At 56.8% G+C, this 57,201-nt stretch overlaps 2 protein-coding genes and 1 long non-coding RNA gene across 5 annotated transcripts; all 3 read left to right on the top strand.

Moving 5' to 3' along the window:
* Positions 1-981: 981 nt before the first annotated feature.
* On the top strand, positions 982-5,890 carry LOC309829060. Its single transcript, XR_014297379.1, has 3 exons — positions 982-1,032; positions 4,394-4,475; positions 4,569-5,890. It is a non-coding gene; the product is annotated as an uncharacterized lncRNA (long non-coding RNA).
* A 2,648-nt stretch (positions 5,891-8,538) lies between these two features.
* GNAI2 (G protein subunit alpha i2) lies at positions 8,539-29,036 on the top strand. The gene is made up of 9 exons (XM_082663662.1): positions 8,539-8,774; positions 22,925-22,967; positions 23,630-23,771; positions 23,944-24,104; positions 25,852-25,980; positions 26,392-26,521; positions 26,606-26,759; positions 27,131-27,345; positions 28,034-29,036. The coding sequence occupies exons 1-8, from the start codon at positions 8,657-8,659 to the stop codon at positions 27,319-27,321; spliced, it is 1,068 nt and encodes a 355-aa protein (XP_082519788.1). The 5' UTR covers positions 8,539-8,656; the 3' UTR covers positions 27,322-27,345; positions 28,034-29,036.
* A 9,218-nt stretch (positions 29,037-38,254) lies between these two features.
* Positions 38,255-45,115, top strand: SEMA3B (semaphorin 3B). 3 transcript variants are annotated; one of them, XM_082663785.1, is made up of 17 exons: positions 38,255-38,422; positions 39,103-39,260; positions 39,407-39,469; positions 39,874-39,993; positions 40,073-40,166; positions 40,370-40,489; positions 41,422-41,567; positions 41,663-41,774; positions 41,877-41,946; positions 42,026-42,170; positions 42,528-42,747; positions 43,008-43,099; positions 43,176-43,217; positions 43,455-43,612; positions 43,709-43,764; positions 43,857-43,996; positions 44,357-45,115. In XM_082663785.1, exons 1-17 carry the CDS (start codon positions 38,314-38,316, stop codon positions 44,756-44,758), a joined length of 2,247 nt encoding a protein of 748 aa, XP_082519911.1. In that variant the 5' UTR covers positions 38,255-38,313; the 3' UTR covers positions 44,759-45,115. The 3 variants fall into 3 exon arrangements, with proteins under 3 accessions (XP_082519911.1, XP_082519912.1, XP_082519913.1); XM_082663786.1 differs by having other exon boundaries at positions 42,029-42,170; XM_082663787.1 differs by lacking the exons at positions 38,255-38,422; positions 39,103-39,260; positions 39,407-39,469; positions 39,874-39,993 and having other exon boundaries at positions 40,086-40,162.
* Positions 45,116-57,201: the final 12,086 nt, after the last annotated feature.

The raw sequence follows: 57,201 nt of genomic DNA on the forward strand, positions 1-57,201 counted from the left end.
GATGGTCAGCTATGGCTGTGAAGCGGAGCCCTGAGGCTCCAAGGCTGTCCAGGAAGGCGTCCTGGCTGGCGCATGGGAAGAGAGCAGGCAGGAAGGCTCCGGGCGGGGCGGGGCGGGAGGGTGAGGAACTGCCAGTCCCACACTTGGCCGGGTCCTCAGGGAGCCAGGTCTGGGCCCCCCATGAGCTGCCTGACCTTGGAGGGGTTCTTGGTGCGGAGGAAGGGGCCGAGTCCCAGCCCCACCCTTGACCAAGCGTTCTGGGAGCCCCACCAAGCATCGCCCAGCTCCTCTCCTTACGCTGCCCACATCTACTCTGGGGTCAAGCTCAGCAAGGCACCCAGAGCCCCCAAATCGCACCGGCACGCGGCCCCAGGCTCAGCGCAGGCTATGGGCACTGAGCCACCCCAGCTTCAGGAAGCAGGGGAAGTGCCCACCGGGATAGTCAACCAAATCAGCGTTTAATCTCCGCTGTGAATTTGCGGGGTGGAGGCTAGAAAACATACTGGAACGGATGCGGCGAAGATGCCAGGACCAGAAGAAGCAGGAAGGCATGTGTCATGGCACGTTCTGAGGATGGGCCGAGAGGGCGGCTAAGGCTGGAGGAAGGCCAGGAGGGATGGGGTCAGAGCAGGGCAAGGGCCATGGGGCGCCACGGACGGCTCTGAGCCAGAGGACACCGAACGGCTACTGCCCTATGGAGGGAGGGCCTCTCTGGCCACCGAGTGGGCAGATCGGCGGAGGCGGGGGCCAGGGCTGGAGGCAGAACGAAACGGGAAGGCAGGCCTGGTGGGGGTAATGGCGAGCGGCAGTCGGGAGGAGAGGAGAGGACTGCGGGGAGGTGCGGACGCTAGGCCCGCCTCGGCTCCGGCGTTGCGCCAAAGACCCGCTAGGAGGCGCCGCTGCCCCGCGAAGCCGTGCCCTGCCTCTAGCACCACCCAAACCCCGCGCTCCCGCCTAGAGAAGCCCCGGAAGAGGCGGGGCGGCGCACTCAGATGCCGCTTCCGGTTTCAGCTTGGCCCCGAGGCGGGGGAGGTAAACTTGGGGAGGGAGCTCACGAATAGGGAGCGGGGAGGGTGCGAGGGGGCTGCGGTGGGCCGAGGGCAGGCAGTGTTAAGGGGTACTAGGGCAGGGGTGGGAACAGGGTGGCAGGAGGCCGAAAGCTGAGGGACAGGCTCTGGTCTTTGAGGCTCACCCCACATCTGAGCCTCCGGCATTTTCCCTTGTGAAATACAGTCCTGGAGCTCCTGGGAAGTCTTGGCGGTGCCCGAGACCTGGGTGCAGGGCAAGGAAGGCTTCCCAGCGATGGAGAAATGGGAAGGGAACTCCAGCAGCGGAGTAGAGAGGTGCACAGAGCTGGGGAAACGACTATAGGGGCCTGGGGAACCCTTTAAACAGATTTTCTTTAAATGTTTGAGCCATGTCTATTTGGAGAAGAGGCCAGGCCTGTGGAGAAGGCTGAAAGGGGACTAGTCAGCCCAAACCTGCTGGAAGGAAACTAGCTCAGTCCAGTTATTTATGCCCTGCCTCCCACATGTCTCTAGCTAGCCTCTCCTAGAGGATGTGGGACAGCCCTGTCCCCATAGGTGTCACTCCATCACCCTCATCTCCTGCACCACATGGTGGTCACCCCGTGCCTCCTTCCCTGCCTTTTCTCTTGTCCACAGGGGCCACACTCTCCATAGCAGTCAGAGGGAACTTTAAAATAGTAGATCATGTCACCTGCCCTTAAAAACCCTCCAATTTTTTTTTTTTAAAGGCTGCACAGCTTGTGGAATCTTAGTTCCCTGACCAGGGATTGAACCTGGGCCCCAGCAGTGAAAGTTCCAAGTCCTAACCACTGGACTGCCAGGGAATTCCCCCAAACCCTCCAATTGTTTCCATCACATTTGGAATAAAATTTAAACTCTTCCCTGCCCTTGGCCCTGATGATCTGGCCCCTCCTGACTACCCACTGGTGCTGGCCCACAGCTGGGCCTGTGCTGTGATAGATGGTACTGGCCCAGGGCGTCTCAAAAGCTTTTCTCCAGCAGCCTGAAGCCATCCCCAGCCAGGCTTATTCCTCTAAATCTGTCTAGTTGGCTTCAGTGGCAGCATTTGTTCCCTGCAGTACTGCAGAGCTATGTTCCATGCTTCCAGGGCTCAGTGACCAGCATCTCTCCCAGAACAGGTCCCCTTTCTCTTCCCCCTCTGCTCCTGGTCACCATCTACAGGAAGCTCCTGAGCCCTGGTGGCTGGGCCTTGGAGGCATCTCATGGGCTGCTTGCTGTTGGATTACCTTCATTAGGGCTGTTTTTGCTCCTTCATTAAATTAAATTCCAGGAAGCAGTGCTAATGAAGGCCCCAACGAGTTGCAGAAGCTACCAGCCCCAGCCTTTGGACAGCATGGCAGGGAAGGCTAGGCAACAGGGTGAGCAGAGGAGTGGCTTCCGGGGATAGGGCTGATTATCATTTCCCAGGCCCTCCAAGGATACTGGGTTACCCAGGGGAGGGGGCCTTTAGAGGCTGCATAGGTAACAGACACAGTAGCAAGTTGGACAAGAGCTTTTCAAGGACATGGAGGGGGGCTCAGCTCAGTCATGGACCCAAAGCCTTGAAGGCTCCCTGGGTCCCCTGCTAAGTCACTGGGCAGTTCTCCCGCAGTCATATCAGCAGCACCCTGAGTGCCAGGATCAGTTGGATTTTCAGGGCCAGACATGGGTCACTGGCTTGGAGATGCTGTTGTCCACTGCAGGCTCATATGAACTCCTACCTCAGCATCTCTTGGGCACTTGGGAGCCCCCTGCCTTCCCTGTGCCTCACTGATGCCTCATGGCTGGCCTCCCTCACACCACAGTCCCTCTTGCTCTGGCTGTTCTGGCCAGGCTGGCCTTTCTGTTCCAAGAACACTCGGGCCCTTCCCGCACCAAGGCCTTTGCACTTGCTGTCGCCTTTGCCTATCGCTTTCTTCTCTTGGCTTGTCACATGGTTGGTCCCTTCTCATCATTCAGAGTTCCCCTCCTTGGACTGTTCCTCCTTTTTTTTTTTTTTTTTTTTGCGTTACGTGGGCCTCTCACCGTTGTGGCCTCTCCCGTTGCGGAGCACAGGCTCCGGACGCGCAGGCTCAGCGGCCATGGCTCATGGGCCTAGCCGCTCTGTGACATGTGGGATCTTCCCAGACCAGGGCACGAACCCGTGTCCCCTGCATCGGCAGGCGGACTCTCAACCACTGCGCCACCAGGGAAGCCCCCCTTTTTTAAAAAATATTTATTGATTTATTTATTTTTGGCTGCGTTGGGTTCTCGTTGCTGCGCGCGGGCTTTCTCTAGTTGCGGTGAGCGGGGGCTGCTCTTTGTTGCGGTGCATGAGCTTCCCATTGCAGTGGCTTCTCTTGTTGCAGAGCACGGGCTCTAGGTGCACGGGCTCAGTAGCCGTGGCTCACGGGCTCTAGAGCACAGGCTCAGTAGTTGTGGCGCACGGGTGTAGTTGCTCCACGGCATGTGGGATCTTCCCGGACCAGGGCTCGAACCCATGTTCCCTGCCGTGGCAGGCGAATTCTTAACTACTGCACCACCAGGGAAGCCCCTGAACTGTTCCTCCTGCATACACCTCCCAGTGGCTCTTGTGTCACCCTGTTGAGTTATTCCAAAACAGTGGAGTTCATTTCCCTGTTTATGTGTTTGGTGTGCTCCTGAAGCGCAGGGTCCCAGCTCCCTTCCTCACCCTAAGGTTCTTGGCACAATGGCACACAGTAGTTTCACAGCAAACAGTAGTTGAAAGGACTCCTCTCAGAGCCTCCTGCCCGTGTCAGGTGGAATCCCCTAGCCCCCAGAAACCTGAGCATGGAGTGCTGGGCCCTGAGTTCTCCAGGCCAAAGCCAATTGAAGGAGGTGGATGACTGTGAAAGGGGACCCTGGACCCCAAGGCCTGCCAGGCTTGGGACTGTTTCCCTGGGGGTAAGAGAAGCCTGGGAATAGCGGTTTGGAAGGAAGGGGCAGAGAGGGCAAGGTGGCTGACTCCAATCTCAGAAGTGCTGCTGGGCTCAGAAGCAGGAAAGGGGAAGTGCAGGGGATGTACTAGGAGGTGGAGCCTGGCTCAGGGTTGCAGGGAGGGAGCCAGCTCTGACCACTGAGATCTACAAACAGAAGTTGCTGAGGCCCTATCTGCAAAGCTGTGATTTGGTGGTACAGGGCCTAGCTGGGCACTCCCTGCCATCTGAGAGCCATGGAGATGGAGTGGCCAGGATCCTGGACTTGGCATCCCTGTGGGGTCCTGCCTGTTCTTGGACTCTGGTGGGGGCAAACACACCCACCCCGAAACTGCCTTTGGGGAAGTTCTGGCAGCTTCCCCTTCCTGGAGTCTGTGGACCGGGGAGTCGCAGCCCACTGAGGGGGTCTCTGTTCCTCACCCTGTTCAGCCTGGTGCACGACAGGAGCTCAGGACAAGCTGGACCTGCTCTGTGGCCTGCGGTGAGCCTCAAAGTTATCCTACCTGTCCAGGTGAGCCAGTAGCTGCCACTTCTCCATTCCAGCTGGGATGCCATCCTTAGTTCTGCTGAATGTCATTTTACTGTCCTTTATGGTCTAGTTCAGGTGCTGCTGGACCAGCATGCACAGACACAAGTCATGCCTCCTCTGGTGCCCGTGAAGCCCTGGCTGGGCAACCATCCTCCGCCCCCAGAACAATGTCTCTTGAAAGGATGAAAGGACTCCTGGGCTCCCAAGTGTAAAGGAAGCAGCATGCCTGTGATGTCCCTCGCTGGATGACCGTGGTTGCGTCCTGACCCCTTCTGGGTCTCAGTGGCCTCAGCTTCAAAGCCAGGTGTTTCTCTAGCTCTGACTGTTGATTTTCTCCCCAGCCCGTTCCCGAACGCACCCTCCCAGTCCCTGTTCCCACTTCCCTCAGTGATCCTCTCCCTCTAATACTCCCCACACCACCTCCACCAAGAAGGCTCCCTGACCTTCCCAGGCACCATGAGTTTCTACCCTCTCTGCACAAACAACTATGGTGAATATATTTATAGTGATGGCAGGATTAGTGTTTTCATCTCTCCCCGCTCCAGGGGGAACCCCTGGAAGGGTGGGTTAAACTTTGTGTGATTCATTCGTTTCGTTTGACACATATTTACCTGCCACCCTCAAGGACTATGCTGTAAGGGGTCTGGAATCAGAGATCTGGGTGGGTGGCAGAGACTCACCACTGGGATAGTGGCATCTGGCTGGGGAGGGGAAGCCCCAGGACAATGGGAGTCAGAGATGCCCAGCTCACAGCCAGGGAATGAAAGATTGGGAGGAGGGAAGTGGGGGAAGGGAATGGGGGACGTGCAAGAGAATGGGGAGAGCAAGGCAAGTCAGATGGCTGGAGTGCTGGTGTGTTGCAAATGGAGGGAGATGAGGTGGGCCTTGGTCGGGGACAGCCCCTAAGGGGCCTGGCAGAAAGAAATTACTGTTATAACAACTCACCCCTACTGAGGGCGTTTTGTGTACCATGCACATTCTGAACATTTAGCTACATTTCCTCCCTTATCCGTGACCTCAGCCAGTGTAGTGGGTAGCTATTACTGTTAGGTCCATTTTACTGATAAAAAAAACTGAGACATGGGAATTCCCTGGTGGTCCAGTGGTTAAGACTCCGAGCTCCCGGGCTTCCCTGGTGGCTCAGTGATTAAGAATCCACCTGCCAATGCAGGGGACACGGGTTCGATCCCTGGTCTGGGAAGATCCCACATGCCTCAGAGCAACTAAGCCCGTGCGCCACAACTACTGAAGCCCAGGCGCCTAGAGCCTGTGCTCTGCAACAAGAGAAGCCACTGCAATGAGAAGCCTGCGCACCGCAAGGAAGAGTAGCCCCAGCTGGCTGCAACTAAAGAAAGCCCCGCGCGCAGCAACAAAGACCCAACACAGCCAACAGTAAAACAAACAAATAAATAATAAATTTATTTTAAAAAAGACTCCAAGCTCCCAATGCAGGGGGCCTGGGTTCGATCCCTGGTCAGGGAACTGGATCCTGCGTGCTGCAACTAAGACCTGGTGCAGCCAAAAAAAAAAAAAAAAGAAAAATTAAAAAAAGACAACAAAAAACTGAGGCACAAGGCGTTTCTGGTACTTGTCCAAAGTAATACGCAGCCGGCAAGTTTGTGGAGTGCTCCTCAGAGTCCCTGCTGTCAATCACCACTGTGCCACCTCTGCCCCTGCACAGTCCAAAGCCGTGTGTGTGGGCTTTATCCTCAGGGTACTGGGGAGCCACAGAAGGTTTGTGTGCAAGAGAGTGATATGGTTTCTTTCAGCAGGATCCCCTTGACTGCCATGTAGAGGATGGATTGTAGAGAAACAGGAGAGCCAGGGAGGAAGCTGGAGGCCTAGAATAAGGGACAGTGGGGACAGAGAATGGGGATGTATTTGAGGGGGAGTTAAGGAGGGGAAGAAACTGACAGGATGTAGGGGTGGGGAGCAAGGGTCATGGCTCTGGCTGGTGGGAGGTCACAAAGTGGAAAGCCTAGGAACAGGGGTTATCGGGGGTACCCGAAGTGTCTGGGTTTCAGAGCAGTGGTGGACATGGGGCTGGTGATTGGGGGAGAAGTTGGGCCTGTGGGGCTCTGAGCCCCTGGAGTGGGAGGTGTGTGACTGGAGGAGCAAACAGAGACTTCGCAGTAGCCCTGGGGACCCCCATGAAAATGGTGAGGGAGCAGCCAGGAGCACTGGATGCAGGGGTTGCTGGACTCTGTAGGAAGAGCACTTAACTGGAAGCAGGTGGCTAACTGGTGGGAAGGGTGCAAATACCACAGGAACTGGCTTGGGGCTGGGGGAAGCCATGCCTCCCAGTGGCCCTGTCCTGCCTCACCTCCATTGACTGGGGTCTGTGTCTACCTACCTCTGGTGAGCCTGGCCTCCAAGGGACGGACAGTTTCTCCCTGTTGCCTGGCAAATGCTAGAGCTGTTGCCTGGCAACTGCTAGAGCTGTTGCCTGTTGCTAGGAGCAGACTAGGGAGGCCCAAGGAGGGAGGATCAGCTCTCAAGCGAGGGGCGGGGCTGACAGGGGAAGAGGCCCACCTTGGAGCTGGGTTTGTAGTCTGTGTGGACAGGCTGTGTTCTTGGCTGTGTGCACTCATTTTTACAGTGTGTTCTGTGGATTTGAAGCATTTTGGAGGCTGAGCCTATGTATGGATGTGTAGAGCATATCTCTGAATGTCTGTGTCCCTGGGTGGGCATTGTGTTTTCAACAGTTGCGCTGAGTGCTCATGGCAGGGCCTGCCTGAGCTTTGGTTCCAGGCAGGAGGGAGCCCTGCGGGAACCATTTGAGGACTTACAGGCCAATGCCCCCTCAACAAGAGAGCCATTCAGAGAGGGACGCATGGACATTCCAGGGAGAGCAGACTGAGGATTGAGAGTGGAAGATGTGTATCAAGGTGGTAAGGAGGGAGTCTGTGCTAAACAGGGGACTGTGGGTGGCTAAGCATTGATGACCAAGCATTGGTGGCCAGCTCCCTTCCCTGCTTTGTGGACCTTCCTTGTCTTTGGACTGGGGCCTCCCCAGCTCGTGGCACTAGGGCCACACAGGACACCTTCCTGGGTAACCCTTGGCAGACTTTTTAAATGCCCATCGGAGGTCGGGGCTGTGGCCTCCTGGAGAACAGGATCAGAAAGACTGAAATGTCCCCTTAGAAATGCTGTTGCCTCCACCCCACCTTTGTCCAGCCATGGGGTTGCAGCCACTGTCCAGGGGTGACAGGCCATAAGATCATGGCCACTTATCTTCCCAGAAGTCAGGTGGCACCTCTCTCTCTCTCTCTCTCTCTCTCTCTCTCTCTCTTTCTCTCCCTTGGGTCATGGTTGCTGGGTCCCATGATGGAGTCCAGGATAACTACCTGCAGGAGGATACCTCCTAGAAGATCAGAGAAGGATGGATAAGTCTTGGATGATTAGAGGAGGTATCCCAGCTGTAGGGAGACAACCTGGGCAAAAGTGTTGAGGTGGCAATAAACCTTTTTCTTAACTGCAACCTAGAGAGAGAAGGGGCCAACCCCGCTTTAAGACTAAGAAAGCCGCAGTCCAGAGAGCCTCCGGGGCGCTGTGGATCCTGAAACAAGTTTATTGGGTTCATTAACAAGTGACGAAGACACGCCTCCTCCGCTCTGCTCGCCCAACTAAGAGGACTGGTTCCTGCTCGGCCCCTGAGGTGCACTGGATCTCCATCCTCAGGCTACGAGATCCGCCCGCCCCCGCCGTCGGGCCGCGGAGCTCCAGGCGCCCCGCACCCAATCGGAGTCCGGCCCCGCCTACAGCCCGCCCTGCGCTCAATCCTTCTGGGCTAGGCTCTACCCCTACCGCTATCCCTTGGCGTGGCTCCGCCTCCAGCCCGAGCCGAGCTTGGGCCGCACCTAACTTCGCCTTCGCTCCGCCCTGACTTCGCCTTCGCCAATCACCGGCCCCGAATCTCATATGGCCCCACCTCCGGCCCCGCCCCGTCCCAAACCCGGGCCTGACTCGCTCTGGCCCCACCCCCTGCCCGCCCTGCGGTCCGTGCGCGGCGGCCTGGAAGGCACCGCCCGCAGACGCTCGGAACTGCCGACCTGGGAGCTACTCGTAGAGGGCCGGCGGCGGGAGCAGAGTGGGTCGGGCGGGGCCGTGCTGGGCCGGGGCCGTGTGAGGGCCGGGCAGCGGCCGGGCCGGCGGACGGCGGGATGGGCTGCACCGTGAGCGCCGAGGACAAGGCGGCGGCCGAGCGCTCCAAGATGATCGACAAGAACCTGCGGGAAGACGGAGAGAAGGCGGCGCGGGAGGTGAAGTTGCTGCTGTTGGGTGAGGCCGCACCCTGCGCTGGGACCCCCGATTCCCCGCCCAAATCCCCGACTTTGACCTGAGGACTAGGGCTTCGAACTCTCAGACTCGGCCTGGACCCCCCACACCTGGACTTGAACCCCCCAAACCCGCCTGGCAAGGACATACAAATAATGGATCAAAACTCTGGGTTGGCCTAGACCTCTGATCCATAGCCCAGACTCTCAGATCACATCCTCAACTCATTCCAGACCCCAAACCCCCAAATCCAGCCACCAGTGCCCCAACACCCGCTGCCCAGAACTCTGCTTCACCATCCACCCTTGCTGACCAACCTCGCAGATCCTCAGAGCCCCTGCCTGTCCTTTCATACTTCCCTAGACTTTACCCAACCCCCCAGAATCCCACTCGGCCCCCACCTTCAGGCACCACCTGTTCCCTCACCTGCTCCCCCTATTCCTATTGGGCATGAGTATCTCCAGGGCCCCTCCCAGGCCCCCAGTCACTCCCTCCTTCTCCCTCTGTGCCCCATCCCTACTCTGGACCCAATATTCTCCACCTGTGCACCTTGACCCCAAGGAACCTCTCAAGTGGGATGACTGCTTATGAGCTCTCTCTCCAGCCAGAACCCCCAAACCTTTAGAGACCCCTGCTCCCAGCATCTGGCCCACCACCTCCCTCTCTGCACACATCTCTCCTCAAACCCTCTGCTCCCCTGCTCTTAAGTCCTTTCCCACACTCTGGCCTTCTCCAGGTTCCCCCAACCCTCCTACACCAGGTGGGCCGGGCTGAGTGGACTGGCCCCAGACCTCTAAGGGGCTGGACTGAGGCTCCACTGGTCATGTTGGGGGAGGGGACCTGGCCTCAAGCTTCCCAGGGAGTTCTGCTGGGTATCTGTTTCCCAGTTTCTAAACCCTGTCTGGGCCAGTGAGGGGGGCATCTGGGAGTAGGAGGGAGTGTGGAGTTTGGGTTGCGTCGCCTCCAAGGCCAGGGAAGATGGTGGCTGCTTGAGGGGTGGGGGGAAGTGGAAGTGGTGAGACAGCCGACATATTGCTGCCCCCGGCGGGCAGGCCAAGGAGATATGCTGATGGGTGCTAGTCTTCCCGCACCCTTTCTGGGCCCAAAGGCCTGGGAAGTGGCCTCCGGGGGTGGGTGGGCCTGTCGGATCTTGAGGCCCTGTGAGTGGTGGACCAGCTGGTTGAGTAGTTGGGGGCCTGCTGGGGGTGGGCATCTGAAGTGGATTTGTGCAGAGGCTGCGGGCCTGGTAGTTGTCCCAGTCCAGCCTCCCCCTGGGAACAGGTGTGGTGCCCAGTGGTGGCCTGATTTGGGGGGGGTTCAGGCATGGGGCTGAGGGAGGCCCTCGCGGCAGCATTGGAGGCTGGACCTGTATGTGGGGGGGGTGTGGCCCCTCAGCCCCAGAGCTGCGTGGGGTCCCCAGGCTGTGAAAAGCGGGGCTTTTCATGCTGAGCGTATGGCCGAGGGACAGCATGTCTTCCATCCTGGGCCCATCTGTTGACTGTCCCTGGGGGCCTGGCCTCAGGGGCACAGCCCCGGAGGTTTCAAAATGGCATCCGCTCCTCTGCCACTGCGGGGAGGAAGAGAAGGGGCGGGAAGGGGCGGCGGCCCAGCCTCCTGGGCTGTTTTGCGTTGGGCGCTTGCCTCTTCCTGTCTCTGCTGCGAGTGCGGCAGCGGCAGCAGCGAGTGGGTGGCGACGCGGCGGAATGCCCATCGCTGCTGCCCGCTGGGCCTGGGGAGGGTACTGCTTCCGGTACTGCTGCCTCCCAGTGCCCGGCCAGGGGGTCTCTAGCCAGCCCCTTCCCAGGCCGATTGCAGTTATGGCAGTGCCCGAGAAGATGTGGGACTGGGCCATGGGGCTTCTGGCCTGTTCTGTGTCCTGACCCCATTCCACCAGTCTTTGCTGCTTGGAGCCCGGCTCAGGTTTTAGGACTGGCCACCCCTCCCATGCTGGGCTGGCAGCAACCAGGGGTGCAGGGTTCCCTAGAAATGCTCAGCATGTTCTAGACTGGGGAGTCCATCTCAGCATTCTGCCCTTCTGGCCTTTGCTTTCTCTGTGAAATGGGCTTCCTGGGTTTGGGCCAGAGGAGTGCTGTGCCCAGGATGGGGGGAACAGGGACCTCGTGGAGGTTCCTGTTGGGAGTGGGGAGTGGGGGCTAAGACCCTGCAGAGGATGCACTGTAAGGGGCTGGGAGACCAAACTTTGCCTGAAATTGAGGACTCAATCTGCCAGGACTGCCTGGAGGAGGATCCTGGCTGGCCATCCCTTTCCTATCCAGGTACAAAGAGGTGATGGGAGCCTAGCTGAGGCAGCTTCAGAGAGCTGGGTGCCTGTCCCACGTAGCGGAAAGACCTGTCCAGGCAACGGAACTCAGGCTGGGCAATTGCCAGCCTTGCCTCCCAGCCAGAACCACGCCTGCTGCCCCACCCGCATACTGGCTCCTTCCCGTCCTGGGTTGCCCCGCCAGCAAGCGGACATAGTCACTGTCACTGTCACCGGGGCAAAGGCAGATGTGATACACACTAACTGGTGAGAGGGTTTTTTCCGGCAGCTTGGTAGGGGGAGCAGAGTTGCTGATACCAGCCCTACTTCAGCGATACCCCTGCCTCCACCCAGTTCAACTTGACTGACCAGCTGTCCCCAGGTAGAATTTGGGGCCTCAGGCTGGGCACTTAGGGGAAAGTAAACCAGAGTGTGTGTGTTTAGAGAGTGACTTTGATTTGTTTGGGCTTGTGTGGGCAGTCTACAGAGAAGGGAGAGACAGTGCCCATCGCTGGCCCCAGGAAGGCTTCAGGGTATAAATACAGCAGTTCTCTCTTGCCCCTGGGACTTTGTATCTGTTCCCTTCCCTTGATGTACTTTTCTGCCATTTCACTCCTACTTGATCGTTCTTTAAGACTCTGCTCAGGGATCGCCTCCCAGGATCCTTCTTTGACAGACCCCCTTCTCCAAGGCTCCTCTGCCCCCCCCCCACACCCCCCAGCGCTACCCCCATCAGAGTGTGGTATTTGTCCAGGTCACAGCTGCCCTCCCTTGTGACAGGGGCAGGGCTGCGTCCTGTTCATTTCTGAGCCTTCTGTGCCAGCATGGAGCATGATACCTATTGGGTGCTTCTTGTCTGTTTGTTGAATGAAAGTGCTACTGGTGTGAACTTGGCCTTGGGGATGGGTAGATGGAGGAGCAAGATGGCGGTCACTGAGCCATCGCCTGCCATATCATGGGCAGGTGGCAAGGGCTCAGTGTAGGGCCAATGACCAGGACTGGGGGGTTGGGAGACTGAGGGAAAAGTTCTTCAGGCTGTTTCCTCCTGGTCTCATCAGGCTATGCTGGCACCTCAGAGACAGCCCTTATCCCACTCCATGCAGATCTCTTGCTGACGAGTGTGCAGCCTGTCACAGGGCACAGCACACAGTAGGGACTCCAACTGTTCATATGGGAGACTGGCTTTACATTCTTCCTTTCAGCTCAGGCTCTTTGGGGACTGTTGCAGGCCCGCTGTCTCTACCACTCCAGTAGAGCCTGTCTAGCTTTTAGGGCTGGAGCTGCCCCATAGTCATGTGGCTCAGACCAGAATAATGCTGCAGGAGTTCTTGGCCTGGCCAGTGCGGAGCCTGCACATACAGGGGCTCAATTAGGTTTATCAAATGAAAAGGAAGGGAGTTTTGTGACCTTTGTCCTGTCTGTGTCTCTCACAAGGGGCGTGGCACACTGTAGGTGCCTATTCAGTGTGTATGGAAAGAGTGAAACTATTGCGAACATCCGTGAACAGGGATAAATAATTCTGGGGCTGCTGCTTGGGGCTTGGTGTAGCTGGAGTTAGTGGGAAGGGCTAGCCCAGGATCCTGGCTGGCTAGGTAATGGGTAGAGTCTAATGATGCCTATGAATGCAGGGGCGTTGCTTCCTGGAGAAGGGGTACTCTGGGTGGCCTTGAAAAATTAGCAACATTTGCCAGCGTCAGGCATTGGGGGCAGAGGGACCAACTTGGTTCCCAAGCCTTTGGGTGGGTGTTTCCTGGCTTGTGGGGAGGAGGGCTCACCCTCCTTAGACTGGCTCTTGGGGTCACACAGACCTAGGTTCAAATCCCAGCTCCACCTAGTGTACTGGCTGAGAAACCCAGTGACAGGTGAAATCCTAGTAGGTGACCGGCTCTCCATCCATAACCTGGGACGCAGTGCCTGCCTACAGCCACAGGTGTTGTGGGGACAGTACACCAAAGTCTGGGGGTGTGAAAACAGGTGGGGGACCCTCTGCTGACTCCTGCAGAGCTGAGAGTTTGGTGGGGAGGGATCTCCCCAGCCTGGAGGCTGCCTGGCTACAGTATGGAGCCCCTGGGAACCCCCTCCCTTTCCCTTAGGCAGCTGCTCACAGCAAGCGGGAGACTGAGGCTTGCAGACATTGGGTGCCATCTGGAGTGACACACTGTCCTGGGGACCTTAGGCCCAACCTCTGGGGACTGAGCCATCTTCCTGGGGGTCTAGGGTTGGGGGTGTGTCAGGGCCCTGGGTACCACGTGGGCTGGTACCCAGGCCAGCCTCCAGCCTCCCTATTCTCCCCATGGCCTTCACCATCCCACCATCCCGCTATCCTGCTATCCCGCCTTCAGGCTGGATTCATTAGCACTTGAATGGGGGGTGGGGCAGCTTGGGCCTCAGAGTCTCTTCTTCCCACCCCTCCCCCAGGCTAAGCCAGGCTTTGTCTTCCTGAGTCGGTAGTGCAGTGCTGGGGCTCCCAAGTGAGGGAGTGAGTAGGGGTCTAAGCCCTTTCTGACCCCCTCTGCCTAGGTCCTGCTCAGGCCCCCTGGGCTCAGCCCCTGCCCATGACTCCAATGTCGGTGCAGCCAACATGAAAAGTTGTACTTCTAGGATAGGAGTGAAACTGGGTCCTTCAAGTGATACCCCTGAGCTGGGAGACTGGGTGAATAAGGGCGGTTTTGCAAAGGAAGTGACACTGGAGCTCAGCTGAGGGTATCCCAGGAGGGTTGGGGGTTGGAGAACCCCAGACAGAGGTCAGAGCGGGTGGTAAGGACAGAGGGAATGCCTGCCACTGTGGCCAGAGGTGGAAGTCAAGCCAGTTGGGGAGTTCAGGCTTCCATGCCAGGACCTGAGGCAGCGTTAAGCCACCCACTGTGCTTGACTTGGAGCCTAGGCTGCCAGATGGGGACTGGCATGGTCAAGGACCTCTTTGGGTTGGCCCAGGGTTGGCCCTGGGCTGGCCTGAGCTGCCGGGTCACTGGGTAACATCATCGATACCCAGGCCTGCAAACGTTGCCCAGTTGCCCAGCAAGTGACAGCAGGTAGCTGGGGGTGGGGCCTGATGGGATCCCAGTGAGGTCCCTAGGCTCCAGCAGAGCAGGGGCTGGCACTTGGGACAGCTTGGGCCAGAGGCAGGCACACTGGTCCTGTACACCCTGCCCTCGATCTAAGTCCCTAGATGTGTCTCTCTCGGTCTCTGTCACTAGAAGCCACCCATTCTTTTGGCAGGAACAGGATGGAGGAAGCTTTGTCCACATAAGCCCTTAGCCTCTGAGGGACCAGGGCCTTGCCTCACCACATCCCCAGCAGAGGACGAGACAGTCCAACCCAGAGCCTAAGTGCTGTCTCCCCAGCAGGATGGGGGCAGGGTGCAGGCCAGCTTCTATCTCACCTTCCCAGTATCTCAGGGCAGGAGTCCTAACCTAAAAGTTCAGTGGGGGAAAGGAGTTAACAGGTTCTGGCCAGGCCACAGCTGATGGGCCTGCCTAAGAATGCCCTGGGGAGGGCAAGGACTAGGCCCTTTGATGGTGGCCCTACTACCTGCTGCTCTCAGGCAGCCCCTCCCTCAGCCACAGGTGCAGGGTGGGGCCCCCTCTGCCCAGCCCCACCCAGCCTCTCTAGCCTGTAGCTCTTGTTCTTACTAAACCCCAAACACTCCACCCTCACCCCGATGCTGCTTTTGGGGCTATGGTCATCTTGGTGGTTGGAGGAATAATCTCCCTGGAATAACCACACATTCCCTAAACTGGGCTGGACCTTCAGTGTTGGCCTTCTGGGTACACTTCCAAGGCTTGACAGTAAATGCCAGGCCAGTTTGAACCGAAGCCTAGAGGTCGGCTCATATAAGCCTTGTTGAGAAGGTGTCCTTATGGCTCGGAGCATTCCGGGGTGCCATGGTTGCTACAGCCTCAGAATATCCAGAGGGGGTGTTGATGGCAGCACCTACTGTGCCCCGGGCTGGAGGAGGGGCAGTGAAGTCTGCATGGCAGGGCTGGGCCTCTCAGGGAAGTGGTGTCCACACCAGAGGAAAAGGAGGAAGCAGCTGGAGGAGGAGGAGCCCAAAAGGGGAAGAGGCTAGAGAGCCGCTCACACTCTGCACTGGGGTGGGGAGTGTGAGCCAGCTCAACTGGGGGATTTAGAAGGTGAGCCCCACCTGTGCAGGCTCATCTGCATATGCCTGTGGGCGACCCTACTGGTAGTCACTGGGTTGGAGTCAATCTAGACAGCTCTGTCCCTTGTCCTGTCCCAGCAACCACTGGGCCCAAGATCTCAGAGAAGGTGGCGCCTCTGAGAAGGATTCCAGGCCCCTCCTTTGACCACAGGAAGTGGTGGCTGGGAGAGGGACGCCGGCAGGGGGGCTAGCAGGAAAGCAGAGGGCTGCTTCTATGTTCCCGAGCAGCCATTGCCCTCCAAAGCCGGAAGGCCGGCTGCAGGCCCAGATGAATACCCGGAAATGGAGCAGCAGCCCCGGGATTAGCTCACTCTGGGTTTCCCCTGCCTGGGGGTAGACAGAGGGCCCTTGATCCAGCGTAAGGATTCCCCCCACCCCACTACTCACTGGGCCTGGGGGTGCCTTCACTGGGCCTCAGTTTCCCCTCTGGTGATAACAGCAGCTGCCTCTGATTGATGACTATCGTGTAGGGTTGGTCTCATCGTATTTAACCCTGCGAGGCTGGGACTGACATTACATCCATTTCACTGATGCAGAAACGGAGGGTCCGGGACATCATGTGACTTACCCAATAAGTGGAGACACCAAAATGCTACCCAGGTAGTGACCCTGAGCACCTGCCCCCAACTGTTGTCACCCCTCAGGAGCCTGTGCCCAGTTGGCAAGAACTGCTCAGTCAGGATCACAGGCAGATGCTCTGGGTGCTCATGTGTTCTGCATATGCCAGGGGGGCCTCAATTCTTTTAGGAGATTGAAAGGGGACCATCTGCCCAGGAGGATGGGACCCAAGACTCTGTGCGTGAATCTTTTTCCTGCTTAAAGCCAGAAATCTGCTGTGTGGCCATGGGGTGACCTCGTCCTAATACATCTGGCCCACGTCCCCTCACGGGAATACTTAGGTCACAGTCAGGCAGCTTAGCGCTTTGCTCTTCCCCTAACATTACGCTTGTGCTTCCCACAGCACCCAGGCTTGGACTGAGACCAGGCCTGAGGAAAGCTCAGAGGCTGTCAGAGTCCAGCATGGGGGCCCCTGAACCTGAAGACTGGGAGTTGTCCAGATGAGGAGCAGGGAAGAGTGTTTCAGCAGAGGGTCCCCACTAAGAGCAAAGCCCGTGTACGGTACTGTGTGGAGACTGATATGTCTGTGGTGTGGGCTGGCTACAGCATGAGACGTGGTGAGGCCGGTCCTCATGCTACTTGGCCTCCAAAATCCAAGTTTTCTTGCCTTGCCTTCCCCCACGGAGGTTCCCAGGGTTTTGCTCTGGGTTGTCAGGCCAGGCCCTAGGGAACTGAGGAGCCTAAAAGCCTTAGGAGAGCTAGAACAGAAGCAGCAGAAGCATCAAGGCGTCGGTGGGCCATGAGGCCACACACAAAGCTGAGAACATGCATCCTCATGGCCAGTCAAGACTTCGGGGCCCAGAGCGCCCACTCCCCCGTCTTCCTCACTGTGTGACCTCAGGCTGTCCTCTCCTCTCTTTGTGCCCAGTGCTGGGACCTGTGATGTCTTGATTCTCAGCACGGTCCATGGCTTGTGAGCACATAGGCAAACTGCCCGCTTGGGCTGGACAGTTTGGGGTGGGTGTGAGGACCCAAGGGAGGCTGCTCAGGGCAGGCGTTGGGCTTGGCACACTCCCCTGAGGGGTACATTTCATAGATGGGGACACTGAGGCCCAGGCATGGGCATCTCACCCAGGGTCTACCACAGTGAATCAGGAAGAAAGGTAGGGGTTATTCAGATTCTTTGAAAACAGCAAAGCGATTTCTTAAACGAAGAAGCCTCAAGAAGAGGGGTGTGCCAATGGCCTGGCTCCTTGTATGACCTGGGCCCTGTCCAGCACCGCCTGGCTCCTGTGGAGGGTGAGACCTGTAGCCTGAGTGGCCGACAGTGCACAGGTCTCAGGGCCTCCTCTCCTCCAGGGTGGTCTTCCTTACGTGGTGCCTCAGTTTCTCTGTGTACAGTGGGCAGGGACCCACTGAGGGAGACACAGCCCTGCCCTGGAAAGCCCTCTCCATGTCTGGCAGGACCCGAGGCCTATTTCCCTTGCACAGAGAGCTCTGACTTGGCAGTAGCAGGCCAGGCCCTGGTTGTTGGTGCTTCCCTGATGGGCATCATGAAGCCGCGGAAGCCGCTGGCGGCTTCCCAAGTGGCAGAGGCTGGAGGGAGGGAGGTTCCGGGTTTGTTGGGGCACCTGGAGGAAGCCAAGGCCACGCACGTGGGTGGCGGTGTCACAGGCTCCATCCAAGACCCACTGCCCGGCCCCTCACAGTGCCAGACCCCAGCTGAGCCTCCTTGGAGGGAGTGAGGGGGCCAAAGAGCAGCACCTGGAGGAAGGAAGAGACACCAGGGGCGGGGCTTGGAGGGCCTTTGTCTGGCGGGGCCCTCTGCCCCTCCCTGCCGTCTCCATTGTTCCCTGGTGTGCCGCGTCTCTGCGGCCGAGGGCTTCCCAGGCTCGGGAGGGGGCCGTGGCTGCGGCACCTCCCCCAGCTGCCCCTAGCCGCGGCTGCTTTCCAGAAACCAACGCGCCTCTGCGCCGCCCAACCCCCACCTCCTCCACCGGGTCTCTGGCTGACGGGCTCCCCCTGGTGGTGGCGGGACGGGACCCTAAGGCTGCAGGCGAGGGGCGGGAGCTATGGGGCCCCAGAACCGCAGGCTGCGCTGGAGACGTGGCACCTTCCAGGGATGACCGTGGGAGGTGGTGCCAGGGCTGTCTTCGGGGTGGGCTTCCCAGGGCTCACCCCTACCTTCCCCCAGTGCCCCCCGCCAGGGTAGGCCAGGGGAGGGGATTGGGAGGGGGGCGGTGGGGGCTAGGGGGCGGGGCCGTGCTGTGGGTTTTGAGCTGGGCTGCTGCCCGTCTACCCTGTGGTCCCAGCCACTGCCGCTTCTGAGAATCTCTGCCCTCAGGCCTGCCACGTCAGTTGGCTGCTCTCCCAAGCCCCACATGTTCCAGGGGAGCCCACCAGCACAAAAGCCTCTGCGGGGAGGCCTGTTACCCAGCCTGCCCAGCCTTCTGGGTGAGGAGAGCCAGTGAGCAGTGTCTGCCATGAGGCTGCTGGACGGGAAGGAGTACCCCGCTGTGGAGAAGTGCCGGGTTGTGAAGGGAAGTGACAACTAAGAGCAAAAAGCCAGCAAAGGAGTGAGTGGCTCTGACTCTGGTCCCAGGTTACACAAGTCCCGCCAGGGAACCACCACTGCTGAGTCAGCCTCTTAGCCACTGGGTCATTGCCCTGTGCTGTGCTTTGTCTGAAAGCCTCAGAAACTCGCCTTCAAAATGAGATGGTCACAGCAGGCCCCTCTGCAGGCTGCGGTTGCAGTGACCTATGCAGCGTGGTCACTGTGGGTTGCAGGAAATGAGAGGTTTGGGGAAATCTGTCATCTTCCAAAGGGTAAAAGAAATAGTGATAATAACTTTGATCTGAATGCTCACCGTGTGCCGGGCACTCACCCGTCTCCTCGGACGAGATAATGGTGGTATCCTGTTTCACAGATGAGGTGTCAGAGGAAGGGCAGGATAGGACTGCAGCTCTTGGAGATCTCAGGGAGAATCGGGGTGGACACCAGGGCTCTGGCAGGTCTGGACCTCCCTCTGGGAGAGGAACTGAAAGTGAGAGATGGGCCTGCTGGCCACTCGAGGCTTCACAGCTTCTGCAGAAGGGAAAGTGGGGCCAGAGAGGAAAGCGGCATGTCAGGGCCTCCCTGCAGGACAAAGCCTTGTCTGGGAGGTAGAGGGTTCAAGATAGACGACAGCAGAGACCTGATGTTGGGGCTTGGGATCAGCATCAAGCCGTTGGACCAGTGGCCCTGTCTCTGCTGCAGAGGCCCTGCTGGCCTCGTTCAGGCAGGTGGAGCCGTTGTTTCTCCCTTCCCCCATCTGTTCCCTCCTCCGTTGGGGCCCAGCGCTCCCAGAGTGGAAGCAGATGTTCTAATGCAGAGCAGCCGCTGTCACCCAGCACATCTCGGCAATTACTGCCTGCCTGCTGGGGGCCCAGCAGCTGCGCCCCAGGGCAAGGGCTGCAGAGGTTTCTTCCTTGGTGGGAAGAGGTATGGCCCAGTGGGAACACTGAGGGCACCCCAGGGATCCTCTGTGGGTCCCTCTGGTCTCATCTGGAGAAGGAACGCCTGGTGGGCCAGCTGTGGGTAGGAGACTCCTGGTACCTTCTACTGGCTGAGTTCCCCCCACCCAGCACCTTTGCAGCAATCCGGATCCAGCTAGTGAAGCCCCCTTCTCTGAAGGGAAGGTGCAGGGCTGGGTGGGGAGAACTGGGTGCCCAGGATTAGCAAGGTACAAGCAAACTCCACTCCAGGTACCAGCCTATCTAACAGGGGAACATCATCAGGCCCCGATGGAAAAGGAGTTCCTGGGGCATCTAGCTTGTGGGCTGCCCGAGAACCAGGGTGTCCACCGGGATATCATGCTGTGGCCCCACCCACCTCTGTCCCTTGATCTGCTGTAGCTGCTCCTGGGCCATGCCTCTGATTCTGTCCTGGTGTTCTCCCCTGCTTCCTGCTTGGCTGCCAGCATCACACCCTTGTCCTGCCACTTAACTCCTTCCCTCTTGAGTCACAGCTGCTGGAAGGACAACGGGACAGCTTTGACTCCAGGGATGAGGGCTCCATGACCTTGGTTTGTCCACCTGTCAAATGGGAGTTGTTCTGCAATGACCCCTGCGGGGGGCAGAGAATGTCCTCCAAACTCTTCAAAGGGAGAGGAAGGGAGATTGAGGCTCGAAGGGGACAGGGAAGGGAACCTCAGTGTCTGCCAGGTCTGCAGCAGCTAGGAAAATCAGATGCAAAGCAAGTTTGTGCTGTCATCCCCATCTCTGGGCAGGGTCATGGAGTGGCCCACACTCTTTACCAAGAGAGTAATCAAAGGGCCAGACAAGGAGACTGGTGCCTCAGGTGGACGGTGGTCCCAAAGTCACCCTCACCTGTGGTCCCCTACGCCCTGGAGATCTACCCGCTCTGAGTCTCAGTTCGCCTGGCTGGGGACGGCATGATCGATCTGACCCATCACTTTGCATCCTTGGCCTCCACTCTTGCACTGGCTGAGATTTGTGGCTCCTGGGTCTTCCTTTGCTCCAGGATGTGCTCCCTCCCTCCTGCTCTGTGGGAGCAAGTGACTAGGTGGGAAGGACAGCCAGGCGGTCACCTGGCCCTCGTGGTTAGCCAGTCCAGTGCTGTCCTCCCTGCCCCATGGATATTCTGGGCCCTGGGGAAAGGGCCTCAGTGATCAGGCATCACCATCAGGCCTTCCCAGGCCCTCTCCCCATGTCCCCACTCTGCAGGTGGGAAGTGTTAGTTTGAGGGGTCCTAGCTGTTCCCCTGCCATGCACAGCCCAAGGGAAAGGGAGGGATGCTGCCACTGACCAGAGCCCACACCCAGGGGAATGCACTGGGACTGGGGCCTCTAGTGCCCAGGGGCCGGACCGATAGAGGGGCTCATGCCCCAGCCTGTCGAGAGCCTGCCCATTTGTGCCACCCCCAGTGCTCCACTATCCTGGGAAGCAGGCCTGGGACAGTCAAGCCCAGTGATTCCAGGCAGCTGGTGGCGTTTGTGAGGCCTTCTCAGGGAGGCCCCTGGGTTGTGGACATGCCCAGGCTCACAGCTGTGAAGGCCACAGCTGCACCTCAGTTTCCTCCTGGTCAATGTGGATCTGGGGTGGGAGGTAGGGGGGATGCAGGCAGGGGCCTCAGCAGGGTCTGCTGCTTCTCCGAGGGCACTGCAGAGACTCAGACCTGTGTCTGCCTGGGAAGTAAACCCAGTGGCAGGGACTGTGTGGCCCAGCCACAGTACCAGGCATGCAACACTGCAGGGTGAGCCACCTGCAGAGGGGCTATAACTGTGTGACAGCAGCCTCTCTGAGTTTCCTTTTTTACAAAAAATTTTTTAAATTAAAAAAATTTTTTTTTTGGCCACGACCTGCGGCTTGCGGGATCTTAGTTCTCCGACCGGGGATCGAACCCGTGCCCCCTGCATTGGAAGCACAGAGTCTTAACCACTGGCCTGCCAGGGAAGTCCCTCAGTTTCCTCATTTGCGAGGTGGGGGTGAGAGTAGAGCTACCCCCGGGGCTTGTTGTGAGGTTACTTAGTGGGTGTGATAGGCGTAGAATAGCATCTGACACGTAGGGGGCACTATTCACAGCTCGGCCGTGATCATCATTGCGGATGTTATTGCTGCTCGTGGTAGTTTGTGTGTTAGCCCCTTCATCCTCTGAGGTTGTCTTAACCAACCCTGAGGGATATGGGGGCCAGAGTCCTCAAGTGTGACTTCCCCACAGACCCCACCACACACCCTGCTGAGCTGCTCAGAGGGACAGACCCGCCACAGTGATCAGGAGGCTTGGGACACACGCAGGTGGGGCATGGGGCAGGTGTGCCCAGCAAAGAGAACTGCATGGGCAAAGGCCTGGAGTTGGCAAGAGGAGATGCCTGGCGGTGACGGGGCAGAGCAAACAATCTGGGCAAAGGCTGGGAGGGAAAGCCAGGCCAAGCTGAGGTGCGCTCTACTTGGAGCTCAGGACAGGGAGCAAGCGGCAAAGGGAAGAGGTGGGACCCTGCCTCCACCCCCTCCATCCCCCAGCCAGGAGTTGAGTGGTCTCACACTTCCCTGCAGACTCCCTGAGGAATGCAGATTTCTGGCCTGCACCCCTCAAGATGTGGCTGTGTGTCTGGGATGGGGCCTGGAAATCTGCTTTTAAAAAGACAAACAAACAAAAAAAACACCCTCCCAAGGCATCGTCCTGCAGCATCTGAGCCACATTTTGAGAAGGGCTGAGCAGGCCACGCATCATCGTCGTACATGTCTCCCTGCCTTTCTGAATCCTGGCAACATGATCTTGGGCCAAGACTTTAATTTTCTGAGCCTCAGTGTCCTTGTCTGTGAAATGGGAGAAACGGTACCTATCTCTGGGGCTGCTATGACAGTCACAAGAGAGAGAGCCAGCAAATCCCTCAGCAATGGCCAAAGAGAAATACAGGATGGGGCTCTGCAGGGAAGCATCTCGAGTCAGTACAGGTAGGTGTGTGTGTGTGTGTGTGTGTGTGTGTGTGTGTGTGTGTGTGTGTGTGTGTGTGTGTGTGTGTGTGTGTGTGTGTGTGTGTGTGTCTCTGTGTGTGTGTGTGTGTGTGTGTCTGTGTGTGTGTCACTGCATGTTTCCCAAGTCCTGGTCTCTATCTGCTCAGAGCAGACATGGGCCCAGTGAGCAGGGCGCTGGGCCTTGGGCCATGTCTGGGAGGCAGGGGTATGACGCCATGCCCGGATCCAGGCCCCTTGGCAGCTGCGGCTCAGAGTGGAGGGAGAGAGGGCTGCTGCCCCGCTGGAGTGAGCAGGGCTCCTCTGCTAGCTGTGCCTAGGCACCATGTTGGGGAGCACTAGCTGCAGAGTGGCAAGCCTGCATGTGTGAGGATGACAGGGTGACTCCTGAGCCTCAAGTCTCCAGCCGAAGCCCCTGAACTCAACCAGGGAAGTGGGGAGCCATGGTGGGCAATGGACCTTGTGGGAAGCGAGGGCCTGGAGTGAGTCCACCATGGGATCCAGGTGGCCGAGGTTGCCTTCACCCCTGTGGCCTTGCCAGCTGCACCCCTGGTAGCTCTGCTGCCCACCAGGCCCGACTGCCTCCATCTCACTGTGCAATTGATGGGGAGGGTGAGTTCTGCCTCTAGGCCACGTGGCTGGCTTACCTCTGTAACCCCACTGGGCCTGCTCCCTGACCAACTGTACCCTTTGTTCCAGGTGCTGGGGAGTCAGGGAAGAGCACCATTGTCAAGCAGATGAAGTAAGTGCTGTGTGCGGGAGGCAGCCTCCAAACCTTGATTTCCCCTCTTCTTCCTCTGGGCCTGTACTGGGTCCAGTATACCCAGCCCAAGTATAGGCCCAGCCGTGTTAGCCAGGTCCAGGACATTCCCAAAGGCAGCATCCATCCTCAGGTCCGAGTGGTTTAGAGGCAGTTTCCCCCTTTCTTTTTTTTTTTAAATTTATTATATTATATTTATTATATATATAAAATATTATATTTTATTTTTGGCTGCATTGGGTCTCCGTTGCTGCACACGGGCTTTCTCTAGTTGCGGCGAGTGGGGGCCACTCTTCATTGCAGCGCACGGGCTACTCATTGCGGTGGCTTCTCTTGTTGCTGAGCTCAGGCTCTAGGTGACGCAGGCTTCAGTAGTTGTGGCACACGGGCTTCAGTAGTTGTGGCACGCGGGCTCAGTAGTTGTGGCACACGGGCTTAGTTGCTCCGCAGCATGTGGGATCTTCCCAGACCAGGGCTCGAACTCGTGTCCCCTGCATTGGCAGGCAGATTCTTAACCACTGCGCCACCAGGGAAGTCCAGTTTCCTCCTTTCTGAAGTAGATCTCTCCAGGCCCCAGCAGCCCCAGGCAGCCATGTGAGGTCCCTGTGCCCTGTACTCTCTAACCCCTGACTCCTGGCTGCCAGGATCATCCACGAGGATGGCTACTCAGAGGAGGAATGCCGGCAGTACCGGGCAGTCGTCTATAGCAACACCATCCAGTCCATCATGGCCATTGTTAAAGCCATGGGCAATCTGCAGATTGACTTTGCTGACCCCTCCCGCGCGGTACGTGGACTCCCCAACCCTGCCTCCCTCCCATAAGGCTTCAGGGCAAGTCTTGTCCTGGGGAAGCTGAGAACACCCCAATCTGGGCCTCATTCCGGAGGCCTCCCTGCCTCTGACAGGTGGGGTGGGGGTGTGCTCCCGCAACTAGCTGACCACTCACTGCTGTGCCCAGGACGACGCCAGGCAGCTGTTTGCACTGTCGTGCACGGCTGAGGAACAGGGCGTGCTCCCTGAGGATCTGTCCGGTGTCATCCGGAGGCTCTGGGCTGACCACGGTGTGCAGGCCTGCTTTGGCCGCTCGCGGGAGTACCAGCTCAACGACTCTGCCGCCTAGTGAGTACTCCAAGGGGCTGGGCTGGGGGTGCAGTGTGGGGAGACCTGGACTATAGCCTGAACCAGAGGGCCTGAGCACCCTTAAAAAGATACTGCCAGCCTCTGTTCGTGAAGCTGCTGACTGTCAGCCAAGGTCTTGGTGATCTGGGGTTTGGCCTGGTGCAGGGCTGTGGAGGGACATCCAGACAGATGGTGCCACCCAGATAGGCTGCTGGCCCCGTACTCTCATGTCTCCTCTCCTACCTCTGCTTAAGCCAGTCCCTCTGTCTGAACAGCTTTCCCAGTCCCACTGCCCATGCCATCCTGAGCCCACCCAGAGAGGGGCTGGACCTCTGTGAAGGTGGGTGGAGGCCGGTCTTGCCTGGCCATGGCACCTGAGCCCTGCCCCAGTCACAGGGACAGCCGCCCCACTCTCCCCGCCGGGCCTGAATGCACTTGTGAGTGCACGCCCCTCACAGGAGCTGCAGAGTCACAGCCAAACACTGCGGGGGCGGGGGTGCTCCCCAGAGGTCACAGGCTCAGCGCCAGCAGAGCTTTTGGGTCCTGGAGGCAAGGAGGGGTGGGTCCTATCAACCACTGCCATCTCAGTGCCCAGGATACTCAAGGAGGGCAGCGTAGGGCCACCTTCCAGCTACTTCCCACTCCTCCATCATCCTCATCCCCGTTCTTCATTCCCCAGACATTAAGTTCCCACCTTGTGCCCAGCACTGTTCTGGGTGTGGGAATTCAGCAGTGAACATGGGCCCTGCCCTCCCAGGCAGGTTTATGCCATGACAAGGTCACCCAGAGGTGGGGAGCAGATTGGAAAACTCCAGGGACCAGGCATACTGCAGCCCCTCCTCACAGCAATCCTCCAAGACTGCTGTGGGGCAGTGGGTCCCTGGGGTGAGCCCACCTGTTGGGGACAAGGGAAAAACTAGTGGGGAACCCACCATGAGGCCTCTGGGCTGGAGGCTCTCAGTAGGGGGCAGGGTACAGTTTGCAGGTCACAGCACATGCGTCATGGTTCCCCATAGCCCTTCCTGTTTTTCTGTTCTGTCTCTGCGTTTCTGAGGTCATTTCCCTCTGGCCTAGCTGCTGGTGGGAGCCAAGGGCTCGCCCCAGCAGCCCTGCCCCAAGAGCAAGACACTGGTACTGGGCAGTGGCTGGGAGGCCTGGACCCAACCCATAGGACACAGCAAGGATATTGAGGCAGGCAGCAGAGCTGGTCTCAGGGCTTGGCCGGGGCAGCTTGGATACTAATTAGGAGAGCTGGTAATGAGGAGCCCCTGGGACCCCCGCCAAGCGAGTGTTCATGCCTTCCCCCTGAGGAGCCCAAATTTTACTGGGCAAAGAGCCCACTGGGCCTGGCAGGCCCCAACCTGTCCAGCCCTGCATCGAAGGACATGCCAGCCTGCTCTGTGGCGGGTGCCGTAATTACGCCGATTAGCATCCTGAATCTCTCACTGAAGGACTAATTTGCCCCCTCCCACTGCCCTCACCTGTAGTTCCAGCACCCTGGATCTTGTCTGACGCAGGCCTGCCTCAGACCTGGGTGCTGGGGCTTGGCTGGCTAGCCACAGAACTGCCCCTCCTCCCAGGCCCATTCCACAGGCAGGAGGCAGGGGTGCTAGTGCAGGTTTCCTCATCTGAGCAGTGAATGCAGTACAGGCAAGGGTTAAAGCGGCAAGGGCTGTGCCTGGGAAATGAGGGGATGGGAGGGAACGGGGCCCGGTGGCCCCCACTGATGCCCCACTCCCCATCCCAGCTACCTGAATGACCTGGAGCGCATTGCACAGAGTGACTACATCCCCACGCAGCAGGATGTGCTGCGGACTCGCGTGAAGACCACGGGCATCGTGGAGACGCACTTCACCTTCAAAGACCTACACTTCAAGTGAGCGAGCGTGTGGGCAGGGTAATGGGGCAGGAGCTGCCAGCCTTGCGGGTGACAGGGAAGAGATCCTCACTCCAGGGCCTGCCGATGGCTGTTGAGAACGAGGGCTGGTCCAGGATCCGCAGCCTCACTCTGAAGTTTCTTAAGGCTTTGTGGTTGCCAGCAGCTCACAGCCTCTGCTGACCCTGCCCCATGTGGAGGCAGCCTACCCTGCTGACCAGCCTGACCCTGCTGGGCCAGACGTGTCCTGGCTTAGAACCCCAGGGGTAAGGTGGGCCAGCGTGGATGATTCCATGGAGGCAGCCGCCATACTCTGAGCAGGCCTCTGTCCTCAGTCGGTCAGCCTGTGAAATGGGGCAGGGACCTTCTCGCAGAACTCCCTTCTCTGGAGCTAAGGTGCTGTGTTTGCAGGATGTTTGATGTGGGTGGTCAGCGGTCTGAACGGAAGAAGTGGATCCACTGCTTTGAGGGCGTCACAGCCATCATCTTCTGCGTAGCTTTAAGCGCCTATGACCTGGTGCTAGCCGAGGACGAGGAGATGGTGAGAGGCCCGGAGGCCACTGGGGGAGGGTGGGGGCAGTGGTAGGGGCGGGGGCTGGTGCTGAAGGCGCTGTCCTGCCCCCAGAACCGCATGCATGAGAGCATGAAGCTGTTTGACAGTATCTGCAACAACAAGTGGTTCACGGACACATCCATCATCCTCTTCCTCAACAAGAAGGACCTGTTCGAGGAGAAGATCACACACAGCCCCCTGACCATCTGCTTCCCTGAGTATACAGGTGTGGGGTCTGGGCCTCTGGGGAGGAGCTGGTGGTGACCAGGTGGCCCACGGGCGCCCCCCGCTGGACAGAAGGGTAACTGTGGGACACACGCAAGGGCTGGTGCCTCACAGGCTTATATATCGATACTTGTGTCTGTACACCCCAAGGCCCTTCTTAACACACTCAGGCATGTACTCTGTACGTCACTGAGCATCCTCCTTCACACAATCAGGTGCCCCTCTTTGCACACTCAGACGTGCCTGTGCCCTCTCACAAGTGTCACACGTTATATGCTTGTCAGTTCACACGCATAGAACCTCACTGTACCTATGGGACAGGCCTGCCTGCCGCACATGCAGCACGAGTCCTCACCATTTTGTCTCCCACAGGGGCCAACAAGTACGATGAGGCAGCCAGCTACATCCAGAGCAAGTTCGAGGACCTGAACAAGCGCAAGGACACCAAGGAGATATACACGCACTTCACGTGCGCCACTGACACCAAGAACGTGCAGTTTGTGTTCGATGCTGTCACCGATGTCATCATCAAGAACAACCTGAAGGACTGCGGCCTCTTCTGAGGGGCAGCGGGGCCTGGCAGGATGGTGAGCCAGAGGGGGCCGGGCAGGGAGGAACAAAGTGGGGCCACTGAGCCCAGAGAAGGGACACGGTTGGGGCTGGGGAAGGTCCAGGTGGGGGTGGTGAACTTGGAAACCCGCTAGGAGACCAGAGGGCAAGGGGAGGGAGGCACGAGGTGCTGAATCAGGAGGGCGATGGAATGCAGGGCACTGACGAGGTGGCACAGGTAAGCCTGGGCTCCGTTCTGCCCACTGGTCCAGACAGCAGAAATGCCTGGATGTGTCCTGGGACAGAACTAGAGGGCTGCCCCGATTTTCCTGGGAGAAAACTCACTTTCTCACCCACCAGGCCATTGGCCTAGCCTGAAGGATCTAGATGCCAGAGGGGGCCCAGCTGCCTCAGCTGCCCACCACTCAGTATGACCAGCTCTGCACTCATCCCTGCTGTCTTCCCCTCTGACCTATCTGAGGGCCCTGGTCTGAGGCTGGCCCCACCAGCCCTGGGAGAGGTGGGGAGGATTCTGCCAGTGCTACAGACTCCCCTCCCCCATGTAACCCAGCAACACACACTGGCTTCTGGGCGGGCACTGTGTCCCTGGTAACGAGTGGGTGGGGAAAAAGGAGAAGGGTCATTGTCTAGGGAGGCGGGAGGAGAGACACACACTGGCTACCTCCCTCCCTCCCGACCCATGCCCTGACTGTCCCCCACCTCCAGGGCCACCGCCGACTCTGCTCCCCCCAGCCCCTGAGGAAGATGGGGGCAAGAGGACCACGCTCCCCGCCTGTCCCCCTGGCCGCTTTTCCCCTTCTCTCCTCTCTCTGTTCTTGGCTCCCCCTCTCCCCTCCCTCAGCTCCAGAGACTTGGGGGAAGGGTTGCCACAGGCCTCCCTGTTTGAAGCCTGCCCGTATCCCAGGTGCAGGGAACGGCCACCGTACCCCCTCCTGGCATCTGTTCTGGTTTTAACTGTTGTCTTGTTCTGTGATGGGGGAGGGGAGCACATGCTGAGTCTCCCAAGGCCTGTGTTTCGAGGGGCACCCACTTCTCCAGCCTGGGACCCCTGGCTTCGCCCAGCATCAGCCCCTGACCCAACCCAAGTCCAAATGTTTACAGGGAGCCTCCTGCCCCCACCAACCCCTTCCCCCTAAGCCACTCGGAGGCCCCAAAGGAAAAAGCACAAGAAGCGTGAGACGCCACCATTCCTGGAGACCACAGTCCACTGGCTCATTCTCGTAGCTTTTTTTTAAAAAAAAAAAAGAAAGGCAAAGGGAAAAAAAAAGAGAGAAAACTGCAAACCTAGAAAACTTTTTAGAAGAAAAACTATTTAAAACTGTCAGGTCCTGACCAGCACCCACCCAACCCCCTTCCCATGATTCCGTGCCTTGAGTGTGTCTGCGTGTTTACACCCATCCCTCTGCTGGTTGCCCCCTGTGCGGGCGGCGCCCCTGCCCTGCCCTCTACAGAACTGGGTTTCAAGGGCTGTTCCAGACAACTGCCAACGTCACTGAGGGCCCCGCCCCAGCGGCCCTGGGCCCTGGCTCCATTAACCTAAATGTAGCTCCTTAGCGCTAACCTAGGAACCGCCGCTGCCTGCTGAGGGGCCACGCCCCTCATGCCCTCACCCCAGGCCCGGGTCCTTCAGTGTTGAACACTTCCTTGCTTTTTTCACATGTTTTATGGAATTGTTCACCTGGTTTGAAATAATAAAATGTAGAAAGAAAAAATACCAAGAACTGCTCGGCATTCTTCTCTCCAGGGGGCAGAGACCCAGGCTAAGATGTGCCAAGGTGATGGTAGTCTGGACCTGGATCCTCACTTGTGGCAGGGCCCTGGGCACTCAGCTCGCAGGTCATACTCAGGCCCAGTACTTACCACTTTAGTTTTCCCCCTTGGACTAGTCATCTTACATGTTGGGGCCTCCATGTCTCCCCCTCTTCCCTCAGCACCTCTGCAGTCTTGGGTCTGGGGCAGCCTTCTGGAACAGTGGGGCAGATTTCTTAAGGAGCTCTTCTCCTAAGGGATTCTTCCACATTGGGAGCAGGAGGAGTGTCCAATGAGTCTAGTGCGGAAGGAAATGTGACTTCTGACCTCCCAGGCCCAGCGCCCAGGGATAGTGTGCGTTGCTGAGGCCACACAGCCAGGTGGGCTGCAGCCCCCTGCACACCCTCCCTTCTTCCTGGGTCCTTTGCCAGGGCTCTGAGACATTGCCCAGAGCCCTGCCCAGAACTGAAGTCCCTTGGGCTTGACTAAACAGAAAGTTGAGGACAGCAGGGGCCTTGAGACATGTTCAGAAAGGTCTCTGACCAAGAGGTCCCCCTCCAAACCTGAGGAGGGTAGGGACAGGCAGGTGGCTACACTTCAGTGTGACTGTAGCCACCGGCAGGGCAGCTGGATAGCTGCAGGGCTATGGCTACGTTGGGCTCTCAGTGCAGAGCCTTCCATGAGGCTATGGGAAGTGCTCGTGCATCGCTGGAGGAGGGAGCAGCAGATGACAGGGCCGGGGTGCCTGTGGGGTGAGCCCCTAGCTCCAGGCAAGGCACCTGGACCTAGGGGTCTGCAGCCCTCTGAGCCTGTGGGAAGGGCTCGGTAAAAGGCCCGCCTCTGCTGGGCGGAGCTCCCAGGCGAGCTCTTCCGCCTTCGGCCGCCAGAGGGCGCAGCAGCCCGTGCTGGGCCCCGCCGGGCCGGTCGCGGAGGCTGACGTCATTGGGTCCTGCGGAGGCCGCCGGGCACAAAGGCAGCTTTGTAGGGCGGCGGCGGCTCCGCGCCCTCGGCGGGACAAAGCGGCCTGGGCCGGGGTCGGCGCCGCGGAGGCGGAGAGGGCGGGGCGAGTGGGAGGGTAGGGCCGGGGACCTGGGACCCCGCCTCCGCACACCTGCCAGTCTCCCCTCGGCCTCGGGGTCCCGAGTCCTGGCGAGAGATGAGAGGCTGTGTCCGCCCCCTCGGAAGGAGTTCAACGGCCCCCACCCCCCGTCCCCGCCCCAGTCCCTCGGGCCTTTCCTGCTACCCCTGCCACTGAGAGCTGAGGATCGCCGACTGACAAGGGGAACAGAATCCCACGTCCAAGCCAGGATCCCTTCCTGCCCTCAGCGGTCAGCCCTGGATCCCGCTGAACCCCAGATGTGCGGACGGGGTGGGAGCTCCGGTGCCCTGATATCCGCCCAGCAGGAAGCGGGAGACAGAGATGATTCCTTCCTTCCGTCCTGAGGGAGAACCCTGCACAGAGGGACCATTGACGAGCTGGCATTGTCTGCCTGATGAACCCAGCGTCTCCCTCCCTGAGTGGGCCACGCAGGATTCTGGCCAGGATCCCCTTGTACCCGGCTTGGCAATGGGTCTGGGTGGGTTCCTGGCAAGCAGTACTTCCCTGGGTGCAGACAGCTAGGCCCCCACCTGCCCTTGGCCTTCCTACCCCTGCTCTGATTTTGAGAGCATAAGGCTTCATTGTCCCAGCACTGGTGGGGGTGGCCTCTCAATTCATCCTTGTCTTTCTTGGTTGGGAAATTCCCAGCCATGGGGGGCGGTAGGCAGGGGGGTGCATCCCAGGTGTCCTGCACCCCAACAGGAGGGACTCCATGAAGGTGACTCCTGGGGATCCCCCCATTGCCTAGAACTGTTCAGGGCTGTACCTCAGCCGTCCCGCATCCCTGGGTGAGGAGAGCCAGAGATTCAGTGCTCCTTGGCTGTGTGTCCCCCAGCGTTCTCCCAGCCTAAGAAGGCCCATCTTCCTGACCCCACCCATGGGTAGCTGCTTCTATGAGGCTCAGGATCCTGAGGCAGGGCCAGGCAAAGGACCCAGGCTCCTGCTCCCAGACCAAGCTGTGGATCCCAGTTTGAGGTAGGCTGTCTCCAGCCAGTGGGGACCACCACAAGGCTGATCCATCTCCCAGAGGGCCCACCCCACTCCAAATAGTTGCTCAGGCTACTGATGTGGTAGCAGCCTGGCTATTTTTAACCCATTTGGGAGGGTGGGGTGGGTGGGGAAACGGCTGGGAAGAGAGAAAGAGACAAGCTCTGAGAGAGAGTTCTGAAGAGGGAAGGATGTAGGGAGACCCTGTGGGGAGAAGCCAGCCCTGGCCTGTAGCCACTTTCCAGCTCCCCTGGGCCAGACCTCCCACCCCCAGCAGGTGGGTGGAGGCCCAGATGCCAGGTGCAGAAAGGGGAGGGGGCCCCATTAGGACTGGATCCTCTGAGGCTGTAGGAGATTCCAAGACCTAGAATAACCCCTTACCACGTTTCGGGGCAGCCCCATAGCTCCTCCTGAGGTCAGGAAATCCTCCCACTCCCCTCAGAGCCATCCCCCCCCACCCCAGAATGCCAAGCCAGCCATTAAGGCTGGAGAATACAAGCCCTGACTCCAGCCACCTGGCCTGTGGCATGGCCAGCCAGGTCCTACTTGCCCTGGGAGTCAGGGACGGGACTGCAGCTTCCCTTGGCTGAGTTCTGGGTCCAGGCCCACTCCCAAACCACTGACCCCAATCCTTGGGTCTGTTGCCCCAAAAGAGATACTAGGGGACCTCATCCCTGGTGTGAGGCTGTGCATTCCCCCAAGTCTGTCCCCCGCCGCCTTTTTAAAAAATTTATTTTTGGCTGCGTTGGGTCTTAGTTGCTGTGCGCGGGCTTCTCATTGCGGTGGCTTCTCTTGTTGCGGAGCATGGGCTCTAGGCACGTGGGCTTCCGTAGTTGTGGTGCGCGGGCTCTAGAGTGCAGGCTCAGTAGCTGTGGCACACGGGCTTAGTTGTTCTATGGCATGTGGGATCTTCCCGGACCAGGGCTCGAACCTGTATCCCCTGCATTTGCAGGCGGATTCTTAACCACTGCACCACCAGGGAAGCCCCCCGCCAAGTCCCCCTTGAACCCCCAAAGCGGAAGCCAGCTCCCAGCACACCACCAAGGAGAGCCTCAAGCCAGCTGAGGTCTGCATGCAGCCGTGTGACCCCAAGTATGTCCATGCCTGCCAGCCAATCAGCTCCTCAGTTAACCACACAGCAACGGGCACTGGTATCCAAGGGAGCAGGGGTCAAGGCCATGGATCTCTTTCTTTTCCCTGCTTTGGTTTCCACCCTTACAGGAGACTTGACCTCACAGGTGATCTTATTTAGGAGAAAAATCAGTTTGACACTCTTTGGCATTTACTCTGTTTTCTGACCTCATTGTGGGTGGAGGGAGTCAAGGCCTGAGTGACTGAATCCTGAAGGGGGCTGAAGTCTCTCTTCTCCATCAACCCCCCATCCTCACCCAGGTTCAGCAGGCCCAGGAAGGTGGCCGGGCTTCCTGTGGGCACTGTGTCTCTCGCTTCCCTGTGCCTGGGGCCCCCAAGGGATGGGATGGTGGTTGCTGGGGAACCCAGAGCCCTGAAGAGAGGCTTGGACCTGGTGTTATAAGCACCTGGGGCTTCACAGAGAAAAGTGGGTAGTGGGTGATGAGGAAAAAAGTCCAGCAGGTGGCAAAAGGGCACAGGGCACAGCCCAAGCTAAGTCCTAGCAAAGGAACAGCTGCCACCTCCCAGAGATGGGGTAGCTGGAGCGCTGGCAGGGTTAGCCAGGGCCGAGCCAGGGAGGCGTGTGTGAATGCCTGGCTAAGAGCCTGGGATGTCCGCGGGCTTCAGCAAGTCCTCTGAGTGAGGAGCTGGGGAGGCAGGGTACTGCAGAGGGGAGGCACTGGGAGGAGAACTGGCAGAAGGACCACGGGGACCCCCAGGCTGGGTACCTGGGGAAGGGGTCAGGCTTCAAGCTGCAGGGAAAGGAGCTGGGGCCTTGTTCTATCTTAAAGGAGACAGAAGTCCTCCCTGAGTTGGGGGCTCCCTGGAGGGAGGAGGGTGTGGGCATGGGCACTGCTGGGGGTGGGTTGGAGATCTGTGGAGTAAGAAGATTGAGGAATCCCCAGCGGCTGGGGAGAGAAGGAGGTTCAGGTGGAGGGTCAGGGTGTTGTGCTGGGGGCTGGGCTTGTGGCGGGGTGGGGAGGGGGAGGGAAGGGGGCAGGAGGGGAGTCAAGCCTGAGAAAGGGCCCCATGAAGCTGGGCTGGAAGGGGCAGCAGTGACTCCCTCGAGGCCTCCAGGCCTGCATGCCAAAGGCTGCCCAGCGCTGAGATGACAACTGGAGTACACACCTGTGTACCCCACAGTGTGCCAGACCTGCCTGGCCCACCATTTACAACGGCAGGGCAAGTGAGGAGAGTGATCTGAGAGGTTCAGTCTCCCCCTAGGGACACACAGCTGATGAGCAGCAGAGTCAGGATTCAACCCCACCCCTCTCTGGCTACTGGGGAGTGGATTCTTGGGGCGGGCTCTGGTCTGCCCTCCCAGAGCATCCTGAGCCCCCAACCAGTACTCCTGAGAGTCTCTCCCCCTGACTAGTAAGGGAATGTAGCATTTATGTTAATGTATGTTAATGAGTACAGGGTGCCTCCGGAGTCTACTTTGCCGCATTCCTGGCAACTCCTCCCCCCCTCCCCCAGGCAATGGAGAAGGAGAGGAGAGGGAGGCCCCACCCCCAGGCCCCTCTTCCCCCCACCCCCCACCCCCGTTGGGCAACGAAGAAAACAGAAGTGAGTGAAGAGCTGTGATGTGGCTGGTGGGGGGGGCTCCCCCATCGCGGAGGGGCTGACCTCAGCCAGGGAGGAATGTGAAGGAGGCGGAGGGCTGGGGCGGAGCGGGTGGGGGTAGGGCCCCAGCTAGAGGCCCAGGGTTCCGGGCGGCCCCTCCCTCAGCCCCTCCACCTCAGCTCTGACTTGGCCCTCAGAAGGGAACAGGCAAGGAAGGAGGGGAGGAGCTCATCTTTCCAAAAAGGTGGGCTGGGGGTCCTTGGGGAGCCTGGAAACCAGGTGGGGGGGTGGATGAGGGAAATGCCTGAAAGACCCTTCCTGGGAGATCCCCTGGAGTGGGTAGCAGATTGTCAGGGAAGTTAGGCCTCAGTTGGGCTTTCCAGGGCCCACTTTCCACCGCTTCCCTCCCCCCATGCCTAAGTCCTCAGGGTAGCACGTCCTAGTACCCATGTGACCGGAAGAGGGAAAGGTCGAGACTTTGGAGCCACCAGCCCTGATGGCTAAAGCAGGTGTGAGTGGGGAGCCAAGGCCCAACCCAGCCAAGGCTGGGCACTGGGAGTGTTGGCTGTAGCCTTCCTCAAATGGATGTCTCACCCCAGCCCAGTCGCACCACCCAGAGTCCAGGCAGGGTGCAAGGGGCAGGCCCAGCTGGCGATGAGGGCTGGGGAGCCAGGTGCTGGGACTTGGCACAATCAACTTATTTCCAGAAGGAAAAACCAAGGCCTTGGCAGGCTGTGCCACTGATAGGCAGCACCAGAGACCCAAGCTGCCTCCCCTGGTTTGTTCCGTTCTGTCGAGACCCAGGCCCAGGCTGCATGATTCCAGAATCCTTGGGGACTTCCAGAGCCCAGTGTGACCCACAGCCAGTGACCCTGCCCCTAGGGGGCTGCCTCCATAAGTTTCCTACCCAGGGTCTGCATACGCTGGGACCTGGGGCTGAGGAGCAGAAAGGAGACCTTGTGGGGATGGGGACAACTTTAGCTCCCACTCCTGGGGATCTCCCTTCCTGCTCCAGGGAGGGGGACACATCTGGAAGTGGGAAGGCAATGCCAAGGGCTCAGGTGAGCCAGGAACAGCCCAGTCCATTCTGCTGGGGGTTGAGTCCCAGGGTGTTGGACAGATGGTGGGGGGTCCTGGTCCCATTTTCCAGTATGGACACTGGGTTGGGGGTGGGGATGAAACAGAGGCTGGGACCTGGGCCTGAAGAACTAAAAGCAGTGGGGGCAAGTAGGGGGTACCGTGCAGTTGGGTAGGGACCTCAAAGGTACTTGCTGATCTTGGCTGCTTGGGTGGAAAATTGTAAATAGCCAAAGAATTTTGTTTGCTTGCATGAGGCCAGGGGACGCTGCCCAGGTCCAAGGCAAAAGAGCCTGGGAGGAGGGAGAGGCCACATCCTGGAAGCCCAGGAGCTCAGGCAGGGTTATGTCACCCCCACTCCCCCTCCTGAAGGCCCCTGGTCCTCCCACTAACCCCCACCCTTCACCTGCCCACCAGCCAGCCAGGCTGGGCCAGAAACACCAGGCCTGAGGTTCAGGAAAGAGGGGCATGGCCCCACCCTGGATGGACACAGACACTTCTACTCCAGGGACTCGGCAGGAGATGGGCAGCAGAACCATGCACACTTGAAGTGCCCACGTGGCCTCCCTCACAGACCCCTGAGGAGCTGCTGATAGCCTTGGGGAGGATGCAGCAGGATGCATTTTGGGGGGATTGAGGGGTGGAAGCCCACCCTCAAGCCCTGGTATGTTCACCCAGGTGGACCTGAGGGCCCCCCTTGACCATTGTCAACATTCAACCCCTCCAAGGAAGTAGACCTGGCAGTACAAACAGGGTGTGTCCACCAGACTCACCTTTAGGCCAAGACCCCAGACCCTTCCCAACTGAGGCGCTGAGGTGTAGGAGCCCCATCCTATCCTTGAAGCCCCCTTGGGTACCTCACTCTGTGTTCGGTGGGGCAGTTCCTCCCACCTTCAACCTTGGAAGAAAGACTGAAGTTCATGGAGATGGCATAGAATGCCCCTCACCTCCCAGCAGAGACATGGGACCACCGGTCATGACGGGGCTCTGGATGGTCCCACACCCTGCAGTGCAGAAGTGAGACTTGCTGCCTGCCTCCCTGCCCTGCCTGCCCCTCTGGCTCTCTTCTCCCGCCCCAGACTGGCTGTCATCAAAGCCACTGCCAGCCAGGTGGCAGAAGTACTAAGTGGCCCAAGCCCTAAGGAAGGACTGGGGCAGGGTCTTGGGGGCCCATCAAACCTCCACTTGAGAACCCCCGCTCCGACCTCTGACCCTGACCGGCCCTTCCCAGCTGGCTCCTGGGGACTGAGATGGCAGCTGAGCCCCTCATTACCCACCTCCAGCTCCCCAGCTATGGAGGGACAAGTGAAGAAACGAGTCCCTGGGGGTGCCCCATCTGACCAATCCCTCTGCCAGAGCTGCCTGGGGCTAGGGGGTCTCTATTGCTTTTTCCTTATTTGCCTTGACTGCCGGCCTCAGTTCCAGGACCACTGCGTGGGGCATCCTGTTGCTCTGAAGCCCTACGGGGGGAGGGGTCGGCCCTACCCGCCCCTCCCTTGTGCCCGCTCCGCTCTGGCCACCAACTCCAGCCGGTCCGGCTGCCTGCCCAGTCACCCGATCCGCCCCGTAAACTTGACGGCGGGGCGCGGCTGGCTTGGTGGGGGCGGGGGCTTCTCCTTAAAGGAGCCGTCAGAGGGTGCCCTAGGGCCCCTCGGCTTCTCCCCTTCTGCAGGGTGAGAAGGGGCCAGGGTGAGGAGCCGCTGATGCCGGAGCTCTCGGTGGAGTGTGGGAAGGCAACCTGGTGTTTTGTGACGTCGCAGACCTCACGGGCCCAGAAGAGGCAGCGGCAAGTGTCAGTGGAAGGAAGGAGGGAGGTGGGAGTCCTAGGGTGGGAGGGGTCTGGAAGCGGCAGAGCTAGGCGGGGGTTTGGGGAGAGCAGTCTGGAACGTGCCCCGGCAGCTGTGCCCCTTGCTTGAATGCACCCCAGGACCTAGCCCCACGCCAGGGCTACTGTGCCCGGCACCTGCCCAGCCAACTTCTGGGAAAGAGGGTGGACATTGCAGCCAGAGCCTGACCCCATCTGAGAGGTCCAGGGAAGGGCTCTGGCTCAGAGAAGTGGAGGGTCTCAAAGATGGGGAAACCCTGAGGGCGAAGACGGGATGGAGAGGCTCAGGGAGACTCTGGAGGCTGGAGAGGGAAGGGCAGCTCACCCGAGCTGGGGGTGAGAATCTGCTTTAGGCCCTTGGCTCTCCCCACTTGATTCCTCTTGGGTCTGAAGTCTGAGCTCACAGAATTTCTGTGTGTGACCAGCCCCTCCCACCCTCTGGGGTGGGGAGAGAGAGGTCAAGCAAAAAGCTGGGGCTGCTGGATCCAAGTAGGAGCAGCTCCCAAATCAGAAACTGAGGCGTCTGCCCAGCCCTGGGTCTCCCGGCTGCACTTATCCCTCTGAGAAGTGGGTTTCCGGAGTGTTTCAGAGTTGAAGGCAGTGATTGACGCTGCGGTTATAATATTTGCTCACCTGCATGTCCAGAGAGACTCACACACTTGTGCACAAACACGTACACACATGTGCAACACAAACACGTATGTACTTACAAAGTGTACACCCCAGACATGTACACACTGTGTAGACATGCATACAATGCCGTGTGTGCACACATGCATGCCACACCTACATGTGTAATACAACACACATGCCACATGGTTTCACATAGATATGTACACATATGCCTGCATACACACTACACACACACATACTCACTACAGAATACAGATACACAAAGGGATCCTTGGAAGCACATTCACACTCACAGACGCCCACACCATTGGCGCCAGCTCCAAATGTGCTTCTGTTCCTCTGTGGGCCCGTGGGTGCACAGCTACCTCCAGAGGCCTGACCCCCCTCCTGTTACCGGCACACCCATGACTGTCTTGTTTTGCTCATTGCACTTGGCACCACTGCAATGACTGCACCAATCTGAGTCCTTGTTGGTACTCTGCCCCCTCCTGCAGGAGGACCTTGTCTGTGTGCCCCACTGCCCCCAGCCCCAGTCCCAGGCTGGCATGACGTAGGCATGCAGAGTTTGTGAATTAATGCCTGTGGGTGTGTGTACATGAGGGCGGGTTACTGGGGAGGGTGACGTGGTGGGGCAGGCGCCTGCCAGTATGGGGTTGACCCCGATGGTGTGCCCAGCGTGGGTGTGTCTGTGATTGTGGCCAGGCAGGGCACCCTCCAAGGGAGAGGAGGACTTGCAAGTGGAATGCGACCCCCCAGCCTCTTTCCCCTAGGGGCTGTAATCTGATCCCTGGGGACTCCCCCCAGCCTCCCTCCCTAGCTCTCGCTGCAGCTCCTTCTCTTCCAGATCCGGGGCAGAGTCCAGGGTGGCTCAAGGCTCCTCCACACACGCCCGCTGAACCCTGAGCTCCCTGAGCTGCAGGGATGGGGCGGGCTGAGGCCGCCGCCATGATCCCAGGCCTGGCTCTGCTCTGGGTGGCAGTGCTGGGGGGTGCTGCCCCCAGCACGCCACGCCTTCGCCTCTCCTTCCAAGGTAGGTGCACCTGGCAGGCGGGAGGGCCCACCTCAGGGTGGGCAGGAAAGGGGCCCAGTGTGGGTAGGGGGCGTTGTGTTGGCTGTTGCACTGTGTGTGTGCCACCGGCTGGGTTGGATTGGGGGCACGCTCAGGCCATCTCCAATTAACCCTTTCCTGGCCTCAGTCCCCAAGCTCTCTGCCCACATTCTCCTCATGCTTTCCCAGGAAGCATGGCAACAGATCCTGCCTCTGTTCCATCCCCTGCTCCCAGGGAAGTTGAGGTGTGGGGACTGTTAGATCCCCCTTCCCACACCCCCTACACAGGGTGGTTACTAGGCAGTGGTATCATACTGAACCTAGGCTGGTGGCAGAGAACCCTCAGCCTGACTTTGGGGTTGGGGTTCTGGCTGTCCCAACATGCAGGCCTACCCCAGAACCCTTGCCTCCCCGTGCACTCGCCTGGAGACACTACTTGTCTGAGGTTGCCCTAGAAGCTCCACCTCCTTCCCCCATGGGGGCAGGGGTGGGCTGCACTGCCCCCCGTGGAAGCTCTGACCCTGGGTGGGCCTGTCCCCCTGAGTGTAAACTCACACGCGTGTAAATTCACATGTGTGTGGGCCAGGTCACATGTACAACCTTGGCCTGGAAGAAGCTCCTAGCATGACTGGCGAATCCTCAGTGGTGTCCCCGCCCCACAGAGCTCCAGGCCCAGCACGGTCTCCGGACCTTCAGGCTGGAGAGGACCTGCTGCTACGAAGCTCTGCTGCTGGATGAGGAGCGTGGGCGCCTGTTTGTGGGCGCTGAGAACCATGTGGCCTCCCTCAGCCTGGACAACATTAGCAAGCGGGCCAAGAAGGTGCCAGGGACCCCCAGCCTCAGCACCGCCCCGGGACCCCACTCCAGGCTTCCTGGAGGATGGGCCCCCTGAGTGGACAACACCCTCAGCATAGAGAACATCCTGAGTCCCTGACCTGTGTTCTCCCTCCCCCACCCTCCCCATAGCTGGCCTGGCCGGCCCCTGTGGAATGGCGAGAGGAGTGCAACTGGGCAGGGAAGGACATTGGCGTGAGTGTTGGCTGCCTGGGTGGGAGTGGGGAGGGTCAGCCCCTCACTCTAGAGATGGGCAGTGCTAAAACAGAAGCCTGCCTGTTCTGGCTATGATGGGGGCAGGAGGGTTGAGGTGGCTGAAGTCCAGAGGTAGTGAGTCAGGGTGGGGGCTATGTGATTCTTCTTGGAGGCCTCTGCGTCATGGGGGGCAATGCAGGCATGCTTCCCAATGAACCCATTCTGGTGAGAGGTGAGCCGGGCTGGTCACCAAGGGCACCTGAGCCCCTAGAGCCCATGTTAGTACTGGCCTGGGCTAATGCAGAAAAGAAGGGGTGGGAGTGCCACTGGTGAGCTGGGAGCCCTTAAGGCCACCTCCCTGGGGGAGGCCTCATTGTTCCTGCCCCTGCCCACGTGCGCGCTAGACTGAGTGCATGAACTTCGTGAAGTTGCTGCATGCCTACAACCGCACCCACTTGCTGGCCTGTGGCACAGGGGCCTTCCACCCAACCTGTGCATTTGTGGAGGTGGGCCAGCGGCTGGAGGTAAGGCTAGGTCTGGTCAGGGAGGGAGGTTGGGAGGGTAAGAAAGGGCCTACAGTAACAACTCCCCCCTGCCTCCCAGGAGCCCATGCTCCGGCTGGACCTTCGAAGGCTAGAGGATGGCAAGGGCAAGAGTCCTTATGACCCCAGGCATCGGGCTGCCTCCGTGCTGGTGGGTGAGTCCAAAGGCTGGGGCCCCAAGAGAGCTCCTGGAACCCCTCAGAGACTCTAGTATCTCACAAAGTCCCAAGACCCTCCCTAGAGCCCCAGGGATCCCCCATAGCCTCACTGACTCCCCAAGAGCCCCCAGAGCTCCATAGTGCCCCCAACCCACCACAAGAGCCTTTGGTTTCACTAAGCAGCCTTGCCGTGTCTACAGGGGAAGAGCTGTACTCGGGAGTAGCCGCAGACCTCATGGGCCGGGACTTTACCATCTTCCGCAGCTTGGGTCATCGTCCAAGTCTCCGAACGGAACCACACGATTCCCGCTGGCTCAACGGTGAAAGACTGGTGGGACTGTTGGGAGGGGGCCCTCATCTCCAACAGAGCAGGTGCTGAGTAAGGCCCATAAAGGGAGTGAGCAGTGAGTGCTCACCAGGTAGCTACCCTGGGTCAAGCCCTGCACTAGGCACTGGGTCGCAGGGTGGACAAGATAGGTATGGCCCGTGCCCTCTTTGAGTTCACAGACCTCAGATCTAATACACAATAAGATCAGTTCCAATGGCCAGGAGATATAATGAGAGAATGGAGAGGAAGGGAAAAGGAGACTAGGCAGCGGTGGTGGTGGTGGGAGGGTTGGGGAAAGGAAGATACCCTGCTGAGAAAAGGTATGTGCTAATGCCCAAAACACAGCAGGATTGCGGGAAGAGCATAAGAGCATTCCAAGCAGAGGGAATAATTAGTGCAAAGACCCTGGGGGCAGGAACAAGCCAAGGAACAGACTCATGAAGGGAGCAATGATAAGGGGTCCGGACTGTCAGCACAGGGTAGGGCCAGGGTAGATTCTAAGAGTGATGAGACCCAGCAGAGTATTTGAAGCAGGAGTGGGGGCATCTACTTCCTGCTAGAGAGGAAGATTCATGAGTGAAGGTAAAACCAGGTACCCCATATCCCTCCTTTCTTGGCCCACTGGCATAGAGAACTGCCAGGGGAGAGGCGAGAGGCCCACCACTGGCCAGGGTCTGCTTGCCTGTGGGCCCAGGTAGCCATGGTCTCTGCTGCCCTCTCGTGGCTTCTTCTTGACTCGCAGGCCCTCTTTCTTTCGATTGTGTCCTCGGGGAGCAGCATCTGAACTTGGTCCCAGAGGCTGGGTGGTCAGCTGCTGCCCTGAGGGCTTCTGCCGGCACGAAAGAAAGGGGAGGCAGTGCCTGGGCCTCCTAGCAGGGGGCAGGGCCAGGACCTTGCTGACCCCACGCCTACTGCTGTGGTCAGAGCCCAAGTTTGTCAAGGTCTTTTGGATCCCGGAGAGTGAGAACCCGGACGACGACAAGATCTACTTCTTCTTCCGTGAGTCGGCAGTGGAGGCCACGCCGGCCCTGGGACGCCTGTCTGTGTCCCGCGTTGGCCAGATCTGCAGGGTGAGGAGTCCCTGGGCCACATTCGGTGATCCTGCCACCGCCCCTTTGCCTGTCTGTTGGGGCCTCGCCCTCATCCCCTCCTACTGACCCCGCAGAACGACGTGGGTGGCCAGCGCAGCCTGGTCAACAAGTGGACTACGTTCCTGAAGGCGCGGCTGGTGTGCTCAGTGCCCGGTGCTGAGGGCGATACGAACTTTGACCAGCTCCGTAAGTGCCAATAATGGAGGATGGGGTGTGGGGAGGGGGCGCAGGGGCGCAGACCCTGAGCCTGGCTGTGCACCCTCCCCCAACTTGGTCCCTTCCCTGCAGAGGACGTGTTCCTGCTGTCCTCGCGGGATCGCTGGACCCCGCTGCTCTATGCTGTCTTCTCCACGACCAGGTGAGGTGTGGGAGGTAGTGGGGCAAGGCTGGCTAGGCCCCACTTGAGCCCCTTACTCCACTTACATCTTCACCTGCAGCAGCATCTTCCAGGGCTCCGCAGTGTGCGTGTACAGCATGAATGATGTGCGCCGGGCTTTCCTGGGACCCTTTGCACACAAGGAGGGGCCCGTGCACCAGTGGGTGTCCTACCAGGGCCGTGTCCCCTACCCCCGACCTGGCATGGTGCGTAGCCCAGGGACTCCCACCACAACCCACTTAAAGCTTCAGGGGTGGAGAATTTGGCCTGGGGTTTTCTTGGTGAATGTTGTGTCTTCTTTTTTTTATGGGTGGGAAAACATCATCTTCATTAGACAGGGCTCCTCAGGGGAAGGCCATGTTTCCCCCTCAGACCCCCAAAGGCAAGGCTGGAGCTCCTCTCTCAGATTCCCAGGGCAGGGCTCTGTCCAACACCCGCCCCCTGTGCGTGCGCGCGCACACACACACTCACACATGCTCCAGGTTCCGGGAGGTGTCCTGTGGAGGGCTGCCCACCAGGCCTTCATATCCACATCCTTGTCATGCCTCCTTCCCACCCCCCAGTGCCCCAGCAAAACCTTTGGCACCTTCAGTTCCACCAAGGACTTTCCTGATGATGTCATCCAGTTTGCCCGGAACCACCCCCTCATGTACAATTCGGTCTTGCCCATGGGGGGGCGCCCCCTCTTCCAACAAGTGGGTGCCGGGTACACCTTCACCCAGATCACTGCGGACCGTGTAGCAGCTGTTGACGGATACTACGACGTCCTCTTCATTGGCACAGGTCAGGGTCCTGCCATGACCACCCACAAGACCCAGCCCAGGCTCTTTGGCCTGTTAGAGGAATCTCCCCCTGTTCAGTCCCATCTCCATATTTTTCGGGGGGCTGTGCCCCCATCTCCTTCTGGATGCTGCTCTGATTGCTCCAACCCACATTCTTCACCATCCCAACCATGCGGAGGGTGGAGGCCTCAGAGGTGAGGAGACCCCTGGCCCTGGCTGTCAGGGAACACAAGGAGTCACTCAGCCTTCTCATCCCTGCAGATGCTGGCACGGTGCTGAAGGTGATCTCCGTCCCCAAGGGTGGCCGGCCTAATGCTGAGGGGCTGCTCCTGGAGGAGCTGCACATGTTTGAGGTGAGGCCTAGCCCCCATTGCCTGGGGTACCCCCACCCCACGGAGCTCTGATCCCAGCACCCCTCCTCCCTCTCAGGACTCAGCTGCTGTCACCAGCATGCAAATCTCCTCCAAGAGGGTAAGTGACCAGAAGGCTTGCGGGCGGAATGGACCCAGCCTCTTCCCAGGTGCCCCCACCTCCATTCTTCTCTTGGTAATTACAAGCCCCGGTTTCGAGTACAGGCTCTGCCTTCACTAGACTGTGGGACCTGAGACCTCAGTGTTCCCTTTTGTCAAATGGGGGAAGGGATCCCTGACCTATGGGAGGCAGGCACGGGGCCACCCAAGGTCAGCCTGGAGCCCCTTGTACCCCTAGCACCAACTGTACGTAGCCTCTCGGAGCGGGGTGGCCCAGATCCCGTTGCAACGCTGCGCTGCCCACGGCCGCGCCTGTGCCGAATGCTGTTTGGCACGTGACCCTTACTGCGCCTGGGATGGGGCCGCGTGCACGCGCTTCCAGCCCAGTGCCAAGAGGTGGGTAGGATCAGGGGCGGGCTGCCTGGAGGGAGTCTTTATCTGCCCCTGGCTAAAAGAAGGGCTCACGGAGGCTCTAATGTCCCCTCTCCCCAGGAGGTTCCGACGGCAGGATGTAAAGAACGGTGACCCCAGCACACTGTGCACCGGGGGTGAGTGTCCCAGCTGCTCTCACCCCCCATCCCTTAAAGACTGCCCCACCCTGCCCCGCCTTGTCTGAATCTGACATTCCCTTTGCCCCCAGACTCATCCCATCCTGCGCTGCTGGAGCGGAAGGTGTTCGGTGTGGAGGGAGGTAGCGCCTTCCTGGAGTGTGAGCCCCGCTCGCTGCAGGCGCGCGTGGAGTGGACCTTCCAGCGCGCGGGGGAGGCGGCCTACACTCAGGTGAGCTTCCCCTCACTCCCCTCCCAACCAGGCCCTTGTTCCGACTCCTACGTCCAGGAAGTGCGCGCCCTGATTAATGAGGCCCTTGGCCTGCTCCGCACATCTAGATGCGATCCAGCTCTGCCCAGTGAGTCTCCGCCCAACCAGACCCCTAACGCCCAGTTTGGCCCCTTGCCTGCACTCCGCATGCTGGTGAGGCCCCATTCCTCTAACTAGGCGCCTGACGCCCGCGCCCCAGCCCAGTCCGAACGAAGCCCCGCCCTTTCTCCGCCCACTGGGGAGGGTCTCTGACGCGCCCCCACGTTCAGGCGAGCTCCGCCCTGTTCCCTAACGTCAGCCTCACGCTGATCCGGCCTGCAGGTGCCCGCAGAGGAGCGAGCCGAACGCACGATGCGGGGCCTGCTGCTTCGCTGGTTGCGGCGTGGGGACTCAGGCGTGTACCTGTGTGCAGCCGTGGAGCAGGGCTTTTCGCAGCCAATGCGTCGCCTGGCACTGCACGTGCTGAGTGCTGCGCAGGCTGAAAGGCTGGCCCGGACCGAGGATGCTGCGCCCGTTGCGCCGCCGGGCCCCAAGCTCTGGTACCGGGACTTCCTGCAGCTGGTGGAGCCGGGCGGCGGTGGTACGAACTCCCTGCGAATGTGTCGTCCGCAGCCCGCGCCGCGCCCACCGCCTCCCGAGTCGCGGAGGAAGGGCCGCAACCGGAGGACACACGCCCCAGAACTGCGTGCTGAGCGGGGGCCGCGCAGCGCAGCGCACTGGTGACTCGGCCGTCCCCACACTGGGGACTGGGGAGGTGGCAGCAGCAGAGAGAGGGGGCGGTCAGACCCTGGGAAGCAGCTAGGGCCCCGGCACACAGCGGTTCTTGGTGGAGGGAAGACACCGACCCGACAGGCCCTGGCCAACAGGCAGCCATGCCGGCTTATTTATTAACAGAGAATAATCCTTGAATGCAACCCCGATAGGGGTGGCCCAGGCTGCGCACAGGGTCCAGCTGGTCAGGAGGAGGCAGAGAAGCAGGGTCCCCGAGCAACGACCTGGGTGGGGGAGGTGCCCAGGATGCCCACCCTGGGGGAAGGGCCACCTCCTTGGGCAGTGAGCAGAAAGCTGTGAACAGGCGGGGGTGGGGGTGGGGCAGGCCGACTGTACTAATGCAATAAACATGTTATCAGCTGAAGCTGGAACGGCCCCATCAGACAGCCGCTGGTCTTAGTGTTACTGACCCAGGTTCTTGGACTCTTTAATCAATAGAAGTTGGTAAGAGGCCAGAGGAGAAATTCGGGCAAGGCTTTATTGGGGCTCATGCTGCAGAACAAGGGAGTGAAAATAAGAAACAGGTGCCCAACAAGCAACAGGTGCCCTTGCTTGCTTGCTGGGGGAACAAGGGTTTGGGGGAGGGTGGCTCCGAGCTGGTTCCTTAAATGGAGTGAGAGTAGGGGCACATCCATGGGTCAGGCCAGAGAGGTGACTTAGGTGGTCTGCCCACCCTCTTGGTGGTGTCGTGGGCAGGAATCCTGAGTAGTCCCCTGCTTTTGCTCCCAACACCTCAGAAGTGGCAGTTGGGTTTTTGGTTTTTTTGCGTCTTGCTCATAATTTGCCCCAGTTGCAGGTGTGTGTGGTTATTTTTACTCCCTTAGAGTTTCTTGTATTCTGTTGCTCCAGGAGATGTTTGTCCAGGTGTAAGCACTGCAGCAAAGGGTCTCAGGTCCCAGCCTGTCTCATTCCCCCCTGAGGGATTCTACACCCTTTATTTTTAAGGATTAAGGGACCGGAGGTCTTCTTCTTCTGAAATGTCTTCCTGCTGGACAGGGGCTGCAGATCCTAACCTACCCTATAGGTATAGAAGTCCCTTGCTGACTGTTTAGGGACCTGGGTTACCCTTGGCTGGAGTGGGTTGAAATCCTTGAGCCATCATGAGCCTTCCTTGAAACTGTTGAAGCCTAGAAAACACAAACTTAACCAAAAGCTTAAACAGACAAGGGCCAAAAAGGAGAAGAACAGTAATAGCCACAAGAGAGCCTAGAAAGGGAAGGAATCAGGTTAACTTTGGGAGGGCTTCCCTAACTGCTGACCAGACGACGGAGGCGGTATCACCCCTGCCAAAATTGTGAAGCCATTCTGCTTGGGTGTATATTTCTTTACTATTAACTTCTGTCTGTCCTGTGACACTGATTTAGGTGCAGCAGGAAGTAATAGTTATCCCACAGATTCTGCCTTGTTCTGTCAGAAGGTAATCAAGAGCTAGATGATTATCAAGAGCTGCATTAACCAAAGTAACGAGAGGTCTTAAGTCCTGTTAAGGCTTGCCCTGTCTGTTTTATCACATAACCAAGCTGTCTGGTGAGATTTCTCAGTGTTGCTTCATGATAAGGGAAGCCTCCCCATGGAGCTGCCAGTCCTATGGCCAGCCCTGCCCCTGCTAAGATCATTCCTAGTGCTCTCTGGGTTTGGTGGTGACCTAGAGTGGTCCTGTTATAGATCACAATCCCTCTTAGCCCTATAGTCCCTATAGTGCACTCTCCTATGAAATGGACATTATCAGTGCAGTTATAGGCCATACCTTGATTGGAAAAGGACAGGGTCTGGCCATAATTTTCTAACATGATGGTTTGGATGTCTACAGAGGAAAACAAACCCTTCAGGGGTGCAGGCTGGAATGTCTGTCTCGCCGTGGTTAAGATTTGATAGTCCATGAGGGACATAGCTGTTGCTACTACCTGTTCAACTAGGGGAGGACGGCAAACTGTTGTTGGTAATTTAGATCATATGATGTTATAAGAATCTCTCTCTCTCTTTTATTTTTTTTTGGCTGTGTGGGATCTCAGTTCCCCAACCAGATACTGAACCCGGGCCACAGCAGTGAAAGCCTGGAATCCTAACCACTAGGCCACCAGAGAACTCCTGCAAAGCTCTTGTTAATGCAGTTAGCTCAGCATTGTGGGCCGATGTCTGTGGTGGCAAGGCCTTGGTTTTTGTGACTTCATCTAGACCAACTATGGCATACCCTGCCTTCCGAGTTCCCATCTCTATAACACTGCTCCCGTCAGTAAACCATTTGACCTCAGGGCTGTCAAGAGGTTCATCTAGAAGATCAGACCTGCTGGAGTAAGTTTGTTCTATGATCTCTATACAGTGATGCAGTAAATCTCTACTCTCGACAACTGGAAGTAGGGTTGCCGGGTTCAGGGTTTGGCACACCTGTATGTCAAGGGTGTCCATGAGGAGAGCCTGATATCTTGTCAGTCTTCCTCCAGTCAACCAGTGATGTCCTTTGACGTCCAGCACAGATTGTACTTGACGAGGGGTTAATACATCTATAAGTGTTGTCCCAGGTTGAGCTTGGAAGCCTCATTAACTAAGAGGCCTGTGGCTGATATTGCCCGCAGGTAGCTGGGCCATCCCAGGGTTATTGAGTCCAGATGTTTTGAAAAGTAAGCCGCTGGTCTCTGATCTGGTCCCACATCTGATGCCAGCTTTTGGGTCAGGACTCCTAGCGCTATCCCTGACTTCTCATGAGCATATACGGTAAAGGGCTTGTTCACATTGGGAAGTCCCAGTGCTAGTGTTCTGTTTAACTCAGCCTTTAGAGTCTCAAAGTCCCATTGGTGGTCCCTATTCTGGTGAAGGAGTTCCCTTTCTTTTCCCTTTAGAGCCTTATAGGGACTTCCCTGGTGGTCCAGTGGTTAAGACTCTGTGCTTCCACTGCAGGGGGTATGGGTTCTATCCCTGGTTAGGGAACTAAGATCCCACATGCCCTGCGGTGAGGCCAAGGAACACACACACACACACACACACACACACACACACACACACACACACACACACACACACACCCCCAAAAACAAAAATGATTATCTAGAGCCTTATATAGGGGTTTGGCTCTAACGCCATAATTTGCAATTCAGATATGACAGAACCCAGCCATCCTGAGAAAGCCTTGGAGTTGCCTCTTTGTGGTTGGAGATGGTAATGCACTAATTGCTATTCTTCAGTCTATGCCCAGGGCTCGTGCCTCTGGGGTTAAAACAAATCCTAAACACTGAACCTGTTGCTGTGAGATGTGAGCCAAGTTTGGGGAGACTTTATATCTCCTTTTTACCAGAAGATTTGGGACCTTAACGGTATTTTGATCTGAATCTTGTTTTGTCTCACTACTTATTAATAAATCATCAATATATTGTGGCAGAGTTCCCTTTTCAAGGCTTAGTTCTCAGTTCCCATACCAACCCGTTTCCAAAAAGAGGGGTGCTATCCCAAAAACCCTGTGGAAGCACTGTCCAAGTATATTGGGTAGCCTCCAGGGTGTCAGGGTCCCTCCATTTAAAGGCAAAAAAGGTATTGAGAGTCTGGATGTAGGCGAATATAGAAAAATGCATCTTTGAGGTCCACAACAGAAATATCGAGTGCTCCCTGGCACTTGAGTGAGGAGGGTGAATGGGTTTGGCACCACTGGGTGAATAGGGATGATTGCCTCATTTACTGCGCGTAAGTCTTACATAAGCCAATATTCCCCATTTGGCTTCTGAACAGGGAGAACTGGGGTGTTGCAAGGGGATTGGTAGGGCCTAATGGGTCCATGTTTTAGGAATTTGGTGAGCAGTAGTTGGATCCCCCTCAGGGCTTTAGGCTGTAAAGAATATTGTCTCTTCCAGGGGTATTTTTCCCCAGGCCTTAATCTTATTTTTATCAGGGGAACATGTTTTGTCTTTCCTAACACCGAGGCATCCCACACTACAGGATTTACCTGTTGTCTAATTTTGGGGGGAATGTTTTGAGGAGTATTTTGATGAGTAGCAGATGGGTCATCTGGAGCTACTAATAGATGCATTTTTTGTTTGAATTTTTTACCTTCTTGGACTTCACCCTGTTCTAAGAATGTACTAGCTCCTCCTCTTCTGAGGAGGAGGACAGGGCATTCTGGCATATACAAAAAGCCTTGAGTAATAATAATGGGCCTGATTCGGTAGGCAAAGGGAGATGTAAATCGCCTTACCTTTGGCTGTCCATCAACTTCCGTCGCATTACAGTCAGGGTTGGAGAGGGGACCAGCCAGCCAAGGCAGAACAGAGTAGGTGGCTCCAGTGTCTACAGGAAATTCAGTTTTTCCTACTGGCCATGTCGGGGGTGACCCAAGGCTCCGCTGGAGTAATGAGAATGGATCTAGTGAGATCTGGAGCCAGGCAGGCGCTTGGGTCAGTCGGTATGTGGGAATCTCTTATCCGAGAGCTTTGCAAGGAACTGGGGTGGGTCGGGGGTGTTTTTTTGGTGTCCCACAGGAGGGCGCTAGGACATCCCCCCTTCCAGTGCTCCTCCTTCAGACAAAAGACACACTGGTTTTAGTCCAGGTGGCTTCTTGGCTGTTTGTCTGGTCTTCTCAGCCGTCGAGGGTCCCCTCAATGTGGCAGGTAAATCAGAGTAGCCAAAAGCTGCGTTTTCTTGATTAGCTTCCCATCCTGATAGGCCTCCAGTATTAAGTCTTGGTTATTATAGACCTTGAAGGCCTCCTCTACCAAGGTTGACAACGGGATTTGGGACCCAGCCTCAAGCTTTTGAAATTTTCTCTTGCTATCAGGAGCGGACTGGGTGATCAAATGCATGGCCAGTAGTGGTGTCCCTTCTACAGACTCAGGGTCTGTATTGATGTACTTCCTGAATGCCTCTGAAACTCAGCTCAGGAACACTGCTTTTACCTTTTTTCTGTGTAACTTTTTTTTTTAATTTTTGTTTTTTTTACTTACAGTGTTGTGTTAGTTTCAGGTGTACAGAGAAGTGATTCGGTAATACATAAACATATATTCATTCTTTTGCAGATTCTTTTGTCATATTGGTTATTACCGAATATTGAGTAGAGTTCCCTGTGCTATACAGTAGTAGGTCCTTGTTGATATCTATTTTATATACAGTAGTATGTTCATGGTTTTCCTGTTGTTTTATTTTTTCGCACCGTGGGTATCTTAGTTCCCCAGCCAGGGATGGAACCCGTGCCCACTGCAATGGGAGAGTGGAGTCTTAACCACTGGACTGCCAGGGAAGTTCCAGTAGTGTGCGTACGTTAATCCCAACTCCTAATTTATCCCTCCCCTCCACATTTACACCCCACCCCAGGGAATCACAAGTCTGCATTCGGACTGTGAGTCTGTTTCTGTTTTGCAAATAAGTTTATTTGTATCACTTTAAAAAATTAGAGTCCACGTATGAGTGATGTCATATGATGTTTGTCTTTCTCTTTCTGACTTATTTCACTTAGAATGTTAATCTCTAGGTCCATCCATGTTGGTGCAAATGCATTATTTCATTTTTTTTATGCCTGAATAATTTTCCATTGTATCTATGCACCAATCTTTTTTTTGTTGTTTTTTCTTTGCCCACTAGGCTTGTGGGATCTTAGTTCCTGACCAGGGATTGAACCTGTGCCCTTGGTAGTGAGAGTGCAGACTCCTAACCCCTGGACAGCCAGGGAATTCCCATGTACCACACCTTCTTTATGCATTCGTCTGTCGATGGATCTGTGTAACTTCCTGGACTTTATAATTTACAGTTTTCACTATATACCTTTTCACTCCTTCTGATAAACAAATAATATAATGTTTCATCTTAGCCTGGCCTACACGATCCTCATAGTCCCAGTGTGGGTGTGATCTGGGATTGTGTTACCACTCACTTGATAACTTTGGTGGTGTAGATTGGTGGCCAGTAGGCCATCTGTGTGTTTTTTGGCCATTTTCAGTATATGCTCCTTTTCATCCGGGGGCAACAGTGGGCCAGAATAACTATGATGTCCTGCCAGGTCAGGTCAGGTCAGGCTGTTAATCCCAGCCTGATAAATTTGTCCCTAAGCTTTTCAGGGTTCTCTGAGAACCTGCCAAATCGCTCCTTACAGGTTTCTAGGTTCCCCAGTGAGAAGGGAACACGCACTCTAGTAATTCCTCTGTTTTCCTGGAGCGGGTAAAAGCCTGCTGGGGCAAAAGCGCAGGCTAAATTTGAACCTGATCAGAGCCCCATTGGGGAAAGCCCCGGGGGTACTGATTTTGAGGTTTCTGATTTGACAGGGTAAGGTGTGGGGCCTGGGGCTGAAGGAGATGGTGAAGGGGAAGAAATGGGGGACTGAAAATGAGGCTTGATGTGCTGTCGGCTACTGGGCGGTTGAAAGGGGATCCGTGAGAAGGTCTGGCTTCACACCTTTAGGGGGAAACCTGGAAATAGAAACTAAACACACACAACAAGAATCCCTCAGACCTTAATCTTGATAAAGTTTTATAAAGTCCTGTACATACGGGACTTTCCCCATTTTGGGGACCGTTTACAAAACAGGTCCAGTAGTAAAATGGTGTTAAAGATAAGGGATTCATTCTCTGACCACTTCTGATGGTCATCCAAAGCATGTAGGGGCCAGGCTGTGTTGCAAGAAAAAATCAGCTTATTCCTTTTTTTTTCTTTAATTAAAAAAAATTTTATACTGGAGTATAGTTGATTTATACTGTTGTGTTAGTTTCAGTTGTACATCTAAATGATTCAGTTATGTATATATAAGTATCCATTCTTTTACAGATTCTTTTGCCATATAAGTGATTAATTACAGAATATTGAGTAGAGTTCCTTGTGCTGTATATCAGTAGGTCCCTGTAGATTATTTTTTTAACAATGGAAGACACTTTATTATTATTTTTAAAAAATATCTTTAAATTTATTTATTTATTTATTTACTTTTGGCTGTGTTGGGTCTTCGTTTCTGTCTGAGGGCTTTCTCTAGTTGCGGCGAGCGGCGGCCACTCTTTGTCGCGGTGCGCGGGCCTCTCACTGTCGCGGCCTCTCTTGTTGCGGAGCACAAGCTCCAGACCTGCAGGCTCAGTAGTTGTGGCTCACGGGCCTAGTTGCTCCGCGGCATGTGGGATCTTCCCAGACCAGAGCTCGAACCCGTGTCCCCTGCATTGGCAGGCAGATTCGCAACCACTGCGCCACCAGGGAATCCCTATTATTTTTTTAAAACATCTCTCAACATTTCAACTCTGGGTAGAAATCAAACGCATAGATTATTTTATAAACAGTTGTGTGTATACTTAAATCCCAAACTCCTAATTTATCCCTCACCTGCATGTTTCTTCCTGACCCATCCCCAGCAAGCACAAGTTGGCTTTCTTCTTTTTTTTAATTAATTAATTATTTATTATATAGCTGCATTGGGTCTTAGTTACGGCTCGGGGGCTTAGTGGCCCCTCGGGTGTGGGATCTTAGATCGCCATCCAGGGATCAAAACAACGTCCCGTGCATTGGAAGGCGGATTCTTAACTACTGGGTCACCAGGGAAATTCCACAAGTTGGCTTGCTCGTCTGTGACTCTGTTTGTGTTCTCCAAATAAGTTCATTTGTATTGTGCTGTTTTCTTTTAATCCACACCTAAGTGATATCCTATGATATTTGTTGATCTCTGTGAGTTTGTCACTGTTTTGTGAATCAGTTCACTTGTACCACATTTTAGATTCCACATATCTCATATCCCATGATATTTGTCAGACTCCTTCCGACTTGATTTCACTTAGTTAGATCGTCTCGAGGTCCTTCTGTGTTGCTGCACATGGCAGTATTTCCTTCGTTTTTAAGGCTGAGTAGTATTCCATCGTAGATATGTACCGCATCTTCTGTATCCAGTCATCTGTCGGTGGACATTTTGCTTGCTTTGGTGTCTGGGTTGTCGTATATAGTGCTGCACGTTGGGGTGCGGGTAGGTTTTCGAACTATGGTTTTCTCTGGGTGTTTGCCCAGAAGTGGGATTGGGGGATCAGATGGTAGCTCTATGTTTTGTTATTGAAGGAGCCTCCCAACTGTACTCCCCGGTGGCTGTACCAGTTGCATTCCCCCCAGCAGTGGAGGAGGGTTTGCTTTCTCCATGCCCTCTCCGGAATTTACTGTAGGGAGACGTTTACATGATGGCCATCCTGACTGGTGTCAGATGATACCTCGTTGCTGTTTTGATTTGCAGTTCTGAAGTAATTGGTGATCTTCAGCATCTTTTCATGGTTTTTTGGTTTTGTTTTCTCCTTCTTTTGCAACAGTGTGAGTGCAGTGTACCTCTTGAAATTGTCTTCTGACCAATCCGGCCTGTTTTGAATTCTTTTCATTTACCTATCCTAGGACATTTCTTGAGCGCAGGTGTTATGTTTTTAAAGCCCTGCAGCCCTTTGTGAATCCTAGTGCCCAGAAGCCCTGTTGCCAAGTTGTTGTTACAGGAATCATCCACAAGGCGGCGGGCTTCTTCGTGCCCATCTCTGGTCCCTCTGGCAACCAGAGCCTTAGCGAAAGAAAGTGGTGTTCCTGGGTTGTACCTTGGAGGGGCACGTGCCAGAACCAACACTCAAGGGCTTTTGTCTCCTTCCTTTCTGCCTGTTACCCTCACCCCTCGACGCGTCGCAACCCTTGTCAAAGTGCCACACTGAGGGACGGTGCTGAGGGTCCTCTAGTTGGTACAACACAAAGGCAGGAGGCTGGAGGTGGGAACCCCAACACCAGGAGATGTGGAGACCAGGTGACGTTTCAAAGCTCTTGCAGCCCAGAGGATCCACCCTCCTTTGGGTGCACTAGGCTTGGTTGAGCTATAGGAGGGCCTGCCTGGATCTGGAGATTGTGGTCCTATTTCGAGTGGACCAGACACTGCAGGTCCCCGGGGGGGCTCATTTGCTGGCACATCCTCCCCAGTCCCCTCAGCCCCACGACAGGCAGCCTGGAGAGCCAGCCCGCTGAGCCTCCAGGGACGTGACAGCAGCCCAGGTCCCCGAGCCTGTGGAAAATCGAGTACACGTCCTTTATTTTCTCTCCTTCTTTTTCTTTAACTGCATTTTTCTTTCATTTTCAAGCGACTTGAGGGACCATGTTGTGCCCCTTGCAGGTGTACAGCGTTGTGATTTAGTCGCACATATGCATATGTCTCTGCTTTTTAGGATCCTTTTCTTATATAGGCTGTGACAAAGTGTTGAACAGAGTCCCCTGTGTTGTAGAGTAGGTCCTTGTGGAGTATGTATTGTATTTGTTCATGTATACATGTTACTGCCAACCTCCTAATGTATCTCTCTCCCCCATCTTTCCCGTTTGCTAAGCATAAGTTTGTTTTCTAAGTCTCTGAGTCTGTCGCTGTTTTGTGAATCAGTTGATTTGTATCAATTTTGAGATTCCATATGTAAGTCGTATCCCATGATATTTATCGACGTCCATCTGATTTACTTCACGTAGAGAATCTCGAGGTCCTTCTGTGTTGTTGCACATGGCAGTATTTCCTTGTTTTTTAAGGCTGAGTAGTATTCCATCGTAGATATGTACCGCATCTTCTGTATCCAGTCATCTGTCGGTGGACATTTTGCTTGCTTTGGTGTCTGGGTTGTCGTATATAGTGCTGCCATGCACGTTGGGGTGCGGGTAGGTTTTCGAACTATGGTTTTCTCTGGGTGTTTGCCCAGAAGTGGGATTGGGGGATCAGACGGTAGCTCTATGTTTTGTTATTGAAGGAGCCTCCCAACTGTACTCCCCAGTGGCTGTACCAGTTGCATTCCCCCCAGCAGTGGAGGAGGGTTTGCTTTCTCCATGCCCTCTCCGGAATTTACTGTAGGGAGACGTTTACATGATGGCCATCCTGACTGGTGTCAGATGATACCTCGTTGCTGTTTTGATTTGCAGTTCTGAAGTAATTGGTGATCTTCAGCATCTTTTCATGGTTTTTTGGTTTTGTTTTCTCCTTCTTTTGCAACAGTGTGAGTGCAGTGTACCTCTTGAAATTGTCTTCTGACCAATCCGGCCTGTTTTGAATTCTTTTCAATTACCTATCCTAGGACATTTCTTGAGCGCAGGTGTTATGTTTTTAAAGCCCTGCAGCCCTTTGTGAATCCTAGTGCCCAGAAGCCCTGTTGCCAAGTTGTTGTTACAGGAATCATCCACAAGGCGGCGGGCTTCTTCGTGCCCATCTCTGGTCCCTCTGGCAACCAGAGCCTTAGCGAAAGAAAGTGGTGTTCCTGGGTTGTACCTTGGAGGGGCACGTTCCAGAACCAACAGTCAAGGGCTTTTGTCTCCTTTCTTTCTGCCTGTTCCCCTCACCCCCCGACGCGTCGCAACCCTTATCAAAGTGCCACACTGAGGGACGGTGCTGAGGGTCCTCTAGTTGGTACAACACAAAGGCAGGAGGCTGGAGGTGGGAACCCCAACGCCAGGAGATGTGGAGACCAGGTGACGTTTCAAAGCTCTTGCAGCCCAGAGGATCCACCCTCCTTTGGGTGCACTAGGCTTGGTTGAGCTATAGGAGGGCCTGCCTGGATCTGGAGATTGTGGTCCCATTTCGAGTGGACCAGACACTGCAGGTCCCCGGGGGGGGCTCATTTGCTGGCACATCCTCCCCAGTCACCTCAGCCCCACGACAGGCAGCCTGGAGAGCCAGCCCGCTGAGCCTCCAGGGACGTGACAGCAGCCCAGGTCCCCGAGCCTGTGGAAAATCGAGTACACGTCCTTTATTTTCTCTCCTTCTTTTCCTTTAACTGCATTTTTCTTTCATTTTCAAGTGACTTGAGGGACCATGTTGTGCCCCTTGCAGGTGTACAGCGTTGTGATTTAGTCGCACATATGCATATGTCTCTGCTTTTTAGGATCCTTTTCTTATATAGGCTGTGACAAAGTGTTGAACAGAGTCCCCTGTGTTGTAGAGTAGGTCCTTGTGGAGTAGGTATTGTATTTGTTCATGTATACATGTTACTGCCAACCTCCTAATGTATCCCTCTCCCCCATCTTTCCCGTTTGCTAAGCATAAGTTTGTTTTCTAAGTCTCTGAGTCTGTCGCTGTTTTGTGAATCAGTTGATTTGTATCAATTTTGAGATTCCATATGTAAGTCGTATCCCATGATATTTATCGACGTCCATCTGATTTACTTCACGTAGAGCATCTCGAGGTCCTTCTGTGTTGCTGCACATGGCAGTATTTCCTTCTTTTTTAAGGCTGAGTAGTATTCCATCGTAGATATGTACCGCATCTTCTGTATCCAGTCATCTGTCGGTGGACATTTTGCTTGCTTTGGTGTCTGGGTTGTCGTATATAGTGCTGCACGTTGGGGTGCGGGTAGGTTTTCGAACTATGGTTTTCTCTGGGTGTTTGCCCAGAAGTGGGATTGGGGGATCAGATGGTAGCTCTATGTTTTGTTATTGAAGGAGCCTCCCAACTGTACTCCCCAGTGGCTGTACCAGTTGCATTCCCCCCAGCAGTGGAGGAGGGTTTGCTTTCTCCATGCCCTCTCCGGAATTTACTGTAGGGAGACGTTTACGTGATGGCCATCCTGACTGGTGTCAGATGATACCTCGTTGCTGTTTTGATTTGCAGTTCTGAAGTAATTGGTGATCTTCAGCATCTTTTCATGTTTTTTTGGTTTTGTTTTCTCCTTCTTTTGCAACAGTGTGAGTGCAGTGTACCTCTTGAAATTGTCTTCTGACAAATCCGGCCTGTTTTGAATTCTTTTCAGTTACCTATCCTAGGACATTTCTTGAGCGCAGGTGTTATGTTTTTAAAGCCCTGCAGCCCTTTGTGAATCCTAGTGCCCAGAAGCCCTGTTGCCAAGTTGTTGTTACAGGAATCATCCACAAGGCGGCGGGCTTCTTCGTGCCCATCTCTGGTCCCTCTGGCAACCAGAGCCTTAGCGAAAGAAAGTGGTGTTCCTGGGTTGTACCTTGGAGGGGCACGTTCCAGAACCAACAGTCAAGGGCTTTTGTCTCCTTTCTTTCTGCCTGTTCCCCTCACCCCCCGACGCGTCGCAACCCTTATCAAAGTGCCACACTGAGGGACGGTGCTGAGGGTCCTCTAGTTGGTACAACACAAAGGCAGGAGGCTGGAGGTGGGAACCCCAACGCCAGGAGATGTGGAGACCAGGTGACGTTTCAAAGCTCTTGCAGCCCAGAGGATCCACCCTCCTTTGGGTGCACTAGGCTTGGTTGAGCTATAGGAGGGCCTGCCTGGATCTGGAGATTGTGGTCCCATTTCGAGTGGACCAGACACTGCAGGTCCCCGGGGGGGGCTCATTTGCTGGCACATCCTCCCCAGTCCCCTCAGCCCCACGACAGGCAGCCTGGAGAGCCAGCCCGCTGAGCCTCCAGGGACGTGACAGCAGCCCAGGTCCCCGAGCCTGTGGAAAATCGAGTACACGTCCTTTATTTTCTCTCCTTCTTTTCCTTTAACTGCATTTTTCTTTCAT

The sequence above is a fragment of the Grampus griseus genome (genome assembly GCF_964374135.1).
Source record: "Grampus griseus genome assembly, chromosome: 10".
Lineage (NCBI taxonomy): Eukaryota > Metazoa > Chordata > Mammalia > Artiodactyla > Delphinidae > Grampus > Grampus griseus.

What these genes read in the sequence shown, in the direction of transcription:
- SEMA3B (XM_082663785.1), top strand. Translation starts at nt 38,314, where the DNA reads ATGGGGCGGGCTGAGGCCGCCGCCATGATCCCAGGCCTGGCTCTGCTC. An exon ending in CCTACCCCCGACCTGGCATG is followed by an intron (nt 42,171 to 42,527) that starts GTGCGTAGCCCA and finishes CCCACCCCCCAG; the next exon opens with TGCCCCAGCAAAACCTTTGG. An exon ending in TGCAAATCTCCTCCAAGAGG is followed by an intron (nt 43,218 to 43,454) that starts GTAAGTGACCAG and finishes TTGTACCCCTAG; the next exon opens with CACCAACTGTACGTAGCCTC.
- GNAI2 (XM_082663662.1), top strand. Translation starts at nt 8,657, where the DNA reads ATGGGCTGCACCGTGAGCGCCGAGGACAAGGCGGCGGCCGAGCGCTCC. An exon ending in GGTGAAGTTGCTGCTGTTGG is followed by an intron (nt 8,775 to 22,924) that starts GTGAGGCCGCAC and finishes CCTTTGTTCCAG; the next exon opens with GTGCTGGGGAGTCAGGGAAG. An exon ending in TTGCTGACCCCTCCCGCGCG is followed by an intron (nt 23,772 to 23,943) that starts GTACGTGGACTC and finishes TGCTGTGCCCAG; the next exon opens with GACGACGCCAGGCAGCTGTT.